Source organism: Ixodes scapularis, unplaced genomic scaffold, assembly GCF_016920785.2.
Source record: "Ixodes scapularis isolate PalLabHiFi unplaced genomic scaffold, ASM1692078v2 PGA_scaffold3__209_contigs__length_174095766, whole genome shotgun sequence".
NCBI classification, from domain to species: domain Eukaryota; kingdom Metazoa; phylum Arthropoda; class Arachnida; order Ixodida; family Ixodidae; genus Ixodes; species Ixodes scapularis.
Genome location: NW_024609868.1, coordinates 48,395,810 through 48,467,898, shown reverse-complemented (window position 1 = coordinate 48,467,898; position 72,089 = coordinate 48,395,810). Strand labels below are relative to the sequence as shown.

General features: G+C 45.4%; 2 protein-coding genes and 1 pseudogene across 2 annotated transcripts in view; 1 reads left to right on the top strand and 2 right to left on the bottom strand.

Annotated features, from left to right (window-relative positions):
* LOC115308751 overlaps positions 1-1,098 on the bottom strand; it is a 1,466-nt gene extending 368 nt beyond the window's left edge. Inside the window, exons 1-3 of the mRNA XM_042292721.1 lie at positions 1,080-1,098; positions 748-992; positions 1-317 (exon numbers count right to left, since the gene is read on the bottom strand). The exon at positions 1-317 is cut by the window's left edge and continues 368 nt beyond it. Of these exons, the coding sequence (XP_042148655.1) occupies positions 150-317; positions 748-992; positions 1,080-1,098 (432 nt within the window). The 3' untranslated portion in view covers positions 1-149. The remainder of the gene's footprint in view (positions 318-747; positions 993-1,079) is intronic.
* A 38,922-nt stretch (positions 1,099-40,020) lies between these two features.
* On the bottom strand, positions 40,021-51,303 carry LOC115313347. Its single transcript, XM_042292999.1, has 5 exons — positions 51,162-51,303; positions 49,588-49,670; positions 47,298-47,375; positions 44,662-44,700; positions 40,021-40,203 (listed from the first exon to the last, which is right to left on the bottom strand). Exons 1-5 carry the CDS (start codon positions 51,301-51,303, stop codon positions 40,021-40,023), a joined length of 525 nt encoding a protein of 174 aa, XP_042148933.1.
* A 1,717-nt stretch (positions 51,304-53,020) lies between these two features.
* Positions 53,021-54,979, top strand: LOC115313355 (annotated as a pseudogene).
* Positions 54,980-72,089: the final 17,110 nt, after the last annotated feature.

Sequence of the window (72,089 nt, the reverse complement as noted above, 5' to 3'; positions counted from 1 at the left end):
AATGCTTCTTAGGTTATATCCGCCCAACCTTGTCACTCAATGAACAGCATTCCAGAGGCATGTCACATGTCACATGTAACTCAAAAGGAGCATGTCACATGTAACTCAAAAGGACAGTGCACCAGGGGTGAAAGTTCCATGTACTTACGTCAGTCGACATTCACGATGGTAACGCCGAGGGCAACACCTTTTTGTACTAGTAGGCGGTTCAGGGACAGCCTCTCATCCTCCCTGGCATGCCCGAAAGGCCCACCTCGTGGCACCAACATGAATACGAGCACGTAGCTCGTCAAGCCTTTCAGGGTGGTCACAAGCTCCTGAAAAGTGGAAAGGACATAGACTTATGCAGAGGACAAAGCAAAACTACCGTAAAATCCCGTAAGAATGTCCACCCAAAATGAAGAGATAAATTGGGAAAAACGTGGGGTGGGCTATCTTTGGGAATGCGACAGCAAAAATTTATTTAAAGAAACGCGATAAGCAACTGGGCTATCCGCTACAAACCACATAAAACGGGAACTGATACCGCGGATTGCGGACACGGCATATTTGCGTTTTATGATGTGATGTTTTATGATATGAACACGTAAGACTCTGCTACGACATCCTAAGTCATGGGAAAAGGGGTTGAACACGCAGCAGATCCACTTTGCCGTGTTTTCAGGATTCTAACGCGCAGGCTGATTTAGCTTTCAGATATTGGCCGGTTCTACCGCGCAGGTAAAGTAATGAAGATTGAACACATACCTTATAGACGGGTTTTATGAAACGAACGCCAACAAAAAATAAATGCCGTGCACTAGTCGCCGTTGTCACAGTGCGACGATGTTTCTTCGCTGTCCACAGAGGTGAGTGCGCGTCGTCGGCTTTGGGAGGGTCGTCTTCCGAGCACGCTTTGCGAGCTCGTCGGGTCGCTGGGATTGCGAGGCCACGCAGTGCTACTCCGTTCGTTTTGCCATGACTCCCGTTGAAACAGTTCAAATCTGTGGTGCCTGTGGTTTAACCTGTGGTTCAAACAGTTCAAACACGCCGCTCCGGCAACCTGAGAACCGTTGAAAACAGCAAGGCCAGGGTGGCGCCAGTGGGCAAGTCAGTCATGATGTAGGATGGTCGAGAAATAAACCAGTTAGCTGAGTTTGAGACGTCCCTTTTTGTGTCTGATCCTTCTATTAAAAAGTTTCCAATTTCTTCGACCACAGTCTCAGGTGTTATATGACATGATTATGATCATCATCACTACCATCCGAACGGATTCCCTACGAGCGGTTTTTCCCTACGCTGGCGTTGTCCCCAGATCTAGGCACGGGCAGATCTCTGGATAGGCGCTCGCCTCCGGGGCTAGGAGCTGATATGACCAATCATACAGCATCAAAATCGAACCATCACGCTGCTTCGTTGGCCCCATTAGCCGTCGGCTGCGTCTGGACTTAAACGAAGTCGAGTCCTGTAGTGTTTAGGTGTTGCTGCCCATGTCTGTACTTCGCGCTATTGATTGTTCATAATACTGTATAATTAGTGTTCGGAGTTTTCGGTTTAAACCGATAAAAACCGATAAAACTGCGCCAAATACATTTTCGGAAATGCGCTTTTAACCGAAAAAGGTCAGTTTGTAGGTTCGGCGTTTTCGTTTCAAACCGATGAAAACCAATAGAAGTACGTCTAATCCCTATTTGAAATTCGGTTTTAACCGAAAAAGGTCAGTTCTTTAGCACCGCTTTGAGGTGGGTGGGGGAGGGGGGGACAGAGTGAAAGGGCATTGCAAGGTTCGACATTGTGTGACGTCTTCGTGATTGCCCTCTTCCAAGGTTCAACATGCAACAAAGGAGGTCTTGCAGTGGCCTTCACGGGACATCTGTGTTCTTTCCGTGATCGGGCTTAATGTGTTAAGTTCCCGGTCCTAAAAAAAAGATTGGATGTGGGATAGCACACTCTAAAAAAAGCCCGTGCCTCTACTTTCCCGCACAACACTCGGAGAGCTAATCACCGCAACTTACGGGGGCAGCTCAGCGAATGATGATGCCGAAGCATATGTTTAGACAAAAAAAAAAAAACGCAGTCTGAGTTGTGACATTAAGGAATGCAAGCGTGACGTTCTGCATCGCTTAATGTCTCAACACAGACTACGTTTTTTGGTCCAAACATATATTTCGCCATCGTCATTCACTAAGCTGCCTCCGTAAGTTGCGGTGATTGGCTCTCCGAGTGATGTGCGAGAAAGTAGGCGCACAGGCTTTCTTTAGAGTGATAAGTGTTTCACTTCATGCACTTCAGACGACATCGAGGAAAGCCGTTAATATTTCTCTTAACATCCGCACTCAAACTTCTTTGTGGTTGAGAACATAAATACGATGAATTTCTTCTGGCCATTCCGCTGGTTCCTGTACGGTCATCGTGCACCTCAGACGCTCAGGTCGTCAGATTAGAAAAAAAAAACAAAAAAACTAAAGGTTATGCTCGCGAACTCCAAGGTTTTTGAGGTGTGTCCTGGACAGAAGTTGTAGCGAAGACCACGTGTGTATATGTACTGTTATTCTTGGAGGGATCACAAATATCACAGCTACAGCTACTATTCACCGAAAAAAAAAAACGGTAAACTTTTTTGGAAATAAATATACACCGAAAAAAAAAATTTGAATTGTAGAATAAACACCGAAAAAAATATGCAGAAATTTGAAAAAAAAAAACAAACGAAAACGCGTATAATATAATATTGCGTAATTAAAAACTGCGTGTAAAACGCGTACGACTGTAGCATTCTTGTAGCACAAGGAACAATCCCAGACCCGAGAGGAAAGTTAGCAAAAGTGACGTTATCACCGGTGTCACCCGTTAACGTCACAATGCCTTTGACAGATAACAAGTGGTAAAAGGGCTCGCCGCATGCCCTGCAAAAATTCTAGCACGGTTGTTATTTAGGGCGCAGCTCTTAGGCACCCGTTTCCGACTTGAGTGGCGTCGCCGTCGTCGTCGGAGTAACCGCGCGTTGAGTTATGGGACGTTTCCCAAAATGACGTCACATGTGACGTCACGAGGGTCACGAGTGATGTCACGAGGGTCATGAGTGACGTCACGAGGGTCCCGAGTGACTTCACGAGCGAGGAGGAGGAGGAGGGAATTTTTCCCGCTAAATTTAGCAGATTAAATTTCCTGCTAAATTCAGCAAAAAAAAAATTTCGCTCAATTTAACGAAAAAAATTTCCCGCTAATTTTAGCAAAAAACTTTCACTGCTAAGTTTAGCGGGGATATTTTTCCGGTAAATTTGGACGGAAATTTTCTTTTCTACATTTAGCGTAAAAATTTCCCCGTTGAATTTAGCGGCAAATGTAGCGAAAATTTCCCGCTCATGGGGTCCTTTCCCATTTAGCGGGAAAATTTCCCTACATTTCCTACTAAATTCAGTGAAAAACGTTCCCGCAACGTTTAACGAGAAATTTTTTCCCGTTCAAGGAAAGGAGAGGAGGGGATGGGAGGAGGGGGAAAAGGGGCATACCCTTCCCTCCTCCTCCTCAAAAGCTGCACTCTTATTTGGCATTACAGGGGCTTGTAAATTTCTTTATTTTTGTTTTCGTACTCTGAAATAAAAACGGCATACTTAAAATCCTCAAATCGCTCCTAATTTTTTTTTAGCTTCAGTTTTTTTTTATAAAAATACTTTCTAGAAGGTTATGGTTGTTTTGCAATGTTTTTAGATGCAGCGAAGTAATCGCAAATTAAAATTTCGCCCTAGTTCCGCCTCCTGCTGCTCGGCGGGAGAAAAAGGGAAACTGAGGGTGGTGGAAAACTACCGAAAGTGAAGACATCGTTTGTGTTGACCCTTGCTGTTTTCAACCGTACCATCTTGTAATGAGCAGCCGATGAAGCTTAATTCAGCGAGGAAGCTTTAGCCGGCTACGAAATGCCAACGATGACGGCACGACGCCTTTGACAAACAACCCCAAGAATCCGGGACATGCCGCCGCTCGCAACTTACGCCATCTCTCGGCAGTCACGTCAGCGCCCCAGCGTAACTCAATGGGCAAAAACGTTTTATTTTTGTAATTCAGTTAAAACTCCACAAATTTAATTGCACTCGGGGGGGCCATAATATTGATCTAATAGCCCGCTTATCTGAAGAATTCCAGTGCCTCACGACCATTACATTTCCTTCCCGAATCAACAAACCGAATCCCATAGATTCCCATTGAAAACGAGGCCATGACATTCAGCTCCCAGGAAGAAAAGCTTGTCGCCACGGGAGCTTGAGGTCAAATGCGATCGCTTTATTAATCTTAGCTTTAATTGATTCCAGGAGAGCATTTTGAAATTCACGCTCAATTTTGAGTTATCTAGGTCTAAAGCTCTCTAATAACCGAGGGCTGGCAATAGCGTTAAAACATGTTTGGGTCAGCAGAGATCTCACGCCCAAAATATTTCGCAAATCTTTACTATTTTAAAGAATGAAATATATATTTCTGATGATTGCACCATGGTAGCAAGATCCTTCTTTTCGAAGGACAAATGAATTCATTTTAGCGCCATACATGTCGATAGCAATTATGGACCAATAAGAGATGTTGCGGTTCCTGTACCATGCCCAAATCCTAGTAAAGAAACCGACGACTTTACACAATTTTTGACTCACGCACTTCTGGGAGCTCTAGGTGCTTCCTCTGTACTTTTCGGGTGGTGGGAGTCCGTTGGCCGCCCACCAAGAAGAACCGCGCTCGCCCGTGATCGGCAAAACGTTGGCTGTCATCTTGGACAATTGGACAACCTGTGAGGCTTAAATGCGATATCATTTCCCGCGTGGAGACCTGGCGGAGAGGAACCCCCCCTCTCCCCCCCCCCCCCCCCCCCGCCCCGCGCGTTATGTTCCCGTTACTCCACGGACCGTGTTCTTATGACCCCACGGATCGTGGTCACATGACCTTGTGGCTTCCGTTGGCCCACTCTTTCACTGTGGTTACGTGGTTAATGTGGCGCAACGGACGATGGTCACGTGACCCCCGTAAATTATCGTCACGTGACCATGTCACCAACAGTGGTGCAATATTTCTCATACGGGCGCTGTGCTTTTTATTCTTTGGTAGGAGCGCGCTTTACTTGTGATACGGCACCATTTTTTTTTTTCAAGGTATTTCTTTGTACTCTCGTTGTGAGCACGTGCTGTCGGCATCGGGTACTACAAAAGACGTCATCACCCCGATGGCACCCTAGTTCGCATTTATAATCTCAAGGAAGCTTCTGGAGTGTTAAAAGTCAAAGCAGTAGGCAAAAAGTGCGAGTTAGGCTACTTGTCGCCTTTTTGCCGACTAAATTATACAGTGCTTTTTTCATAAGGTCAAGAAATTAGAAGAAATTGCATGAGGAGGTAAAATTTCTACGTGGCATGTAGCTGGGCATGTCTACTATCATTCTCCGGCAAAAAAATGTTAATATCCATAAATATTATTTTCCTGCAATTTTTTATATCTCGCCCCTCCCACAAAAAAAAAACGCATCTGTCGCTCTGGGAACTATGCCAGATGATTTTTCCGCCCAGTTGCCCCTGGCTGATTAAGCCACAAAAAATGATAAAGATATTTAATTTACATCTTTCACGTATCTCGGTATGTCTAGTATCATATTCCAGGAGGGTATTTTGATAATAGTAACAATTATTTTTTAGTTCATTTTTTTTTATCTGATCACATGCACAAAAAAGCGCGTCTCATCGCTCTGGAGAGTATGTCTGAACGTTTTTTGCCTATTCCGCCTGGCTCAGGAAGCCACAGAAAACGCCTGAGAATATTGAATTTTCGTTTAGAATGTAGCTGGTTACGCCTAGTATCATGATCTAGGAGAGCATTTTAATATTTATAATATTTAGTTTTCTGTATGTTTTTAAATTCTCGTCCCAGGCACCGAAAGCCGCGTCTTTTCGCTCTGGAGACTAAGTCCCAACGTTTTTCTTGGCAGTTCCGCCCGGCTCAGGAAGCCACAAACATCGCCTGAGAATATCGAATTTTCGTTTAGAATGTAGCTGGTTACGCCTAGTATCATGATCTAGGAGAGCATTTTAATATTTATAATATTTAGTTTTCTGTATGTTTTTAAATTCTCGTCCCAGGCACCGAAAGCCGCGTCTTTTCGCTCTGGAGACTAAGTCCCAACGTTTTTCTTGGCAGTTCCGCCCGGCTCAGGAAGCCACAAACATCGCCTGAGAATATCGAATTTTCGTTTAGAATGTAGCTGGTTACGCCTAGTATCATGATCTAGGAGAGCATTTTAATATTTATAATATTTAGTTTTCTGTATGTTTTTAAATTCTCGTCCCAGGCACCGAAAGCCGCGTCTTTTCGCTCTGGAGACTAAGTCCCAACGTTTTTCTTGGCAGTTCCGCCCGGCTCAGGAAGCCACAAACATCGCCTGAGAATATCGATTTTTCGTTTAGAATGTAGCTGGTTACGCCTAGTATCATGATCTAGGAGAGCATTTTAATATTTATAATATTTAGTTTTCTGTATGTTTTTAAATTCTCGTCCCAGGCACCGAAACCCGCGTCTTTTCGCTCTGGAGACTAAGTCCCAACGTTTTTCTTGGCAGTTCCGCCCGGCTCAGGAAGCCAAAAACATCGCCTGAGAATATCGAATTTTCGTTTAGAATGTAGCTGTGTATGTCTAGTATCATATTCGAGGAGAACATTTTGATATTTATCCTAATTATTTTTCTGTATTTTCTGAATTCCCGTCCCTGGCACCGAAAACCGCGTCTTTTGCTCCGGAGATTTAAGCCCGAATGTCCCTGGGGCAGCTGCCCCTGCTTCAGGAAAGCACAAAATTGCCTGAGGAGGGCCAGTCTCCACTATGGATACCTGACGCTAGTCTGGGAGAGTATTTTTATATGTCATCTAATGCTGTTTTAGTGAGCTTTTAATTATTTCGCTCATAAATCTGACAATCTGGCGTGAACTAACTGCATGACCTGAAGTAGTTCCATGCCAAATTGTGCAATTTTCAGTATCTCTTATTACACAAGGCCCGGGAAATTCGACTACCATCAAAAATCCCGGGCCCTCAGGCAATGATATACTTCAGGACTCTCGGGAGTTCGCACCCAGTTTTTTTTTTCTAAGGTTCCACCAAGACTCAAACATTATTATGGACATCTTATTTTATCTACCTGAGTTTTTTTGCATTCGGTGACGGTTGTGTATCACAATGCCGAATCAATTATCTGTAGAAGGTGAGGAAGAACCCGGGTGGGGAGATGATGTTTCACGTTTTACAAAGTATAGACTGTGTCACAGGATTGACTGATATCTCCACCAGACGACTCTACATATGCCGCCAAACGAGCTATTCCAGACCCCATAGAAGAACCGACGGAGCGCGACATTTCTCATGTCGAGCTGCTCCCTAGGCCGTACACCCGCGCTAAGTGCGTGTACAGTCACTCGCAATATGAAGGCCCGATTCGCCGATGCAATTTATGGGGCGGCACTTATTCCACTTTGGCCAGGCGCACTTCATTTTGAGCGACAAGAAAGATAAAAGTTTATTTCATTCTTTCACGTCAAGAAATATGGTCCAGGCATAGGCAAATCCAAAACAGCCTCAAACTGCCTGGTCGAATGGGTCCTTCATATTGCGGGAGACTGTACATCCAGCTACAAGAACTGTAAGGAGGGAAAGTACGCGAGCGAGCTGGCTAGGAAACATCATTGAAAGAAAACCTCAGACTAGACAAATAAAAATTGGGGGGACACTTAGGCTCCGCGCGATAGCGCAAGGCCGGGTCGTCAGCGCAGGGGTGGAGGAGGGCGGAAGGGCAGGGGAGGCGGAGGAAGGAAGGGAAGGGGGAGGGGGTCGGGGGAATGGAGGGCTTGGAGGGGGTGGATGAGGGGAGGGGAGCTGGGGAGGGGGCCCTCCCACGGGGTCACGCCGCCGCCGACTGCTACTAAGGGAGGGCAAGGGGTGGAGGGCAGGGGAAAGGAGTGGGGGTCAGATAGGAGTAGTGGAGGAGGGGATGGGAGGTGTGGGGGGTAGGGGAGGGGATCCCATTCAACACCCGGGTCACGTGACCCGAGTGTTCAGCCAAGGGGAAGGGCCCGCCCACGAGGTCACGCCGGACGCCGTGACCCGGGTAACTCGACACGGGTCACGTGGCCTACGAAGTCACGCCGGACGCCGACTACTACTACGCCGGCTTTTCCGCTGAACGGGAGCCTTACGCTATCGCGTGAAATAACTTCCAGTCTCAGGTTTTCTTACAAGAACTTGCCTAGACCGATGATACTTCAGTCATTTTACCGCCCAAGCATTAGTATGCTGTTTTTTTTTTTTCGAAGTGCACTCGCGTGGGCTTTTCTCCTGGCTTATGCGCTTCTCGTATATGCCTTTTCTTTTTTGCTGGTAACGTACGGAACAAAACAAGTTTCCATCGATCTGTGATAATCCATAATGAAGGGTGTACACTTTTCCGACTGTTCTGACAAAGACGAAAACTGCCGAGTCACTGGGCTGTGGACGCGAATGCGACGTACACCCGTCGTCGATATAAATGTGAACGCCGGACCGCCGACTGCTCCGTACTATAGACCTTTTCATCCTCCTCCGCATGGGCGCTGCCATCTTGGAATCACGTGACGCGGCAGCCATTAGGTTGCTTCAACTTGCTGCTCCGCTCTCCCCTCCGCGCCTTGGAGGATGCGTCGTATTCGTGTTTTTCGTCGCGTTTCACCGCGCTTTCTTGCCTTACTTCAGAAACTCTAGTCCGATACGCCTACTCGACGACTAAAACATCACGAGGGTTCAAAGGTCCTCATGACAACTGAGGTTTGTAACTAATGGTTACGGAACATTCTCAGTAAGAAGCGTGCATATTTATATCGTGCATTTAGGATCGGAAGGCGTCAAGAATAGTCAGCGCAAGGAGTCTATGTGTATTTCCTGAAATTATAGTTATTTGTATTCATAATATATCGAAAACAGTTTGTTTTGATTATGCGGGGGAAGTCGCGGAGGAGATAGACAACGAACATATAACTTGTATTTTATCTGAGGCTAAAAGTAATGGTACGTTAACATCAGGCGATTTGTTTGTTCATAATATCATAATACTTGTATTTGAGGTTCTCAATCTATTTTTGCGACGTAAACATTCTGTTGGTCGGTTTACTTATGAAGTTTAAAAAAGTGTATACCGTGCTCGCTCCCATTTCGACGGTCATTTAAATGATTTATTGACTATGTTTAGATAACCAGTGCCATCCACTTAATTAATTTTCGCTCGAAGGTTGAGACTATCCGCGTAAGAAACTAATACCACAGACACTTAACAGTAGCGAGTTTTAGAATAGCGTGCACAAATAAATGTCATCGTTTCTATTTGCAAATTTAAAACGCGATTTGGGTTCGGCGCATGCGCGATAACGACTGCGCCTTTTCTTTTTTTCTTGCGTTCGCTCTTTTATTTTTTGCTTGTATCTGGAATCAACAATAATTGACGCCGAAAAGAAAAAAAAAAGAAAGAAAAAAAGAGCCGTCTGCATAACAATCGCTTGTGTCCAGGATTGTCGATGGCGAATAGAGGTTTACTTTTTGTGGCTGGCGACGCCGAAATCTACAAAGCGAATCTCTTCCATCAAATAAATATTTGTTCACACAGGTCCGTGAAGTGGTGCCTAGCGCTAGAATTCAGCCAAACTTTCCGAGGTATTTCTCCTCCTGCGCCCTTTAATTTTACTTTGCCAATTTTACGGAAGGCAAATGCCAGATTTAATTTTCACTTATATCTTGAGTAAGCAAATGTTCATATAAAAATAATTTATTTCCTAAGGCCAATATCGCAAAATGCTGCTTGTGAGTACTTTAGCAGGGTTGATAATTTAAGAAATTTCCTACTCGGGCCTGTCAAAACATGCTTGAGTACTGAATAAAAATTACCAAAGGCCAAGATTATACTACTTGGTTATGTCAATTATCTGCGTCATCACACAATACTTCTTTAGTCTACGAAGTTCACTAAAGGTTGGGTGCCCACGAAAACCAAACAGTGAGTAGAAAACTCGCGAGTTTACCTGTTCTGGCCGATTCAGCACATTGCTAATCAAACTGTCGATGTGCTTCTTTACATTCACGTTTTAGTCTCTTCATTAGTTTGTTTTTCTAGAAACTCGTGTCATCGGGCGCGGCCGCACACGATGGTAATCTTCCCTGTACATCAGTCAGGCGTTTCGCAACCGACCATAATCAGATGCATCAAAGGAGTTAGTAAAAAATCCCGCAGTTTAGGCTCCAATACACCTCGTAGTCCTCAAAGTGGTTCAGTACCACTGCTTCATTGGTTGTGTGCTACAACGAAAATAATCGTATCACAAAATTAAGCAAAAACAACGTAAAACAGCAACATAGCCGAGTTCACGTTGAAACCGAAACCAACCCAATTTGAAGCAACCTAATGACGCCGAGTACGTCAGCGCCCTCTATCCGCCGGTGAGACAACTACTAAAATGAAAAGGTCTATACTTTGTTTCAGCTTCGGTCCGAGCGCGGCCGATGTTATGAGCCGAAGTTCCAATCAAACAGCGAAAGAGGCACAACGTCATGGCGTGCTCTCTACAGTTGATAGGACCAGCCGGTATTCGCCGTTTCTCTGTGCGTGCTCCTCCGCCGGCTAGTCCTATCAAGCGCAGAAAGCACGCCATGACGTTGCGCTTTTTGCGCTGCTTGATCGGCCCTTTGGCTTATAACATCGGCCGCGCTCGGACCGAAGCTGAAACGAAGTATATCAGCGTCATGATGCTGCGGCCCGTGGCGGCTTGCGCACCTTATCGCGCGCCACGCCGAGATTCAGCGTGTCAATCAGCTCAGCTCTGCTGCTGCTCCTTGAAGAAAGTGCGAGAAATGGGTAGGAGCCTTTCGGACGTTATCAAGAGGCACTGTGGTGACTTTATAAAGTAACTATTTGTTTTTTTTTTTTTTCTTGAATGCGGTCGGCATTTCTTTCGGCTCATTCGGCCACGCTCATTTTTGAAAAGTCGAAATGGCTTCTGTCATGATACGCTCGAAATATTTTCTTTTGTAAAAATATTTATCGCTATTAGCCTTCACTGAATAATAAAGAAAGAATCTGAGTTTTGATGAACTATACCGAGCAATGTCGGCGCTTTTCCACGGGCAAAATGCAAACTATTTGCCGTCAATGACGTGTGCACAGCGCCCACAAAAAGTCGCAAAAGAGAAATCCACTTTCACGCGCTCTGCAGAGCGGAGCAGTAAAAGCGAAGACAGTGTTCGATCCAAGCGCTTAATTTCGCTGAGGCGCTAAGCGCCGATGAGGCTTGATAGCCGCCACGCCCGCAGCGTCATGACGCGGATAGTACGGAGCGGTCGACGGACCGGCCTCTACCTTCATATTAACGACAGGTGTACGATATTTCGCAGAGGGTTATTTCTCATACGAAAGAGTTCCACAGCCCAGCAAACAAAGATGGTATCTCGCAGAAGGCTCTAATTTGAATGGCCCTATATACATTGGGGCCAATGTGCCTGGTGTAGGCCTTCGATCTTCTGTTAGTTGCCATCTTTATTTGGCTGTGGAGTGCATTTTGATCATGCGCAGTAGCTCTTCTCCGCGAAATATCGTACTCCGCACCTGCGTTTACAGTCCAGTCGCTCGGAATTTTTCGCACCAGAGATAAGCGTTTGGAAGGTGTATAACACGAAACAAGTAGCAGGTTCGAGGAACAATGAAGATGCAGACGATAGGATCTTTCCTTCTATGGACCTTTTGTTCGTTGTTGCAGATCTAATATCCCGAGTTATGATGGCACAGCAGCTGTTAGCTGAGTAAGAAAGAAAGAGAGAGATGTTTATTTCCCCCCTTTTTTTTTTAGAAAATTGACTTAGTTGCTTGCCCGCTCAGTGCGCATACTGTCGATAGGGAAGGGGTCGGGAGAAAACAGTGGAAAATATAGAAAGGTTGGGAGGTTTATAGATTAGGTTGGGAGGGATGTCTCAGCCGTCGTCCGCCCGTCGAGTCGCGTTCGATTCGTGTTCACCCCTAAGTTGGCAGTGCGGTGGAACCTTTGTGCTTGTTGGACTGGTCAACTGTCGGCCTTGCACCACGTGACCACCCTGATCTCCACATACCACGTGCCGAAAGCGAGTTCAGGCGATAAGAGGCAGGCCACTGATTGGTCTGGCAAAACGCAGCTTCCACCGCACTGTCAGCTTAGGGGCGAACGGAGTATAGTACGATCCAACGTTCAGAACGCACGGCCCCTCGAAGTTAGTACATATGGAGCAACCTTAGAGCGAATAATAAATATTTTGCAACTGGGTTGGGCGGCAGTTGTGCTACAGAGTTAATGGAGAGCTTTAGCAGTTCGCTTTTTCGCCCTGATAACGGTACGATGCATGCCCAGGGCCGCCGGAGGGGAGAGGAGGTATCGTTATCGGGGATAAAAACAATCTGCTAAAACACTCTAATATCGGCACAAGGCTTCCATTGAACGAATGGCTTTTTAGAGGGAAGCGCTTAGTGCCGCTTCCCGTTAAACTTCACGGTTTTTGGTGAGACAGCTAGTGTACAATACAACTCCTTCGGTCTCGGGTATTATATTTTGTTCCTTGCTCCTTTTTTGTATTTGCCCCGTGAGTGCGCGTTGTAGGCATCGGGTCCCACAAAGATGAACTGTGATGCTTTGAAACGTGGTCGCCCCATAGCTCGGTCTGTATATAGCATCGGGCTACGGATCATTAGTTCCCAAGTTCAATCCCACCCGATCGCTTCTGCTGTTTTATTTTTTTATATAACATTGTAACAAATGTATTGGTAAAACATAACGGCTTAACCTGACGCTTTTTCATATAAACTGGCGTAGAAACATATTTTGTGTTAATAAACTGGGTTAAGGACTGAGACAGCATGCAACAATTACTAGGGCTCGGCGGGGGAGCAGGAAGAGCATGCGCCGGTTTCCGTGATGAATTTGTGAAGCCTCTAAACCCCTTCTTGCATCTGTATGCGGAATAAAGCAAATGCTTCTTTCAACTCTCCCAGACACGTGACTTTTGTGAGTCCTTAAGGTGGAGTCGCACTTCTTATCATTATGCTGTTTCACGCACTACCATTGCAAAGATAGTGGTAAGACAGACTGCATAATTTGAAGCACTTTTCGTTAGCTTGTTGGAAACAGCGCCTTCGAGCAAAGTAAACAAAACCCAGCCGAAAGTAACGCGTGAGCGTAAGTGGAAGGCATACGTCGCGTCTCTTGCGGTAGCACAGTTGTTTCACACCAGCATATTGCGTCTGTTGGTTTTCTCCGAAGCATGTGAGCGTAATCCTTGTCCTGGCCTCCTACACTTTCACTTATGATAGGAGCGCGATCGTGCCCCCTGCCCGCTGCCACAAGGCGAGATTTCAAGCTCGCAATCCCGCATGCAATTTTAGCTAAGTGCAATAAGCAAAAATAGCTGAGTATTTTTAATGTCGGAAGCACAGTCGGAGGCACGCAGTATCCAAACCGAGTGTCCGAGCGCCTACGCTTTCTCCAGTACTCTTTATTTTTTCGGACTCCTGCATGACGTATATACCTTCCTTACCGAATGTTTGCAAGAAAAGCTCGGGTCCAGAACATTTTATGTTAAAGTATTTAGGATTCAAGTGGACATAAGCATAAAATGATCTGAAGGCGCGCAGGCGCTGTTCTTGGGAACCACCCTGTCTGGGACCGCATTGTCACCGTGTTGTCCTCCTTTTCTGGTCTTCCTGGTTCTACCAAGTCGGCCCAACATCTTGCCTGCTTTGTTTTCATAAATAAAGGATCGAATGGTCGCACCGCAGAGCCTATGAATTCAAGGGTTCAGTCCCCAACCTCGTCCGTTTCGATGTGAATGGACATTGTACCGAAGCCCCTCCGTCTATTACCACTGCATGGTGCACGTTAAAAGCCCCAGGCTATAGCGGTCATATTCCACTTGGCAAATTTCTCATTTACAGCGTCCACAACATCGCCACACAACAACAAACTGAAATCATGCTCGCTAAACGCTCGATAAACATTTGTTTGTTTCTCTCTCATAGAATCGTGGTGCTTTAGGATCTCTCGGAAAAGCACGATGTTTATGGCGTTTGATAGACACAAGAGTCCGTTCGAGCTTGTTTAACTTTGAGAAAGCAGAGTGCTGAACCAAAAAAAAAATATTAAGTAAAATATAAACTTCAAAATACTATCTAGAAGTGCACACAAGACAGCCCACCGTATCAAGGTGGATGGAAAACAGGAGACCCTGTAGAATTGTTTAATCATAGAACATCGCCCGCTGTCGCCAATTGCGTTTCTTTTAACTACATACTTCAAAAGAGCCCTGTTTAGCAAATATGTGGACTCGCAGCTTTCCAAAAGATTAAACCAGGCAACTACATTCGTCGTGAGCGTTTCCGCATGAGCTAGATCTGCACATTAAAAATGTTAACACCCATAATTGTGTAAACAGGGTGTGAGAATGGTGTGAGTTAGAAAACACACCCGTCTTACACCAGTTTTACACGATTTTCAATTATTGATGGGTGTAACAAGGGTGTACGGACGATTCACACCCATCCTACACCGTTCGCACACCCTACAGGTACATATCGTTCGTAAATTGTGTTAAAAGAGTGTTCGTCTTTCTCTTTACACTCATATCTACAGGGTGTGAGAGGGGTGTGTCGGCGAAATGTCGGATTAACCCAAGGCATCAGTTAATCGAACATTGTTACGACAAACAATGGCGATAAAGGCATCTCGACTGATCGTCACAATCAGGTATAGTTTGAAAGTCCTAATGAACTCCACGGGGTGGTCCGACCGATTCAATTTCGGTACGTTGATGCGACCAAACGTGGAAATGTCAATTCGTGTGTAGGACGATACAGCCAAATAGAAAAGCGCCGCTACGCGCGAAAGCCGGATGTAGAGGTTGGAAAGTGCACGTGATCGAGCCGCGATCGCGTATACTTCAAAAGGGGCGTATAAGTAGTCCTAGGGATGCTCGTGAAAATTTGAGATTAACGAAAATAAAAACAAAACACTCGAAGTCTAAATGTGCTAGGAAGACTTAAGTAGCAGGAGTAAAACACAAAATTTGCATCTTGAGGGTGGTGTAGTGGGTTGAACGCTTGAGCCGTTATCGAGGGGTTGTCAGTTGAACTCCACCTGACGGAAGCTTTTTTTTTCAATAGTCCGTTTTTGTATGATAAGAACATGAAGCCCACACGCTAATGCGTCGTATGCTGTCACTGACGCCCGCAACCGCGCATTTAATCGGCCGCTTTCGCTACTCGCGTACTTGTCCAAACACCCTTATTTGAGGGTGTGAGACATTACACCCTTTTTCTAGGGTGTTTTCTTACACGAATAAGGGTGCTCCCTATAGGACAGGCCATTTACACAAATAAGGGTATAACAATTTTATGTGTATGCCGTTTGAGAGGTGGTGATACTGGCTCACGCTGTACCTGAGAAATTCAGCCTGTGCAACTCAAACACGTGCCGGTACGATGCTCATCCTGATTGGTGGGGACGAACCTAGGATTTCTGGGTTTTTGTAGCCTGATCTTTCTGCTCTCCACATTCCCCGAGCTACCAGGCGCTAGCACACTCGGTTAGGGACTCTCAGAAAACCAGGACTCAAACAGGAAATGTTGCGGGTCCCTCGCCTTCGCTGAAGGTATAAAATATGGGCGAACTAGCATATAATTATTTATTTATTTGCACCATATAGTATCTCGCTTTCTCTCCCTTGCACAATATTACCAACTGCAGAGCTTACAGGTGTTTCTGTGACTATCAGACAACTTAGTCAAATTTCGACACGGGCTTAAAATCATGTGGGTTACCACAATTTCAAGGCTGCTTGCAGAGTTTCTGCTGAACCTGGAATCACGACTTGCAAAAACTTGCATATTATACAGTTTGTTACAATATATGGTCAGCCGGGGAAGCTCCAACTCCGGCTAGAGCTCTCTAAGTTTGGTAACGCTTCAACTTACGAAAAATGACAAGCGCGAGCTGGAGACGGAGCTTCTCCTGCTGACCTTCTGGATGTGGTCCAACCATTCGTAGGTACCGTCTCTATTTGTACCACAACGCGCTCGGCGTGAGTTGATATTACAAGGGCGCCAGGGTGGTTCGTGCCCCAGTAGACTTCTGGTTAAGCGCTTATTTGTCCATCTCTAATGCAAAGCGTGCTTTGTGTCTCTAATGCAAAGCGTGCTTTGTGTTCCCAGTTATACCTTTATATGAACGTGCATACAAGGGTCGTTTGATGAGTTTGGTAAAAAAAGCTGGTTAAACGCTTTGTTAGAAGAAAAAATTGATGCGTTTCTCAACATAGTCCCCATTGAGGACTATCCACTTGGTCCAGCGAGTTTCTAAATTTTCTTTCTCTCAGAAAAAGAGGTTTTCTTAAAGGCTAGAAAATATGAACTGACGGGAGTAATGACATTCTCATTTGATGAGAACTTTTTCCGACAGAGTCAGATTTCTCAAGTTCGGGAACACTGATAAAACACACGACGCCATATCAGAAGATTGGAGTGGATGAAGAATCAACTCGAAGCCCAATTCTTCCAATTTTGCCATTGTCACGGTCAATTCGTGGGAGAGCGCGTTGTCTTGGTGAATGAACAGTCTGGTACCAACACCTCCTAGATCACAAGGCCGTAATGCTGATAATATTTCGTCACAGAAGAAGGCCGATCGCGGGCGGTGATTGGATACGAGCGCTGCGTCCGTCTCTCTGATTAGACACGAGACGCTGACGCAGCCCTCGCGTCCAATCACGGCCCGCGATTGGCCTTCTTCTGTGAGGAAAAATTATCAGGATTACGGCCTTGTTATCTTGGAGGTGGTGCTGGTACCCATCGCGCACATAGCTTTTTGTAGAGGGTTTTGTGCACACGTTATTTTGAGATGCCTATGGTCTCAGCAGTCTTGTGCACGTTCACTCGACTGTCCTCCAATTAATATATTATAAATTTATTCAACAATATCCGTCGTGGTGACCTCAACTCGGTGTCCGGAGCGCGCTTCATCTTCAGGGAACGTTCTGCCACGTTTAATCCAATGAACCCAGAGCTAAACAGCCTTCAACGTTGAATAAGGGTCCCCATGAACTTAAAGGAGCGGTGCAACGATATTCAGTTGGAATGTTTTTCCCTTTACACGAGCTTACTGGCACTGGTGGGACTCAAGGACACTCGCACGCAACACCATTGACCAAGAAACTCCTTTGTTGCGCTGTAATTTCGAGGACAAAACCGAGTGTTTTCATTCAATTTCTCCTTCGCAAAACCTGATGACGTAGCTGGGCGGTAGCAGTACCGCCCAGTGACGATATTCGAATGCGGCTCATAGATTGGACCCGAGCATGGCGTGGACATTCGATTTGGGCTCGTGATAATCGATAGCTCGAAGAGCATTCGGGTAATGTTCTGTGTCCAATCGCTGCAATGACGACAACAGCCGAACCATAACAATGTCTGGAGCTCAGCGCGTGTCCTGTGCCTTGCCAACCCCAGCGCATGGCTATGATCAACATTGGCGGCATATAATCGGCTCCAGATCACGTGGCCGCCTGTTCTGGCTGCGAGTTGAGGGGGTGAACTCTGCTCGTTTTTCTTTATTTTTTTCTGCGACTTCGATTGCGTGTGGTGAAAAACAAACGGGTATTTTTACAGGTCATTAACGTCAGGGATCCGTTCTAAGCGGCATTTGCGCAAAATACAAAAATCGTTGCATCGCCCCTTTAATGCAACTTGGTTTTGATGCGTGGACGTTAACATTTTTAAAACAAACGTGCTTGATCATTGCACAGGGCTGGGTTTTTTTTTTCCAGTGCTGTGGCAAGCGCTACAGTGTTTGCTTCAGCCGTCTGTGAAACATGAACAGCGCTTCGCTCCTGTCTGGAAGCTAGCCTGGGTTAGTTTGAAGAATGACACTTGCCAGCCATGGCGTCATCCATTGAATTGTTCATCGTATAAATTCACCAAACTTATCAAACGACCCTTGTACTTGCGAGCTGTACAGGAAGCAAAATAACGTGGAACAAAACGGAAAGAAGTTCGAATCCGGAAGCGCGCAGGGGTTCGCCAATAGTGGACTCTATAGTCTGTGACAGCTCAAGAGTGCAGTGGAAGCTCCGCTTCCAGCACGAGCTTTGTGGCCTTGATAGCACAAGTGTGCACGCGCAGCCAAAGCGCGGCGGAAAGCAAGGAGCGCGCGCTGAACGCGGAGCTTCCACTGCACTCTTGAGCTGTCACCCACCATAGTGAGCTTGTTTACAAACAGACAAATAAATAGCTGACGTGCATATTCCACCGTATCACGGCCAAAGTTATAATTGTATCTTTTTAGCAACCACGCGCAATAAAAGCCCGGGGTAATCGCTTTGGGTGACGCCTCGGTAGCTGCTCAAGCACTCGTGCTGCGAGGATGCAAATCTACGCGGTCAGGGCTGCCATCTCACGCTAGCGCAGCCTCCGTGGTTAGTCCATGTTAGCGTGAGACTGCGAAGTACTACTGAAAAGGTTGTGCAAGCGCGAGCGGCTAGCCTTGACAAACTGGACTGGAGTACTCTCTGCCCGAGCGCTCGCGCAGCCACCGAGGAGTGATTCAAAGGAAACGGCTCGCGCCTTTAGCATGCATGGCTAACAATAGTCCATGCTGAGGTGAGACAAAGTTTAGCCTGAGCCAAGGCGCCCTAAGCCAGAAGACCCTCTTTAACAGGCTCCAGTGATAAGAGAAAGCCCAGCCTGAAACAGAGCACTTTTAGCATTGTTTTGCCTTATGTCCGATGCACTACCGCCGGTGCGAGGTAAGAAAACGCAGCGGATTCGGCTCGCGCTTCAATACTTCGTCTAACCTTAGCATGGGCTATTGTTGGTCGCGTGCTAAAAGCGCGAGCTATTTGCTTTCGACGACACCTCGGCGGCTGCACGAGGGCTCGTGTGGCGCGAACGCCAATGAAGGCTACCGTCTCGCGCTGGAGCAGCCTCCGGGGCCAGTCCATGCTAAGGTGAGACGAAGTATTGCTTTAACTTTGCTCGGTTTAAATTTGGCTTTTTAGCGATGGAGCAATAGTCTTGAGCGTTAGCTTATCACTTTAAAGTGCACATTGGCTGCGGGAGAAGCAATTCCACATTGCACGCCTGCGCTAGGCGCGCCCAGCTGTGACCTTGAGAGGTTCCGAGGTTCGGAGCTGTCTTGAGCGTGTTATCAGTGCTATGCCCTTACTGCATTACGATGTCTCCTCTCCGGATTGGAAGATAAGATTGGCGGTGCGGGCGGAAACAGAGGGCACATTGGAAATTGGAAAAGTGATTTCGCTCGGGGCTTAGGCGCCACATGTCGTCGCGGAATGGAATTAAACCGAATGTCTCGGATTCTTGGCCATGAGGCGGCAGTACCCCGCGCGATCTGCGGCAATTGCTTCGCGTTACCTTTCAAGATAAAAAGCGGTTTACACTATATCCTGTACAATTTTGATGAAACACCTGAATTGGGAAAAAAGAATGTTTAAGGATGCTACTCCAACCCAGCATATCGTTTTAACGGGGGACACTACCCTCCCTCCCTCCCCCCCCCCCCCCCAAAAAAAAAGCTATTTGTGCAAAACAAGTTGATTCTGAAAAATGTTGTATTTACATCCACCAACCGTATCTAGAGAGCATTCCCAAAAAGTTCCATTAGTTTACACTGCATAGTTAATTATTTTATAAAATATTTCCGGTCCACGGATGCTAAAGAGAAGGTAGACGTTGGAGCACTTCAAACGTATTTTTCTCCGTTCCACTTTTTAGCATAAATTCCACTCTAGGAGCACCATCGTTTGTTAATGCGACAAAAGGGAAGACTCACTCATTGTTTTTCCTAACTAAACTTTTATGGAAAATGCAACTCCCCAACCAGAGAGACTTCTCTCAAATGTTCACCTTCAACTGTGGAATTGATTTTTGACTTAATGGATGTCTTATATAAAAGATGTTAAGATTTTCTCGACGACATCAAAGGCAAAAAATGTATTTTATTTTTCACTACGTCGTTAGCATAAAATAAATTACTTTTTGAAAATTTTGTTTTCGTAGTTTCTGCAGCAGGCATGCTGCTGCAGATATAGTGAAGAAAAACATTGGGTATTACGTTAGTTTTTTAACGATAGTTTTCCTAAGCAAAATCAATGTGTTTCTGACTCTCCTGCTCCTGACCTGAGTTCGGAACTGCCAGTATATAGGTTGTATTCACTGAGCCTGCAGTTTCGATTTTGCCAGGGAGCGCCACCGTCGATCCGCCATCTTCGAGGTCGCGGTTTGACTGGCTTGAGTGGGTACGCGGTCGTCCGTGGCTAGTGTGTGCTAACTTCATATCGTTGAAGAAGCTTCGTTGAACATAAGAGAGAAGAAAAGTTGATCTCGGGGGCGGCCATTTTCCTTGTTGCCGCCGAGTACCGTGTGTAAAGGCTGAACCGCATGTAAGCAGCTTAGCGAGCGACGAGACGAGCGATGACGATTCGCTTCGCTCTCGCTCGCGCGACGATGCAAACCCCAGGAAAGCGACGGCAGCAAGCCACCAAGGCGATAAGCGACGTTTTCTAGAAATTCAAAAACCGACCGACGTGACGAGCGACAGTGAGAAATCTCCATAGCTTCGCGGTGAACGAGTCTGATAGCGACAAAAACAGACAAAAACACACACAAAAGATATTCCTACGGCGCTTCAAAAGCACCAAAGTATAATAATAACCCATTGCTTCGGTTTAAAAAGACCATTTAAAGTTGTAAAATGCTACTCACCCACGCTGAAAGGTCCGGCCAGACAACACCTGACACATACGTGGGATAGAAAGAGACCTCGAAGATGGCGACCGTGGTGGCTGATGCCAGCGCGCCTAGTGAGTGACGTCAAGTGAATGTCACCTATACTGTAAATTTCATTCATATTAAGCCTAAGGTTCAAAAGTCGAGCCTCTTGGGTAGTGTCCCCTTTTAAGTGTTTTTGCTTGTCTTCACTGAACAGCTAGTGACTCTTTATATGATTGTCTTACTATACGGGTTGTGAGCGGTGGCGCGTTGTAACGAAGCACATATTCTCACATAAGGAGAAAATAATTGTGATCGTAACCTTACGGCGCAGTTAACTAGTTTTTAATCCGAAAGCCTGGCTGGAGAGGTTCTATTCTTTTTTCTGCTATGTTAGTCTTCTTTCTTTCTTTTTTTTTCGAACAGCGATAAATATATTTTGTGTTTAAATTGACTTGACCTCTATCGAAACAGCGTCGTTGTCGTTAGCTGCCGAACTTTTGTCAACGCAGGACGCTTGAACCGTGATATGACTAGAAGGCAGTTCAATGCGGCCATTCGAGAGACGTACTCATATATAAGATTTTTTAAGTATTTGTTTTAAAAATTTGGCTAAATGTGAGCCTGAAAATTCAAGTGATGTATGTTGCCCTTATACGAGGTGAATATAAAAACACAACAAAAATAAAATATAAATATAAAAATTGTAACATTATAAAATATATAACATTTGATGAGTTCTTATCAACGTATATTTTATTTCGGAACTTAAAAACAGCGCGGAAAGACGTGGACCAGACAAAGAAGTGACACGGACGTAGCGCTGACTTACAACTGAGTTTATTGAACGCAAACTCGCAATATTTATTTGCGGTGTCACGAACAAAAGAACATAAAAAATTCAGCCCATGTGATGTGTCACCAATAAAAATAAAACAATGATAAAAAACATTGAAAAAACATTGAAAAAACATTGAAAAAATTAATAATGAAAAGCGCCATGACACAGCCGTACAGAGTATGTGCTAAAAATCTTGCAAGTCACGGAACCAGAAAATGCATCTCTTTGCCTGATAGGGCCACAGAAGGACTGCTTACACATGCTGCACCCAACCTCGCTATCTCAACAGCCTCTAGAATTTCCCGAGTAAGCTGGTCCCTATGACGCTTAACAACCTCACACCGTTGGAAGTCGGGAAGGCAACCACAGTCGCGGCAATGAATGCCCAGGTGACCAGACACGGTTGTGGAGACACTGTAAGCGTGCTCTCTCAACCTGTCGTTGAGACAGCGGCCCGTCTGGCCAACGTAGCGCCTGCCACACGTCAGAGGGAGAGAATAAACAACCCCCTCCGAACACGGGACGAAGCGATCTCGATGCCTCGTACTGCAAGCCGTGGCCGCCCTCGAAGAAGGGTTAACCGCTCTGCACAACCTGGACAGCTTGTCCGGGGCAGAGAATAAAACGTCGACGTCACACCTGCCAGCAATGTGTTTTAGGTTGTGGGACAGGCCGTGTACGTAGGGAATAACCACAAACTTTCTTCTTTCCCTCCCCTTTCTGTTGTTGGCCTCTTCTTCACTTCTCATAGGGCTGCTCTTGATATCTTTCAGCAAAAACTCGGCGACCGTTGTTAACACGTGAGAGGGAAACCCAGCATCTGCGAGGCGACCCTCTCACGTGTTAACAACGGTCGCCGAGTCTTTGCTGAAAGATATCAAGAGCAGCCCTATGAGAAGTGAAGAAGAGGCCAACAACAGAAAGGGGAGGGAAAGAAGAAAGTTTGTGGTTATTCCCTACGTACACGGCCTGTCCCACAACCTAAAACGCATTGCTGGCAGGTGTGACGTCGACGTTTTATTCTCTGCCCCGGACAAGCTGTCCAGGTTGTGCAGAGCGGTTAACCCTTCTTCGAGGGCGGCCACGGCTTGCAGTACGAGGCATAGAGATCGCTTCGTCCCGTGTTCGGAGGGGGTTGTTTATTCTCTCCCTCTGACGTGTGGCAGGCGCTACGTTGGCCAGACGGGCCGCTGTCTCAACGACAGGTTGAGAGAGCACGCTTACAGTGTCTCCACAACCGTGTCTGGTCACCTGGGCATTCATTGCCGCGACTGTGGTTGCCTTCCCGACTTCCAACGGTGTGAGGTTGTTAAGCGTCATAGGGACCAGCTTACTCGGGAAATTCTAGAGGCTGTTGAGATAGCGAGGTTGGGTGCAGCATGTGTAAGCAGTCCTTCTGTGGCCCTATCAGGCAAAGAGATGAATTTTCTGGTTCCGTGACTTGCAAGATTTTTAGCACATACTCTGTACGGCTGTGTCATGGCGCATTTCATTATTATTTTTTTCAATGTTTTTTTCAATGTTTTTTATCATTGTTTTATTTTTATTGGTGATACATCACATGGGCTGAATTTTTTGTTCTTTTGTTCGTGACACCGCAAATAAATATTGCGAGTTTGCATTCAATAAACTCAGTTGTAAGTCAGCGCTACGTCCGTGTCACTTCTTTGTCTGGTCCTCGTCTTTCCGCGCTGTTTTTAATTTCCGAAGTATGTACCAACTCGCCCAAGCCTCAACTTTAGTATATTTTATATTTACCCCCTACAACAATACCCCAAAAGGACACTGTAGATATTGAATAAAGAAATAAATACCATGTACGAGAAATCAATAAATTGTGGCATAAAATACCTTCTTCCAGAATTGGAGAAAATGTTATTTGGAGGAAAAGCTTTTTTTCCAGAATTAGAACAAAGCATTTTCTTCGATGCGATTGGTTGAAAAGGAACTTTTGACAAAACGTACACACGAAGCTGACGAAGTAAAATTTTACAATAACTTTTTAGTAATGTTAGAGGTTCGGGCATTTGCCGCCTAGTTGCTTTCTCTATACCAATATGGCGCCATTTTGAACTTTACTCGAGCGTCTAAATCGCCTTTGAAAAAGATGATCAGAGTTATTACTTTCTCGGCATGACGTCACGGGGCGGAAAAGTTCCGGAAAAAGTCAGTGTCTACAATTGCATGAGTCGCGTGACATCTGGGGGTCACATGACTTCAGGGGGTCACGTGACCTTGGGGGGTCACGCGACCTCAGGGGGTTACGTGACCTCAGGGGGGTCACGTGACCTCACGGTAACGCCGACGCCGCTTAAGCCGGAAACGGGCGCCTTCCGGAAAAAGTCAGTGTCTACAACTGCATGCAAATTTAACGCGACATTGCTGGGTGTGACATGAAGAGGAAGCTCGTTCAGTAGCCTCAAATATCTAGTGTTTCATTTGCAAACATGTCTCTTTCGACGTAAATCGGATGGCATTTGTGTAATCGGTACTATTTCCAGAGCGTTAAATAACCAAGCTTAACACGGGCAGCAAAATAAAAATTGCAGCTTTTGGGAGACGAAGGTGGAAGACGACGGGGCGGAGTGCACGTGACAGGCGGACAGCCCAGAATGCACGAGCTGGCGACAGACAGAGCGTGCAGCGCGAGGCTGGGGCCGGGCAGGAACGATGGAGCCGTTCTGGCTGGTCTGGCCCTTGGCGATCCCCGGAGCAGCCCACCAGCGAAGTTTGGAGCCGGACCGGTGGGAACGGCGAGCCCTGGCCATTCCGGCCTGGGCCATGACAATCCCGGAGTGGTTCCGTAGCGAGGCTCGGGCTATGATAGCCCGAAACAGCTAGCCACGCAGCGCTGGCGTAAAAGGACGATCCACAAACCTGGACATGGACTCCGACTGAGAGCTCTGAACGACGGGCGACAACCAGGGTCGGCGGGCCCGGAGTACCGGCTCTCGAGGACAGGCAACCGGGAAATACATTAAACCCATTCGCTGCCTTCTCCTTGCGTAGTGTCACTCCCTGGGAGACCAGTGAAGCAGACCGATCGGGTGGCGATTATTATGGAGCGAGAACCCCACAATAAAAATGGCGCATTCAATTTGGGGCCCGGTCGATATGCCTGTGCTTCCAGTCGTCCCCAGGGAGTCCCACGGATTCGTTGAGTGGGTTGTTGAATAACGCTAACGATGCCCTTTGAGACAAAGTCGGTTGTAATTTTGGCGACTTGTCTCACTGAAGAGCTCTCCAGATGTCTCCACGGGTGGAGTCCCGAAAGGACTCGAAATACGAAATTGCGGACGCGCTCTCTCGAGCACCCTAGAATAGCGGTTGGGTGAAGGTGATGCAACCACGGGGGTTACGAGGGGCGATGGTAGGATGTAAGAAAGTCGTCTTCGGAGGCGAAGGTAAGGCACCGCACGTTCGCTGGAAGGCAGGGTAACGACTGACAGGAGGGGAAACAGTCAGGGCTGGTTGCAGATTCATGACACTGGGAACGCCTGCGGACGAGATTGTCAGCTAGTGTCTGAAAAATTGCGGCGGACGAGATTGTCAGCTGGTGTCGGAAAAATTGAGTAGACAGCAGTTGAAACCGGGAACGCTGGCAGGCCAGTTAATGAGCGCTACGATTCGTATCTGCATGCTGGGCCAAGACGTTGCTTGTTGCTTCGCGTCTTCCCAACAATCGACAAAGTGCAGAGGGACGATCTTCCCTTTGGGAGGGAGGGGGGGGGGGGGTTCTAGAAAGTTACGGAGGTGATTTATAGAATTCCTTTTCGGCTTCACTCTGGCCGATGATGGCAGTGATAGCAAGACTTTTCATAAGTTATGTCACGTCACGACCTGGCCGAGGATGAGGCGGGATATATTTAGGTGGGCTAGCCTTGAGGCGCGGACGGTTCAAGCGTGCTTGCTCGCTGAGCTGTCGCCCCCTCCGAGGGTCGATGAGTCCCTATAGTCCGTATATGCACGTAGACGGGACGGGACGCTGATGCCTACATCGAGTCGCACACGGCATATGCTGCCGTTGCAAAACGCGCGTATAGTATATGGCCATCCCGCTGCGGGCTTTCGATCCCTTCGCCTGCGCGACAGATTGACTAAATTTACACCATCGTTACCTTGTCAGAACGCCGGAGTCAAGATGCTTCACAACCGCCAATTTAACCGCTTAGAACTTTTGTACCAAGCAAATGGTGCAACATATTTTGTACGTTGTTTTTGCCTGGCCTGAGGAGAGTTGTTCCCCAAAGTTTTAATTAATCGAGACCGTATTTTTTAACATAAATATAGGTACTTTTTTAAATATTTTTTAGTAAGTGTTTTCTATGTTGAGGTTTTTATCGGAAGTTCATATTTTACAGGAAGAATTCAGATTCCCTAGCCTATGGTATGTGTAGTATTCAGACTCGTTAATGCCATACATATTGAGGTAGAAGGCCTCAAGGTTAGTGTATGTGTTTCATCTGGTTTAAAGTTACGAATTTTTACATGTTCTTTTTAATTCAAAAAGCACATAATTGTGTGCGGTTGACTTAAACTTAAGTGCGTTACATGAAACAAGAAACATTTTTGGCGTACTACTCTTTCCCTGCCTTCCTTCCACAGGACCGCAAAGTTGGCAACTATTGCAATCCGCGGTGGGAGCAAAGCAGTCGCGCAATCTTGAAACTTTTTTTTTTTCGTAGTGAAAACGCGTTTTCGAGAGAAAAATTTCCGTTTCTTGTGTTTATATTGTCTGTGCATCACATATAAAAAAAAGAAAGACAGAAAAAACAATAATGTCAAGCGGACATTCATGTTCGATTTCTCGCGGAATCCCTCACCAGTTCAGATGTCGAGGATGGGATCAGCTGTCTTCAAAGGTTAAGGAATTGATTGACACTGTGGCGTTTCTCCGTCACATTGTGAGATGTTCCTTTGCTTTTGACTGTACTCTGTTTGTGCTTTGCTTGAGTGTATACATGTGCGCTTTCTGAGGCGCTTATTTTTGTTCAACTGCATCTACTGCTGTTGTGTATATTATTCTTGTATGTATATCCACCCGTCCGGCGCCGTGTGTAGGTCAATAAAGAAAGTCCTGTCTAACGAACGGCACACGTGAATATCTTCCAGAGACATGTACGTGCCGTCCCGTTTCCTGCATGCCCGAGTTTGCTGACTGTTCCCTTAGCGCAATCAACGCACTCTTCAGCTTATTCTTTAATGTTTGATTAGCACAGAATGTGTATTCGGAGCGCAAGTTCGCCTGCTTCTTTTGCAGAGATTTTGGTGACGTCAGAACGCCGAGCTCTGATTGAAGGATAGTGCGTAGACCTCAATGCCAGCTGCCTTAAGGACTACCCACTATCCTTCCAAACGGAGCCAATCATAGCTCTGCGTTTTGACGTCATCACAACCCCTGCAAAAGAGGCAGACGAACTTTCTCTCCGTGTAAAAACTGATATCCCTGAGCACATAGCTACGAAACGCAAAAAAAAGGTACAAAATGACTTTAGATGCAAATCTGTACAAATGAGATGAAAATTGAGAAGAAAAGACATTTTTGAACTCGCACTAACAGTAATTGAAACCATGACTCAACAAATTGTTGTGTATGTTTATACAGCCTGAACTTAGTCTGCCTGTATACGGACGACTTTTATCTGAGCCGTAGGTGAGCAATATAGCCAATGCGGTACCACTGTTAGCCTGGTATCTTTAACTTGCACCAGGCATGTATATTGCTACACGACTGCACGCCGGTACGATGCTCATCCAGATCAAAACGGGGCAGGGGCGGGGATCCATGACTCCATGGTTGCGAGCTCGACATTCTACCACTGCGCCACTGGCGAAGAGATAAAAATTGACAGCGACCTTTAACCTTAAAGTCCTATAATGCATGAAATGGAGCATTTAATGAACGATCGTTTGAATTTGTTTAAAAGACATTAAATAGTCGTTTCAAAGGATGAAGAACCTGTGTATTTTAATAAATTTCCCCGCTAAATGTAGCAGGGAAACTTAATTGATACAAAACTCACATGAGGTAAATTTTTTCTCTGTATTGTGGGGGAAACTAGGTTGGTATATAGGCCCGTTGACATCAATATCTTCGCTAAATATAGCGGAAAAATTTAGTTGGTGTGTAGGCTTCGTGACGTCAGGTCACGTGACATAAATTTTCCCACGGAATTTAGTGGGGAAAGTGAATTGGTGTATAGGTCGTGGGATGGCAATTTCTCCGCCAAATTTAGCGGGAAATGCACGTACGGACGGACAAACTTTGGGATTGGGGGTTCGCTCGCGCAGGAAAAAGAGCTTGGTGGAGGCTGCGGTGTTCAACGCCGCAGCTGCGAAATTGCAAGAAAATACGCACCTTGTGAATCAAGCTTTATCCATCACAATGGCGGGATTGCAATCGATGTGGATATAAACTGAGGGAGAGGAGGAAGTGAGAGCGCTCGGCGACTTCAGAGCACCGAGCACTGGTTAGAATGATTAGTGGACGCAGAGCTGGACCAACTGAGCGAACGCGAACGTTGAAATGTCGGACGCCGGCGATACGCGTTGAGGCGTTAGGCGTTCAGGTCAGAACCATTGGTGAGGACAGAGGCAGCTAGTCATTGCGTCCATTCCACTAATATTTCCAATCAGAGCTCGGCGTTCTGATGTTTCCGCGTGATCTCATATCCTCCTCTCCCTCGGTTTCTATCCGCATGGGAAGAAACCAGAAATCCAGTGAAGACGTGTCCATCGCCACATAAAAACTAGAGTTTAGAATAAAATAACGCGCTATAACAAGAAAAAAAAACACAAGCAAACTGTAATGTACATACACCTCAAATCACGAAGGATGCCGTGTAAGCGCATTTGAACTATATCGACGTTATTCGTAAAATCAAGATAAATCGAACATATTTTTTTGCGAAAGCATCAACTGTCTCATGGAGCGAACCGACGTCATCAGCTTTGGAGCCGCGCCAGACGGTACATTCCCCTGCCCCAATGTCGTCTGTATAGCAGAAATCTGATGGATGGGCTTCCATTGGCTGGCGCACCTATTTAAGGAACGAGGCTCCCACCAGTTCTCCTGCGGTGTAGTTCCAAAAAACGCCACCTGAGAAGCCCCCTCTATGGCGGCGCAGCGCACGCAGTGGCCCCAGAGCCTGAGTGGCCCGGCCGCCGGTAAGAACTTGGCCGGTTCATACACTTGCGTTTGAGTGCGCTTGACTGCATCGCGTCGAGAACCGAAAGCGAGTCACTGGCACACCTGTGCTTTGTATGAAGCGTGGAATCCAATTCAAGGAATCATCTTGGCACGCGATAAGCAACAGGGATGTCATGGTTTCTCGCAGCCGCAACGCAGTCAAACGCAGTCAAACGCAACTCTCTGAACCAGGCTTTAGAAGTGCGGCGGTACGGACGTGGCCGCACAGCCCGCCCCGGCAAACTGCGGAGAGGCTGCGCGGCGGAGCTCAGCGCGGCACGGCCACTTGACGAGAGCGCGCGCTCGGCCGTCGGCCGGCGAAACGTGGTCGTCTACGCCACGCTGCAGAAAAAGTAAGGGAGCGGGAGTACGACATTCATGATTTCGCATTCACAACTCATAACAAGTGCTTAGGTGTCCTCGGAATTCTTTTAAAATTATCATTTGTATATTTTCTATTATAGTTTACATCGACCTTGGGCACGACAAAATTCCTGACTAGAAGTTCTTCCGCGCCTGCTAAGGATGGGCGTTACGCCCATCTTCTGCAGGCGCGGCCGGTGCAGAGATGGCGTTACGCCATTTCTGCAGGCGTTCTTCTGGCGTACTAACCCACTCTTCACAGCGAGTGCACGTAAAGCATCCGAAGCAACAGATGGAGTCGAATAAACAACATCAAAGCATGATGCTGTGTGGTTGCTTTTCATCGGACAATAACTACAGCATTGGCTTCAAGGACGGCAACGCATCGCAATGAACTTGTTCGACAGAACTCCCTACTGCGTTTGAAAGCCTTGAGATTTATTGAAACTGCGGCTGTTGGCGTTTTCAACCTTGGCGTTGCTTAGTGCCACGTATCTGAATAATAATAATAATAATAAGTGAATATTACGCATTAAGATCGAAAGTTTTAGTTAATGTTCATTAAAATTATTATTTGCTTTTCTTGCTTAATAATAGGCACGTAAGGAGGATTCTGAAAATGGTGTCGAACTTTTTAAAGCTACCGTTTTGTATACAGCGCGTAGGAGCCAGGTCCAACATTAGCGTATTTCTTGTAGTGATCGCCGAAAAAATTAGACCCAATTTTCGAGTTTCTAATCTCCAAGTTTTCCAATAATTCAACACATCAAACGCCACTGAACTTTTTTTTTTCTTTAAGAATGTTGTGCTTGTGGTGTTACATAGGCCTTTCCATCTGCTGGATTAAATCTAAGCCTAGACTGAGAGGCACTGAATAACCATTTTAAAAAGTATTTTGTTTTGTTGAACTCTTCGAACAATTAATTGTTCGAAGAGTTCAACAAAACAAAATACTTAGTGATTTATCTTCTTCGACGCACTTGACGAAAACCCGTAAAAGCACGTACACCACCATTTTGAATCTAAGTATCTTACGTCAGCCAATTCTGTGCAATACAAATTTGTTGCGTCCGTAATATGATTCACCGAAATCGAAATAGCTACGATAACTGAACCTACCTCGTACGCTAACAGGTCATTTCCTACGGTATCGACCGAGGTGCCGCCGCTAGCAAGACTCTGTTGCGTGTTACTTTTTGTTTACCTTAGCAGAAATAAAAGGAAACACGTCCCTCTCTTTCTGTATACAGCGATTCCACCGTGTAATTTCGAAGCAAAACGGTTTATTTTCTTAGCTTGCAACCGCATGTGGCGACCATGGAAACCACAGCGTGACGTCGCCATGAGGTACACTGTACCGAACTAGATCGCTGTAAATCTTGTTGTCTAAAGTTTGGACAACAAGATTTATAAAACTGGGCCTAAAACTGAGCAGATAATTGCACAACTTGCTCTGGACCAGGGTTGTAAAAGTTACTTCAAAAATGTACCTAAGATACAGTTACAGTTACTCATTCGAAAATGTACCTAGTTGCGTATCTAGCTACTCGCTTAAAAATGTACCTAGGTACAGGCACAGTTACTTCAAAGGTACTTTTTATTTTCACGTCAAGTATTTTTCTCCAATTTGTCACATTATTATTGGAATTAAATCCTTTGTATACTGGGATGTACACAAAAACAAGTTTGATAACCATGCTTCATTGGTGTCAATGGGAGAAATAAGGCAAGACGCTCTCACCAGAGCATTCGAAGACTTTGTCTTTTTCGCTTGAGTGCTCGATTTGACCTCAGAATCAGGACTTCTTCAAAATGTTCATCCGACATCTTCGATCGCAGTTTGGTAGCAATTGCTCCTCCTATGCTAAAAACGCGCTCCGCCGCCGCACTGCTTGGAAGCCCTGTGTTGAATTTTAAGAACACGCTTTTCAGCAGCGGCATGTGCTTGAAACAGTCCAGGCTTCTTGTCGGAGCAAGTTTGGTGTACTGTACAGTCGGCGAGAAACAGCCACCGGAGGAGCCTCCAACTCGGAAGAAGTTGGCAAATGGCAAAACAGAAGGGCCCGGGGAGCCAATAATGTCACTGGAGTGAGACACGTGACGGCGCTGCACAGATGTCCACATCGGAGTTGAGTCCTCACGTGCCTTACTCTCACGCTCCAATTGGCTCACCGAGGACACAGCTTCCACTGTTTACGACGTCCCGCTCAAACTCGCTGGTTGACGTGGCTTGCCCTTCAGCGCCAGCACTGGCATCGAAGCCATCGGCGGGCCCAGAAGACGTAGGCCGTATGGAGAAACGAAGAGTCGAGTGCACACGCACCTAACCACAACGCAACGACGCGCGAAAGTCTTCAAGCTTTCACGTTTTTTCTTTCGTTTTTAGGAAATAAAAGAATATTGTAACGCGAGCGCGTTTAGGAGCTCGTGTCACAGAAAATCCGTCGGATTTCGGTAGCGTCGGTGGCGTGACGGGAAATTCCTGAATGGTCGATAGGGTCGTGACGTCACAGCCACATGACTTCGCGCGGGGATTTCAAACAACCCACAACGCTTATGTGAAACGTGACGTCACGCGTGGAATGAAGGTGGTTAAAGACATACGAATTAATGGTCGCCGCGTGTTTCAAATGATCCCCTTGATAAACTAATTCATTTGCCCTAAAGAAAAATTTAAAGAATTAACGCAGGATCGCACCCATGGCACTTCGGTTGCCAGCCAGACATGATGTTGCCGACTAGGCAACGGAGGGCTTGGGAATGGCACTGCGATCCTGCCGTCATTAGAGTGCCTCGATGTCTGTCTGTGTCAGGGTAAAGGCATGATCGCATCGAGTGTTGTTAGCGCGTGCCGAGCAAACATATAAATAAACCTTGTGGGGTAAAATGGCATCAAAGCACTGGCAAAAGCTCCTCGATCGCGCCGGGAGTGTTGTATCATAAGAACTAGGTCGTTGTGTGACTCAAGAGCATGAGAAGCGATTGAGAAGGCCATGCAAACGGGGCCCCGATAACCCTATCGCGTTCAACTCTTAAATGCGAAGGTTAATCGTCCTCCCAGTTTTTTTCTTCACAAACATTTTCAGTTTTGTAAAGTGCAAAATTTGAGTTCGATTTATTGAGTGGAAACACTACGTGATGTTAAATTGCTTTACGACTGTAATAATAATTTATTTTCAGTTATATGTTACATTATATTTTCTACGATTTTGACGAAGGGAATAGAAAAGTACCTGTAAAAAGTAACTTCACTTAGTTACAAGTTACTGGAAAATGTACCTAAGATACAGATACAGATACTGAGAAATGAAAGTACCTAGGTTTGTACCTCAGGTACAACAAAAGTACCTAGATACCGATTTACAGTTACTTGTACCTAGGTACTTTACAACCCTGCTCTGGACATAAGCAAATGGGTTCAAATTTGTTCACCGTAATAAAAATTATTAAAATTAATTAGTCTGAAGCGTCATATACCCGAAGTAAACAAAACCTTCCCCACTCCTCAGCTTCTGTGGCGAACGGGCAGAAACTCATAGCAACACATGTTTTGTTGCTCGCCTGGGATCGGCTACAGTCTGCGAAAACCAACAATGGCTACACATATTTTTTTTTTTTTTTGACGTGTTTGATCAGGTTTTGAGAAGTGCTCTGATTCAAGGCGAAAACCTCCGGACCACTGGATATTGGAGAGAATTCGCGAGCTCGGAATCTCCGCGTCCTCCACGGTCACGTCACTGTGCACGTCACTCAGAAAACCGTTGAGGGAGGGTACCACAAGATTGAATTTATTTATTAATTTATGTTTTTATAAAAACTAGGGCACTCATTAAATATTGTTTTTTTAGGGTTTTTGTTATTCATTTTATAAGTAATTGAGAATAATTCCAACAATTGAACAGCCAACGTCCGAAAATCATTGCAATGACTTAAGCGTTTCAGCCATGTATGTCCCTCCATGCAGCACGCTCTAGATTACGTGTATCCACCGTATCCACGGTTTGATGTGCGTGATGAGAACATTCTTCAGCTGCGGCCGAAATGCAGTTTTTATTCGCATTAGCCGCTCTTCGGTTCACGTGTTTGGGGTAAAATATGTACGTTGCTTTCCTCTTGTTTTTGTTTTCTCTCTAAAGGCCGGTTTAGACATCTTCAACGAGCCCGTTAGCCACGACTGCGTCCGCTTTGACCAAAGCGACTGGAACGGCCGTTCTGCACCGTGCGTACTCACTCTTGCGGCAATTGTAACCGCTGCAACAACCGAAGCAACACTGACAAACATGGCGGTCGTCAGCACGTCGGCCGTTCTCCGGCGCCGTCAGTTGTTTTCCCAGTGCTTTTAAAAAGAATGGGACGCACTGACACTCACTGGTCTAGCAGAAAATGAACAGACAGTTTTTAAAAGCTTCAATCTTTATCTATTTTTATTTTTAAGGATAGGGCTCGAAGGGCTGAGTGCATGAAAAAAAACAAAAAAACATGTCGTACGCCGCCTTTGACGATCATGTCTAACACATGACTTGACCAATAGTACAAATCTCGCCACTCGATTTTTTTATGATTACTGAAGACGATGCAATTTTAGCAGCGGTGTAGCCACGTAGAGATATTTCTTGATCGCACATAGACGTTTCGAGTGTTCAGAAAGGCTACCACTAATCAATTTTACCGAATTATAAAAACGTGTGAAAATTCGCATCCTTACCTTAAAAGGCAACCGCAAAAAAAAATGTTTTACCTGTCTGGTTGGGACACGCGTGTCAAAAAATAAATTTTACGCGAAGAAAAAAGTTTTACAGCAATATTGATGGCGCGAGATTTCTTTTAAATTCTGCGCTCAAAGTCTATGACGTCACGGAATGATCACACTCTCTCCACCCTAACACGTGATGGCCAAGCCGATGCACCTCTCCTCCACCCGCCGGATGTGCTGAGAAAAACAAGTAGAAAGCAGGTGACTACCCACTTCACCGCGTCTCGCGCCGTCAAAATTAATCTCTCTCTCTCTCTCTCTCTCTGTGTATATATATATATATATATAAACGTAAAATTTTTTTGACACGCGTGTCCCGACCAGACTGGATAAAATAAAACTTTTTTTTTAAACGGCTTAGATGGAAAAAGGACGCCATAAAACGATTTTCCAATGAAGAAAAAAAATTTTTAGAGCTATATTTACGGCGCAAAACGAATTTGTAGTTGGCGCCCGCGGGCACCGCGGAAAAGTGGTCTGTATTTATCACGTGACTGGTCTTTATTTATCACGTGGTGCTTGCGTTCTTTCGGAAGCTTCCTATGGCCTCTAACAGTAACTTATTCATCTTTTTTTTAAGTAAAACAAAAAACTAAGATGAATAAGTAACTTTTAGAGCCCAAAGGAAACTCCTGAAAAAGCGCAAGCAGACGTGATAGACCCTTGCGCCGGTCAGACGACGGCGGCGGCGCCCCGAAGCAGACGAACTTGTGCGGCGGCGGCGACGGCGGCGTGGAGAAACGCGTTGAAGCGGCGTTCGCACAACGCTCAGCGTGCGGCGGCGACGCAGCGCGGCGGCGCGCGGTCCTACCACTTGACCAGCGGCGGCTCCCGCGAGCGCCAACTACAAATTCGTATAGCGCCGTAAATATAGCTCTAAAAAATTTTTTCCCTCGTTGTAAAATCGTTTTATGACATCCTTTTTCCATCTAAGCTGTCTAAAAAAATGTTTTTTTTCCTTTGCATGTGTCCTTTTTAAGACAAATCTCCAAAGACAATACGCACCAGTAGTACCTTGAATTTGAGCACATACATTGACTACACAAAATAAGAAATCCAGGCGATGCTCGAGGACAAAAATGCTAAGAAAGGATCACTAGAGTCGAGATAGACAAACACGACGGCACGACTGCTTCTGCTGTCTTGAGGTTATCGCCACGACATCGCCGCACTGAGAGCAGATAGATCTTCTCTTCTAGGACGTGCCGGTTTATCATCGTGACGCGAGACAAGAATTCGCAGTCAAGGATAGCGCTCTACACAAAACGATGAGCTTCCACCACGCCGACCCCGTCGACGATCACCGCCGGTGCCATGTTTTCCTGCACATAGCAGGAGCCGCAACCGGCATACAACGCACGCGGCCGACCTCTCCTCGACTCATGACTGGCCTGTCGATGTGGTCGCTCTGTTCGTTGCCGAAGTTCAGCACGGCTCAACTCTTTGCGTTGCAAGAAACACGGACAACACGGCAGTTGGGCGCTTCGTTGCTATGCCAACTCGTCGTTCCAACCAGTTGAATTCGTTCGTAAGCGGAGCGGTCGTTGTGAACGCAAGTGCGTGAAGGGGCCTTAAAAGGCTTTTTTTGTTTAAATATCGTGCATTTCAAGTAAAAATCTTGGTATTCGATATTCGATTTGATATTCGAGTCTGTGCTGAATGTTGAGAACTATTTGAGAGACAACGTGAAAGTGTCGACAAGGCGACAAGATGGAAAGGAGGAACGGTCGGCCGCTGCGAGTCCTTGGTCGTTGAAATGGCTAGCAGAAGCCGCAAAACGTCATTGGTGACGTGACATAACTCGCTAAACATTTGCAGTTTCCAGCACCCGGAACTCCATTTGGTTTAGACCGCTTCGAAAAAAAAGTAATGAAACACAAGTAATGCGTTACTCGTGCAAGTTGGAAAATGTATATTACATAAGTGCTTGCAACCACGGCCTCTAGATCATTGAGCTAGCGAGAGCACAAATCTATAGGTCTTGGCCTAGCGTAGTGAATGAGTTAACGAGGGTAAAACAAAGTCTCCCGAATAAAAATCAGGGTGCCGCACGTTGTCCATATTTTAATCAAATATCGTTTATCACTCTGAATTATCAGAACGATCTGTTGTTTTCTTCTTTTTTTTTTTGCTTTTTTGTTTATGAAAGAATGCAAGATTATAGAATCTTGTTACTGATGCACATTAATAAAAACACTAATCGACTGATTGTTTGACGAATTGATTTTATATTTTATATTAGATAGTCTGTTCTTAGAAAAGCCCATGGAATTTTCTAAATGCCTTTTGCATTTATATAAGTCTTGAGAAATATTTTAATAAAATACTTGACTGGTTTCCGGTCAAGTATAAATATCGTGAAACGAACAGACAATCTAATATAAAACATACAATCAATTTGCCATATAATCAGTTTCGATTGATCAGCGACGCGCCGTCAACCCATCGCAGCAGGCGGCGATGCACCGGACTCCCCGTCCCACTTGGTCCGGCCGTGTAGCCTTGGGCCCCTGGAGCCCTTTGCTACCGAAGCGACCGAAAGATCGCCCTCAAGGCAACTTCGATGGAGCGAGCGGTGGTGCTCTGCCTGAGAATCTATATGATGTAAGAAACATAACCTACCCAGTGGCACCCCAACTGTCGGCAAAGGTGGAGAAGAGTACGCCTGAAGGCCCTCTTAAGATCTTTGACAGCCTGAAAGAGTGAAAGAGCTGGACCGATGTTCCTACACAGTTTCTGAAACTAGTCACGTTTCCTATACACGTAAAAAATCTCTGGAAGCTCACCAGAATTCACTATGCCAATATTAAAGATCAAATAAATACGTTTCACATTGTTTAACCTTTGCTTCACGTATTTTTTGTTACTTTTTTTTATTTGCTGATTTAAATTGATTTCCTACATTTTAGTATACCTGTAAGGTAAACATAGGTTATCAACAGTTACACAAACACTGAAGATCCCTATGATCTACCTTCTATACAGGCTGTCTACCAACCTGGGAAACAAAAAAAACCTGTAATTGTCAGAGAATTAGGCCAGTTTGAAAAAATCGGGGAATTTCCACTTCGCAGTCACGGAAATTGAGCTTTCCTTTCTCCGAGTGACTGCAAATCACGCGCGTGTGGTGCGGCATAATTCCGTGCCACTCAGCCGTCGTGCCTACGCAGATCTCTTAAATTCCTATCGCATTCTCTAGAAACGTTCACACTAAGATGAGCTTCTCTCCTTGTGCTCGCGCTAAAAAAATTATTTAGCGAGAAATATCAAAGAATAGACTGACAAGGTAGTATGATAAAGTGCTTGCGCAACGCCTTGTTGGCCGTCAGTTATACCAGTGTTTTCTAAATATAAACTGTGCTTCAAAATCCAAATACATCCTGTCCCCTTTGAAATCAGCCAGAGAGTTAAGATAAAGTTGGGGAAACCTGGAAAAGTTGGCAAATTTGTAAGCGCCATATTGGTAGACAACTTGGCATAGTGTCTAGAGAAAGTTTATTAAAGGGATACTGAACCGAAATTTGCATTTCGCAAAGTAAGGCTGCAGAAGTGTTGAACGGGACGGTACGAACTCCAAAACATCACTCGTACATTGATATCTCTAACGGATGGCCGTACTTTTGAAAAAAAAGGGGGCGATCAAGTGAGTTCTTTTACGTAACTGTCCTCCAGGAGAATTTGAGGAGGAGGAAAAGCGGCCTCGCTTCTCTCCTCCTCGCTTCGGTTCACCAGCTTGACGGGACGTAGCGCGGAGGAGAGAGAATGGGAATCGTAACGTGCCTAGTCTCGTCGGCCGGGTTCAATCTCGCACTTCTTTTTAAAAAAAATACGGCGATACGTTAGATATATCGCAATATGAGTGATATTTATTGGTTTTGCAGCTTCCCGGCTATCCGCCCGGCCTTGTTTAGTGAGCTCGAAATTTCAGTTCAGTATCCTTTTAAGTACACAGCGCAACACTGCGCAAGCACACGATTGCTGTGCTCTGTTTTTTTCTTCCCCTTTTTAATGTTTTAGGGCTTTCTTCTAAACAAGTTGTTTCGTGGAAAATGTTTATTTGGGGGCACTAACCCTAAGCGTTCATATTTTATACCTTCAAATTTCCAAATAAAGTATAAGGTCTTTTTTCTTTTTTAACTTCTGACGAATCGTGTAAAAAAGGAATAGTTATTAAATAACTTAATATACGCTAAATGTATCTATGTACTCTGACTGCCTTTTTACATAATCAATATAGAGTTTAAGACAGTTATTATGACGTGGTGCAAGCTTGTAATACCCCCCCCCCCCCCTCCCTTCCCCCAAAGGGGTCTTCCGCAGGGGTTGTCAGCCCTTCCGATGAACTGAATAAACAAAACAAGAGTGCTTAAAAATATTTTACTACACACAGAATGTAGATACATATTCTAGATACTCCTACAAATTATCACCAAACTGAAGTCATTGTGGCGTGGCACGAGCTTTTGTATGCTTCCTTTCTTCTGTATGCCCTCCCCTTTTTTTTTTCTTTTTTGTGGGGGAGGGGGGGACGTACAAAGCTTGTGCCATGCCATAATGGCTGCCTAAATCCATGCGATGATTATGTGATAAAGTGGCTAAAGCGTGTATCTGCAATCTGCATATACAAATATTTTTAATCGCTTCTATTTTGTTCACATATTTTCTGGGAAATCGAAAAAAAAAAAACAGCCCTTGTACGAAAAATTGCTGCTGTACCCGTGCTCACAGTCTCCCGGAGTTTACATACAGACACATATTGTGTCTGATATGACATAGAACGATCCGACGCGCTCACTGCCAACAACCGCATGTTAAGTGACATAATATAGCAACGAGGTATGTCCTTCTCTCATAATGTTAGATGCAAAAATAGAACATCGTATGTGAAGCACCGTACCAGTTATTTCTTGCTTCTCACGTATTCTTGAAGCTTTTAGATATCCCCGTGCATAGGAGCAAGAGATGCTCAAGCTGTAAATATAATCAGCTTCAATCATTTTTACCGTCACTAGCGTCGCCCTCAACACTTAAATGCCGGCTTTCATTGGTGCCGACTGCATCGCTATATTGATAAGATATGTTTAAGGTTTAGCGGATGACGTTTGTAGCGCTAAAAAAAAGGTTCACTTCGCATCGAATAAGGTTCGTAGCGGTGAACTATTCTGCAAGTCAACCCAGACAAAAAATATCTAATGTGGCCCATATAAAAAGCCTTCGAGGTTACCCAGATAAAAATATATTCGGGGTGACCCACGTAAAAGATTTTCAAGGTGACCGGTAAAGCATTTTCGCGGTGACCGAGATGAAAGTTCTCCAAGGTGACCCAGATAAAGGCATTTTCAAGCGGACCCAGATATACTCGTCACAAATATATCCTCCACGAATTTGCAAAAAAGTGGTGGATAAATAGCGGATAAATCCGCTACCGGGTGTAGAGTGCAACGTCGGCCGCACGGTGGCGACTCTGTTCGATCTCGAGGCGAATATACGGCGTCAAAAATCCAGGCTTAAATTGGAATGACACACTCATTTCTTACACTTTTCCAATCTTCAACTGCCACCTATACTTTTGCGCCGGCCCTCTAGCAATAGCGGAGTTTCTAACGTGGCCGATTCCTCCCAGCCGCCTTGCGGTGAAGATGGCCAAATATTACTTAACATACGGACAACTTTGACGAACGCTTTGTGCCACTAGGATACCCGCAAGTAAAAACATGAAAGTTACGCCTACTGTACTCTTTAAGTGCAAACTTAACCCGGATTTCACTAACCCTTTGAGAAGATGCCTAGCAATTTGATGTACACGATAACTTGTGGACGCCGTCATTTTTCTGATAGTGGAAACCCGTCGGTCTGTGGCGACTTCAGTTTGACAATCTTATCGTAGTCTTCAGAAAGAAACTCACAAACCATTTAAGTTTAGTTTAAAACATTTTTTTTATTTATATCGATCTTTGCGAAGCACAGCAATACACATGTCAAGAACTGCTTTAATGGGTATCGGCATACCGATCAAAGCACCACGCATCCCGCAGTGCCATCTGCGTAATAAATCCGCATACAACACCTCACTCAATTGCTTCTACAGCAGGTTCAGACGGGGTGGTCATGTCCAAGGTGGTCAGTGCATAAATCTTCTCCGAGCAGTTTCCTTCCGCGTAAAAGAACTCTGTGGGCGGAACCTGCGGAGCCTCTGTCAAAACACGATCCTCATCGGAAAGTTCCATCGGCCCTTGATCAAGACCTTCGATCTGCATTGAAAAAATTAGGCTTATTGTTAGGGGCAAAGACAGCACACAGTAGAGTGACCTGATATTTTATCGTTTTGCATCAGAGATTGATCATAACGTAACTTTATAGGAAGAAAACCCCCCGTTATATTGTGAACAACACGCACGGTTAAATTTTTGAGGTTAAAAGTGAAGTGAAAGATCCACCCACCTCTTTCAACTTTAGGAGAGCGAACGCTGGAGAGGAGGCGACCTCTTCTGCAGTGTTTGCTTTGCTAAAGTGGAGAGAAGTGGGAGGAGCTTCCACCTTACTGTTGGCCTATAACCGATTATAGCTGTATATAGCGGTTATAGCGATTATAGTCCCCTATTAGAGGTTGATTTTGTAGCATAGACAAAGAAAACATTATTATTAACGCGGAAGACAATTATGTATAGCTAAGAGGGGACCCTATAGTTGTAAAATGCGACTTTTAAGATTTCTGGAACTAATATCTCAGGTCTAATTACACACTTATTCATTTCATAATTATTTTAGATATAAACGAATGCAATTGACAATTTAAAATATACCCTTCTGGTTGCTATACGACGGTGATCAATTGTTATTTGGAAAGGCTCTGCGCCCGCAAAGCCTAGTTGTCCTCTAATGTGATTAAATTATACAAAGTGCTTTCTTCCTTTCTTTTTCTTGTTTGGTCCGTTGAAGTTTCAATTTTTGTTTTATCTCCGGAGGGTTGTTAGTTATAGGGCAAGGGGGACGTAATTGGGGGGGGGGGGGGGGTGGAGGGGTCTTGTGAGGTAATTACCTCACAAGAGTTTTTGTTTTGTTTGTTTGTTTTGTTTTATTTTTTAGTTAATTAAGATAAACACATGGTTTCGATTACAAACTTGCTGAACATTATATAAAGCGACTAAATCAGTCAATTTTAAAATGACCTGGAACGCGTGGGAAGCGCGGTGGTCCGCTAACATTACCACTCGCACAACAGGCGCAAGGCTCTGGATGCGCAGACGCACCCGCGCGGTTTTTCCATCCCGTTATCATTCGTGCTTTCGCACCGCCAGCTTTGCGCCTGTTGCACGACTGGTAACTTGAGCGCACTAGCGTTCTTCCCCCTACGCGCTCCATATCTTTCTCAAATTTACTTATCTTCATAATCGTGTTCGACGACGCTCAGCAAGTTTCTAATGGGAACCATGTTTATTTTCAGTAATTAATAATATAATCAACTAATGGAATTAGATGTAACTTATCGTGATGATTAGCCCGGTATGTTATGTCCCCTTGGCCGTATAACTCATCTGCACAGACCGTATTAGTGAAGCCTTCACGGTTGTTTAAAAACAAATCTATAAAGCTTGAAAAAAAAGAAATCCTGTATGATGACGTCAATTCATCCCGGACAAAATATGTATAAAGCGGTGAGCGTGATTCGTTAATGGACTCCATGGAGCGAAAAAGCGAAGAATTTCGCCCGGCAGCGTTCGCTCTATGCGCGGCGTAAAGGCCCATACGCACATTCGCGTTTGAGTGCGTTGCGGAGTCCTTGCGGCCAGGCGCGGTCGCTTGCGGAACGACGCGCGCCCCCCCGCAACGCTCGGTGGCGCGACGCAAGCGAGTAGAGACTCGTTCAACTTTCCGAAGCGTTGCGGTGCGTTCGGGTGCGTTCGACCAATCAGAAGCCGAAAGAGGAGAGGGGGTGACGTGTTCGCTCGCCCCACCCGGCCGACTCGGAGAGACGTATCCGGTTCGCCGGTCGCAGTGCTTGTTTTTTCGTTTTGGGGAGCGGTGGGGACTGTATTTTCCAAGGTTGCGATGGTTCAAGCCTGACAGAGCGTCGGGGAAGCCGGCGAGATTGTCCCAAGATCGAACACTTCGACGCTGTCGCTGTGCGCCGCCATGTTGCCTTGGATTTCGCTTACTATTGGTGAGCCACTAGCGACGATAGCGCGTTCTTATTGGCTCTTGACTGCGGCTGAGTGCGTGTCAACGCAACTGTGCGTACAAGTTTGGCCCAAGCGGTCTTCGCAACGCAACGCGTCCGCTTGCCGCTACGGAACGCACCGCGCTCAAACGCGAATGTGCGTATGGGCCTTAAGAAGAGTGAAGGCCCATACGCACATTCGCGTTTGAGCGCGGTGCGTTCCGTAGCGGCAAGCGGACGCGTTGCGTTGCGAAGACCGCTTGCGCCAAACTTGTACGCACAGTTGCGTTGACACGCAGTCAACCGCAGTCAAGAGCCAATAAGAACGCGCTATCATCGCTAGTGGCTCACCAATAGTAAGCGAAATCCAAGGCAACATGGCGGCGCACGGCGACGGCGTCGGTGTTCGATCTTGGGACAATCTCGCCGGCTTCCCCGACGTTTTGTCAGGCTTGAACCATCGCAGCCTTGGAAAATACAGTCCCCACCGCTCCCCAAAACGAAAAAACAAGCACTGTGACCTGCGAACCGGATACGTCTCGCCGAGTCGGCCGGGGTGGGGCGAGCGAACACGTCATCCCCTCTCCTCTTTCGGCTTCTGATTGGTCGAACGCACCCGAACGCACCGCAACGCTTCGGAAAGTTGAGCGAGTCTCTACTCGCTTGCGTCGCGCTACCGAGCGTCGGGGAAGGCGCGCGTCGCTCTGCAAGCGACCGCGCCTGGCCGCAAGGACTCCGCAACGCACTCAAACGCGTTCAAACGCGAATGTGCGTATGGCCCTTTACTGTTGCGCCACGCGGCAAAACGAACGCGCCGCCAGGCGATGTTCATCGGTCTTCGCCGCATATTCGTACCATGGAAGTCAGGCTTTAAGGCTGAACTACATGGAGCGAATACGCTGCGAATAACCGACGAACTCCGCCCGGCAGCGTTCGATCGTGCCACGGCGCAAAACAACTGGCTGTTTGCCGCATATCTAGCAGAGCTAGATATTGTTCACCCGCGAATGCCACTAGCAGAAGCGGCCGACGCGCGGCAAATGGTCTGGGCCAGTCAGGACGTAGTACGCGGTTTCGCTTCCGCCTGGTTCCGATGCAGAGTGTTACAGACCATACGCCATCTGGGCAATTTCTTTCACAACAAACACTTAAACGCTTATTAACACTCAAAGGTAAATTATTATAATTACTTGCTCGTTTCGTGGAATTTGCTTTCCGCATTTTACGAATATGACGTGTTTCAACAAAGCTTTATAAGTGGTTGGTTTCAGTGGATCTTCTCTTTCCCCCTTGGCAACACTGAGAGTCGTGCTGTTCGTGTCGGCGGCGTTCGCAGCTTCTTCGTCTAAAGCCGGAGTCACACTGTTCATATCTCACACAAAAGACAATCTGCGAACACGAGTCACCGCAATATCCGTGGTTCGAATGCCGCCTGACGAGTTTTTTCTTTAAACTCATTGCATTGCGGCATTCGAAGCAAACATCTCGTTGTGACACGCGTCTGAATCTGCATGCAGTCTGTCTTTTGTATGATGTATAAGCTGCGTGACTCCGGCTTAATGAAGTTCAGTGGTAAACGAATACACGGCAGTGCGTCGTTGTAGATTTTGCCGCGTGAATTTTACCGTGAAAGTTCGCTCCATGGAGTCCACCAACTACGCAATGAAACGACGCGGAAAAATCGCCGCCTCCACATGGAAAGCTCACATATTCGCTGAACATGCATTCAGGTGGTGAATTTTACCTTCTGAAGGCGTAGTTGTGTTCCTGTAAAAACATTGGACGAATAACCCTACTAAAGTCAATGGAGGAACTGTTCGCTGACGACCGAATTAGCAATGAATGTAACTTGTGGCGCCATCTCCCTATAAGTGCAGCGAGCAGACGACACACTGCGTTGCTTGCTGCTTCTATCGGGAGATGGCGCCACAAGTTATATCTGATGCTATCTCAATTCAGACGTCTTCGAACATGTCCGTTGTTGATTTTGGCAAATCTGTTGGTCTCACTTTTATCACAGGAATAGAACTACGCCTTTAAACTGCACAAAAAAAAAAAAAAAAATCCACACCCTAAATGCATATTTAGTGATAGATTAAACATCCACACAACAACAATTATTTTAAGCTCTGTATGGGCACGGGCCAACTTTTCTGGTTCGTTTTGCATCGTGAGAGACACTATGGCCACCCTATTAATCTTATTGGTGGCATAAAGGAAAGTGCTTCATAATGCTGAAATATCTCTAGGTGGTGTGTGCCAATTTAGCATATTCTTTGTAATGATATATTAATAATCCTATCAAATAACGTTCAGCAATGTAATAGTAATGTTCAGTGATAACAGTTTTGACATTCAGTCAAAACTGTTATCACTGAACGAAGAAAAACGAAGAAACCTTAAGCCCGATTGAGCACCAAGACATTTCTCATTCATGTGTGGAGCGCAGTAAGGATGGGGGAAACGTTAAGTCAAGTCAGGTGAGCTGCACTTTTCCCACGTTAGCCTGATAATAGTTTGCTTTGTTTTGAAAAGAGCGTAACCAACTTACCTCAAACACAAGATAGAATTCATAAGGCATTACAATACTCTGAGGGAACAAAGAAAACAAAAATATGAAACAAGTTGGTACCTGCTTAATATCTATATAATTAAATAGTATTTGCTGATGGCATATATATTGTTTATCATGTTAGGCCGCAAGACGAATACGTGTTGAAAGAGATCTTTCCACTTTCCCTCTATGCCAGCATATCAGGATGACTTTAGTCAGGTAACCCCAGATTCACTTTTTCTCCGCCAGAGTGTATCCCGCCTCTGTCTTCGCCGATTTTGGTATCACAACAACCATCTCAGAAAGTATTTGCTACCACCTCCTCGCCGTATTTTCCCCCCACGTCTTGCATGACCATTCTTGTGAATTCCTTAGTCTCTTATCAAATGGCTATATTACCCTTGGATCGAAATATACAACAGATTTTATTTTGTACATATAAGATTATGATCAAAGAGAGCTTGATTTGAGCTTTCTGGAGATATGAAGGTCATTAAAATATCTTAAACGGCTCATACGTAAAATGGTGTCAAACTTCCCTTGCATATCTTTTTTTATTAAAAAAAATATTCTATAGATATTCGGCCTGACTCAGGCCGAAACATCGAGTCGCTAAAATTTAAAACACCAACAACGCTTCGATGTGCGACTACATTACTGTTATATATATATATATATATATATATATATGTACAACCAAGGGCACTTCACACCATCGTATCATCGTATTAGCACACCCGACCGGACATTGGGAGGCCCAGAGTTCATATCCTGGCTCCGCCGTTTTTTGGCTTTCGGCGGGTTCCTGAAAACTTCAATTCTTTGATTCATTGGATTAAGTACGGTTCATTCATCTGCACATATTCGTTTATATCCTTCTCGGAGACCACATACGATGGTGTGAAGTGCCCGTGTTGTATATTCAATAACGTGGCTCTTGATTCTCGCAGATGATGACGATACCGTGTATCTAAAAGCTCATAAAAAAACAAAAACAAAAAAAACAAACAAAGAATACTACATGTACGCGGGGCGAGACAAACAGTGGGAGGATTTCTGGAGCACAAACGAGCACGTACCACGTGACACTAAGCGTCGTACCGCAATCCACGCGGCGGCGTGTGTTTCCAGAACACCTCCGATTGGATACATTTCGTTTCTTGTGCATTAATAAGACAGGTAGGAAACGCCAGAAAGCCAAGGTGGAGTGGTGTAGAAGTTAGCACACCCGACCGGACATTGGGAGGCCCAGAGTTCATATCCTGGCTCCGCCGTTTTTTGGCTTTCGGCAGGTTCCTGAAAGCTTCAATTCTTTCATTCATTGGATTAAGTACGGTTCATTCATCTGCACATATTCGTTTATATATATATATATATATATATATATATATATATATATATATATATATATATATATATATATATATATATATATATATATATATATATTAAAGGGTGTTTCAGAGAACGCAGGCCCAAATCGCTCATATCTCCTCTACAAATAAAAACCTTGGCGAGCACAAATACTCTGTCAGTGTCCCTTTAAGGACCATGTTAGTTACAAGTTGCGGCATTGACGTAGCACGTCATTTCAGCTCGCAATTTCGGATAGGGCCGGTCTTCGTCACTGACAGGCTGGACCATGTGTATATGGGGAGTGAGATAAGATTGACAATTGCAGCCGTCGTCTACCCAGTCAAGCGAATTCGAAACTAACAATACGCAGATAGCTGTTTAAAAATTGAGACCGCCGAAACCAGTGACCGGGATGGTGTCTTTCCCGCGCGCGCTCTTGCCGAAGCCAGTGGCACGGAAATGGGCTCCCGCGTAGCAACGTGTACGGCCGTTCACGGCCGGGTTTCCTTGAATAACTCTGAATCGCCAACCAACTACAAACTGCTCCCGCCACCGCTGCCTCGTGGACAAAAAGCAGTAAGCGCGATAATCCTACAGTTACAACCTTTTGCACGCCCCTACCGTATTGAGGATTTCGGCGAGGCCCCGAGAGACGCCGTCAACATGGACAAGGTCGCAAGCTCGGGTCCCCTGCAGTATAACCATGAGTGGACGGTAACCTGCCACGATGCCGAGACCCGTGAAACGCTGGCCGCGAAGGCGGCGCTCACCGTAAAGAGTGAGCGCTGCCTCGTCTAAGACCCCAAATGTACGGGAACTTATCATCAAAGTTCAACGGGCGCCGATTCCGACTCTGGGCGACGCCGTTCGGAGGCTGCTGGATCCCTTCGGCGCGGTCAAAAGAGTGGAGCGAGACATGTGGTGGACGGGAGGGATTCGGCAATCTGGAGGCCAGGACAAGAAGCATCACCCTGGTATTGCAAAACGGGGTGGGTCCAAACGCCCTCCCGCACCCGGCCACCAGAGACGGGACGACCGTGCTGCCCTCTGTGCCGGGGTGCACGCTTTTGTGCCTCCGTTGTCGACAGGTGGGACATATGACACGCCAGTGTGTGATCCCTTGGTGCATGACATGCCAACGTTCAGCCTATTTGTGAACACGACGGGTATATTTAAAATTTCGTTGTAGTATCCCTTTAAGAAACTGCATGTAAAGTGTAAAGAAAGGAGACCCCTTGGCGTCAAGGTGTCTCCTCTGACGATTGTTGTCTACTTACCAAGTTGCACATTAACCCAACAAGGGCCGTTATGGTCAAACTACGATTGTGTCTAAATTCCTCCCATGTCTTGTTCACCTGGATAAAATGACAGCGAAACAGAAAGACGTAAAGTGAGCAGATTAAGTGTCTGAATATCGACGAATGAATATCGTGCTAACGAATTTCATGTATCACTACAGGCGTGTAAACAATGCAAATTTAAGAGCTCAATTCATGAAGACAAACTCGGAGATTTCTATACTTTATATGATCTAAACATGACCTAAATGCAAAGTCTCAAAGTGCAGGCGGGCATCTTAGACTTCGGCACCCGCTGCGCGAGCTTTGAAACAGCCAAGTCCTAAACAAACATTTGGTCGCTCTAGTTTGTAGCCTTTTGGGTTAGTTCATCTTAAAGTGCGACAAAGTTAAAGGCCTTATTAAAGAAAGGAAGGGAGACATTTCTTTTTTACTTCAAGAATCGACCTTTCAGTGCATCACTTGAGCGGGTTTGCAATGGCACTATTTTGAATATCATTTTGTTTTCAGTGTCTCGACGTTATAAAAAAAAAGAATGATCTCACTTGTGTGGCGACTCATAACACAAACCAGTACGTGAATCATAGACTAAATAACTCTTGTTTTGTTTGCGGCCGAACGTAGCATTACAATGAAAAATAAAAATAGCCTGACGGTACAATCCAGCTACAAATTAAATCTGCGAGCAACAGGTCCCTATTAAATAATAACAACTATAAACTCTAAATAAAATATGCATATAGAAGAAAAGGCTCATCCCGTTAGTTCATATTACGCTATTTTTAATATCCGCATGTTTTCGTTCTATAAGTAGCAAAACAAAACACTCCGGCTAATTGAAGAATAGCCCAACACTCAACAACCAACTAGCCCTCACGTCACCTCGTTGAGGATCTATCGCTGTTGAAGAATGTTTTTCAGGATTTTGGTAAGCAGTTGAGTTTCCGCGAAGTGAAACCAGGGTGACCCCCGACATAGTTTTTGAAAAATGTTACAACTTGCGAGCACTCCGACATATGTAACTGTACAAGAAAGGATATAAGGGCATAATATTTTCTTTTTTTAGTAGAACTACGTTTTCTTCGCGCTTGGAAAAGGGTGCTAAGTTGGCAAACCGATGTCACAAAAACTTGGCTACGAAAGTTACGCCACAGAGATAACACTGGAGCGCCGACCTTTTTTTCATCACCGCGCTCCCTGACGGCACTCCGTGCCTCCTGCCGAGAACCGCGCAGTGCGATAGTATTCTTTAGCTACTCCCTTCACCCCGGATTTCTTGGACTCTTTGGCCTCCTAATGCGCAGTAGGTATGCGCAGTAGACCATTTCGGCTCACATTCTCACTCCTTCACATTCGCACCTTGACGACTTTGACGTCGTCCTCGACGTCGTCCTTGAGGTCGTCCTAGATATCGTATCTTACGTCGTCCTTGAGGTCGTCGTATAGGTCGTTCTTAAGATCGCCCTAGAGGTCGTTCTAGACGTCGTCCTAGAGATCATCCTAGAGGTCGTCTAGGGATCGACCTAGACGTCGTCTAGATGACCTCCAGGACGTCGTTCTCGGCGTCGTCTTAGACGTTAAGAACGACGTCCTATCGCAATTCATAGACAACCAACAATAATGGTTTCTGCAGCAATTTCTTATCTGCTAACTTTATCGTTTGCTTGCTTCAACGGGTTGCGCTGCTGCCTGATTGAAACGGTGATAGATGCTGCTCCGGCAGCCCTGATTCCACAATCTTCGCTCATTACTCTGAACAGCGGTCGAGGGGCTGAGCTCGTGTCCTCCGTGGCACGGGCAGTTCACTCGACTTTCAAGAGCGACTCGACAAAGCATTAAACCACGCCCTTTTCCGTTTCTTGTGCCAATCCCACGTAGTTATATGGAAACATATGCAGCATAGTACACCCATGGACCGACACATTTTAGTTATGACTGTGCGACCTAAGGTTAAAATGATACCAGTGAAAATTTAGTAATTGGTGAAAAAATCGTTCAGTGAATATTTTAAAGTGTAAAATTTATTTATTTACACCATTGCCCGACTATTTCTTGGGCGGGGGGAAGCAATTCCCACGTAAAATGTAAAATTCATTAAATTCTGTAAACAAGCAATTACAACGAAAAAATTACTTATTAGTTAGGCTGTGTACGTGAGCAACATCTTGATTTGGCACAAATCAATAACACTACAGGATAGATGAAAACAATTTCAGTTGTAACTTTTGTAAAAAGAGCTACCACAACTACGTTGAGCAAGTATACTTACGATTGTGTAACCCTTCTGATCAAGAGCTTCAAGAGTGCAGTTGTAAATGGATTCCAGAGAGCTCTCGTTTCTATACCATGAACCTGGTATGCAAAACAAAAATAAAAAATGAAAGCCGTTTACAAGTTCCTGTAACGCCGAATTAGAGCGCAGCTCTTGAGAAGGAGGAACGAATTGGTACTGAGGGGAGGGTATACCCCTCCTCCCTCCTCCTCATCATGTCTGCAACTCCTCCCTCCGAGCGGCATCGCCGTCGCCTCACGAGGGTCACGTGACCTCACGAGTGTCACGTGACCCCTGTGAGGCACCATGACAATGACGTCAACACAACGACGCCATCGTCATCATCAGTGGCGTCACTGATGACGTCATCATCGCTAATGACATCATCGTCACCGTCACTGATGACGTCATCGTTATCATCACTGATTACGTCATCGGCATCGTCACTGATGACACCAGTGACGTCACGCGTCCTATAATGCACCTCGCGGTTACGCTGACGGCAACGCCGACGGTCATGCCAACGACGACGCCGCTCAAGCCGGAAACGGACGCCTAAGAGCTGCACTCTAAAAACACTAGTTAATTCCATCATGACTGTGTACTTATAAAAAGGAAATGGAATGTGCTTTATTTATTACGTTTATATTTTGATAGTCAAAGCACCATCTGAGATTCGGGCTGGGAATCGATCAAATCTTTTGATTCGATTAATCCCCACCTTTTATTCGATTAATTAATCGATTAATCGGTGTCGTTCATTTCCATGCATAATATATAAAGAAAAAGCGCCATCCTTTTTTTTTTCTTGCCCTTGCTGAATACGTGATTGACGGCGCAATATGCGACTTTGATTTCAAATCAACTTTGATGTGTTGTTGAAAGAAGTTGAAAGACAGTCACACTAACAGATTATTACTCCGGCTGCAGGCAAAAAGGTTTGTTCATTTTCTCCGGCAAGAGAGCCCCCCCCCCCCCCCCCCCCTTAATTGTTTAGAACAGTCTGTTTTTCACAATATTTGGCTGTGCGCTAAAAGAACACTCGAACGGCGTTGAATTTGCTTGGACACGTCTAACCTTGTGAAATTGTCTGCAGTTTCAAATCTCGCACCTATAGTTTTCTTGAGGCTAAAAGTTTACCTTAAGTTTGCCCTTCATAAAGGTGTAGTCGTCCACGTCGGCGTGGTAAAAGCGTTTATTTCCCATTTATTTTCCTTCGTCAAAACTGTATCGATTGACCGGTTAAAAAATTGATCGCGATTAAGGCATAAATCGATTAATCGGTAGGTTAATCGATCAATTAGCCAGCCCTATCTGAGATGTTCGTTATCTAGGCATTAAAGAGAGACCGGAGATAAATTGTACACCTTGTAATGTGTGTTTACACTTCAATTGGACAGAAAGCCAACATACATTGTAGTTTCTGATTCGTTGCATTCAACCAGATTTAGAAAAAATAAAAACTGAGGCGAGGCAGAGTTTTGAAATTTAAAAAAGAAACTGCAATGTAATTTTTTTTTGTTACGAGAACGCAGATAAAAGTCCCTAATTATGTGATGATATCAACTTACCGCACAATCCAGTATAGTTCTGATAGTGACGTTTGTAGAGTTCTTCCTTAGACTTTGGCTTATGGTAGGTTTCTTCTTCAGAAGAACACTGGCTTCCAAGAAACAAAATCCCGAAAAGCGCACAGATCAGCGCAGTCTTCATGACTGTAGAATCTTGCTTCTCAGCCTCAGAGTTGTAAGGAATAAATGACACGTCTCTTCGGCATTTTATACACGCCTCAGCCTGCGGGCACCAATCACGCACCTGCCTCCAAATGACGCAGACATTACCGGTGTGAGAATTGTTTTATTGTTATTATTTTATTGTCGCCGCGAATGCCCGCAGAACTAGCTGCCTGATGTTGCACTTGCCACAAAATGTTCAATGCCGACATTTGTATTATAATGAACTTTAGCCTTTCTTTCTCGCAGTTGTTGGGTTTTGGCAAGCTGTTTTTGTCAAAATCACATTTCTTGCGTTATCGCTGGGCTGCAGCAGATAAGGTTTTGCTTTTAATTTCAAATGAAACTTTGAAACTCTTTTTTTTTCACTTTGACATAAATAAATACATAAATAATTTATCCTCTTACTATGCTTGGGAAGAAAAATGTCGTGTGAAAAAGTGAATGCAACTTGCTAACCGGCAAGGATTGAACAATAGCCTGTAGCAACATTAAACCGGAAAAAGACATGGTTTAAAGAAAAACGAAAGTTAATTTATAAATGTGTGGCTATTTTATTTAATTATATTTATTGAGTTATTATGAAATGATGGCTACATAACTAAAATCAATTGAGTATTAAAGGGGAGGTGGAACGGTTTTCAGAAATTTTGAGCTATATGTCTATTTGGAATCCTCGTCCTTCATTACATAACCCATGTTCATTTTTTTTTGCCCGGATTCACTTACTAGCGTAATAAACATAATTTCAGTTTTTCAGCGAGCTTCCTTCTCAGTTGTACAAACACGTCACGATAAGTAACCAATGGGAAATGTTTGCTGTCTGCGCCAGATGGTCTCGTAAACCGGTCTCAATGGGCACAGCCAGAGCGTCAGATATCGCTCCAACAGCGGCGCCATAATGACGTCACGCAGTGGATTATTAACCAAACGATATCTCATCAGATATCGGCTTGAGGGAGTCGTAACAATCGTAGTCGGTGCACAGTTTTAATTTCTTACAAAGCAGAACGTCGTACAAAATAAAACCAGAAGTTAAACTAATTTTTCAAGTTTGCTTTTTTTTTTTTTTTTTAGAATATATCCTTTTATGTCAGAGAATAGCGCTACGAGCTGTTTGTTATTTACACTTGTTATGTTCAGTTCAGTTTCGATCTAACTTCCTTTCCTCCTACGTGTTAATTCTTCTATGCTATAGCCATCTGTGGCAGCGTCCTCCGAACACCTGCGACGCTGCCGAACGGCTCGCGCCAAGAGCGCTCTCGCTGATTTTTGCGTGTTTGCTTTCTTCTTTTTTTTCTGCTTCGAAAATTAAAATGTTCTATGACGTAACTCCGACTCGGCTGATCGCTGCCTAGGCCGCCTGCACAGTTTTGGCGACGAGGGTGCTGAACTTCTTCACTCAGTGCCACTCACACACCCTAAGGCGACGTATGCGTCGTTCGGCATAAGCTCTCGCCGGCGGGTGCCTGGCGTCACGACGACTTGTACTTCCGGCGAATTCTGGGCTCACCAAGGAACCTCGGCTGCTGCTTGTCGAAGGCATTCGACAAGAAGCAGCCGAACCCATTACCCAAGCCCAAGTCACCGTGCCTGACGTCACGACGACTTGTGCTTCCGGCGAACTCTGGGCTCGGGGAGCGCGTTCGATTTCGAATATCTTTCTGGATTGCTGAGTCGCCATCTTAACGGCAAGCATGGCTAAGTTTGACAGGTCACCACCGAACTTCCTGGACAAGGCCGGTACACCGCCGATACCATGGAAATCCGGGCTGTGGATGTTTGAAAGTTCGTCTTGGCTACTGGCGCTCAAGAATAGCAGAACGACGTCAAGCAAAGCTCCTCAATTGCTTGGGGGTCGAGGGACAGCGAGTCTACGACTCCTTAATAGCTCCCGTCAGACCGGCACAAGCAACGTCACCGGCGGGAGATGGTCAGCAAGCTGGACAAGTGTCTCGCGACGTTTACAGCAAGACCGACAGGGCCCTCCAGGCAGAATTTTCAAAGCCAATCAACGAGACCCTGCAATAACTTCGATTCCAGATGATAAAGCAACAAGAAGGAGAAAACCTGCGCGTATTTCTCTCAGCCCTCCATGCATTAGCCGCGCTGGCTTCCACAGAGATCCAAGAACGCCTGCTTCTAGACGCCGCGCTTCCGTTCAGCGTTGTCTTGCGACAGTGATCAATAGGGAACGCGCGCGCCGTGAAGTTCGAGAGTGGGTCATGGCGTCCACGGCTGCGCCGTCGACTGTGTCGGGGGAGGACGTGACCTGCAACGTGACAGAGCCTGAAAGATAAACATGGCGGTCATCCGCACCGAGTCAGCCAGCATTCCGTTATCTTCCTTCATCGATGACGTCATCCACGCACGAGCCGCGTGAGTCGCGTCGTGAGTCACCTGCACGATCTCTGACGCGGCGTTCGTCAGCACGGTCAGGGAACGCACGTGCTTCGAGCTCGCCTAGCCAGCGAGCTGCGTAACCTGTGGCAGCAGCGGCGATGGTGGTTTCGACTGTTGCAGTCGTCAACAGAGCCCTGGACGATCGGCGTTTCGTAATTCGATGCATTTCAAATCCCCGCGGAGGCAATTACATCCACGGTGCAATGGTAACGATCAGGAATGCTGCAAGGGCTATGGCGTCCGCCCAGCCAGAGGTCGGCACCGTGACAGCTGTAGCCGTCGGGGGCATTTTTCACGCATTTGTAGAGGTGTTAAACGATCCCTGGAACGCCGCCCGAATGATGAAGTTAAGCAGATTGTCTCCTTTGTCACTGCGAAAAACGAGTGCATCTCAAAACAACATCTGCAAGAAGAGACTGCAAATGACGCGCTACTCATCGCCGTCATGGGGTATGTGACATCACAGTGGCCATCGGTGAGAGCTCTATCCGCTGACGCCGCCATTTTCTACGAGCTGAGAGACGCACTCTTGGTCAACGACGAGCTCTTGCTCCGCGGTACAAAGGTTGCCGTTCCCACGGCTATGCAATGTGCACTTATTTATATAGCACACGAGGGTCATAGTGGCATCATGAAGACAGAGGCGCGTCTTCCTGAACTTTATTGGTGGCCCCGTATGAATGCAGAAGTGCGTAAAGCAGTCTGCGCCGGCATAATCTGCGGCACCTCGACCAAAAGTGCCAAGTCATCCCAAACCTCTCCACAAACAAAGCCCTCGGCGAAGCGATCTGGGTCGAAGGTAGAGATCGATTTTATTGTCGCTGAGCAAGACGAGCAAGCGTATACCACTACGCTATTACGCTCGTGGACTCTTTTTCGAAGTGGCTGAGGCAGCGAATGCAACAGAGGCTACAGCACAAAAAGGAGCCAGTCGACCGGCGCCGAGCAGCAAAGACCCCCAGATTTTGGGCTGGAGACTTGGTTATAGTGAAGAAATCCAAAAAAAGATACCCAAGGGAGAGTCAAGCCTTAAGGTCCACCTTTACATATTGTGAAGCGTGTTGGCCGGTGCACGTTCAGGCTGGAGAATGGTCGAGTGTGCACAAGCTAGGAAACTCGCAGTTGCTCCCGTTGCTAACCGGGAAGGTTATCAACAGAACACATCGGCTGCTGTCCAAAATGTCCGTCCCCTGAGGCACGCGGCTTCTATAGGTGACACGTCTCAAAAGCACAATAATTTGCAGCCGCAGTAGTCGACCTTGGCGAGGCCTCGATCACAGACACCTGAGTGTACACCCATCCCAGACACACCAGGAGAAAGAGCCACCGTTCAGTTCTTTGTGCTAGTGCTTCCAAGACGCTCGGAGCGTAGCCGTCCATCACCTGTGCGATACGGAGGCAATGTTGCATGACGAACTGGGTGGACTATTTCCTTTTTGTTTTATGACCTATGGTGAACTACGTGTGTGCTTCTCATTAAACCGCACTAAGCATGCCCTTTTTTATGTCGTAAACGGGCGGATAATGTCTTGTGCTCATGAACTCGAAATTTGCAGCGGTAAGGCGCGGTTGCGGCGGTAAGGCGCCCGCGCGATTTTTCCGTCCCTTATCTAGCCCCAACCTTGTACCTGCTCCACGAGTGGTAACTTTAGCGCACTACTGCGCTTCTCACGCGCTCAGATTTTTTCTGAAATTTCCTAATTTAGTAGTTTTAAATTAATCTCAGCAAGTTTCTAATTGGAACCATAAGTTTATATTCACTAATAAAAAACTTAATTAACGAATTTAGTTAGTTACTCATCAAACCGTGACGATCATTCGCTTGTCGAGTGTCCGACGAATTCAAGAAACATAAGTGAAAATGGCATTCACGTTGCAGTAAAGGCTTATTTGTTTTGTTTTTAAATATGTTTCGACTAAAAAATATCACCCGGTATGTATAGTGTTGGAAAAAAAATAGTGGGTATAGGAACAAATGACCTTAAGACTAATGGTCCCGGAATTAATGGTCAAGGAACAAATGAACCCGTAAGAAGATTGTTTTGAAGCTAAGATATGCCAGGCAATACACTTCATCCGTTATGCAATGAGTGATTTCCTGGTGGAATAAAGGATCTCGTCTATATTTTGAGGCCGGTTACTTCGAAGAAAGTGGTCGGGCATTGAACTTAATTTTCTTCAGAATGGTCAGAATATTTTCTAAATGAATACGGTCCAACTGTTATCTCCTAACTGTTGATTTAGTGATCTTATACGATAATATAGGAGTTATTACTATTTTTATATAAGGGGCTTTAGAATATTTATGATATCAGTAGGATATATTGAAATAAAAAATGAGAAGTCGTATCGCGTCCATGTCACATAGGCGAATGACGTTTTAGCGAACAGCGATATTTGAGCGAATCGACGTTTTAATGCGTGTTAATCTCCCCCCCCCCCCCCCCCCCCCCCCCAATCCCAAAAGCCACAATTCGTGATATTTATCTGGGACCATGTCTTCTGAGTTTGTACTTGGGACCGTTGGCTCCAGGACTATTTGTTCCGGGACCATTTATTCCCGGACCATTTGTTCCGGGACCATTTGTTCCGTTTCCCAAAAAGGGTGCGGCCTTTAATACCGCAAGTCTTATGCAGTCCCACAAGGTCTTTATAACAATTTGCAAACGTCTAGTCAGATTTTTTGTGTAAATTTTGTAGTCGACATTAGTCAGACCTATTGGCCTGTGAGAGGAAAGAGATAATAGATTTACAGGGTCATCGACCTTCGGAACGAGGACAACATGGCTATTCAAAAAAAATGATGGTAACTTATTTATGCAATACGCTTACGAGAGCACCTTGTACAAAGTGTCCGCTGCGTAACGTTTTATGAAACTCGGCACTGAGACCATCCGGCCCGGGTGTTTTGCCCGCAGTTAATTTGTCTACGGCATCTTCAAGCTCGCGGACGCTGATCGGCGATTCTGAACTTTCTCGAACATCCTGTTCAAGCATGGGCATAAGCGACAAAAACTCAGCGTCAAAACGTCATCTTTTGGTACGCTAAGGCCCATCAAATCGTTCTAAAATTCAACAAACCCTCGCTCGATTGTTTTCTTATCGCGAGTTATCGTATTTCCGTATTGTATTTATTTTATCGCGCTTCGCTGTGCATACCTTTTCTCGTCACTCAAAGCTTGCTTCGAAGGTCTTTCGCCCATCCATATCCTCTGGGACTGCGCACGGAAATAGCCCCACAATATCTTTCACAGTCGATTACTTCACTCTAGTCCTTAATAACTTATGTATTGTACAAACTCACCCGGTTTTGGGCTTTCTTCAATTAAAAACAAATTTAATTGACGGCGTAGCTTTTGCTTTGTTCTGTGTTTTGATAGTTAAGGGTACTTCTCCTTTGAATAGCGTTAATTTTTGCTTCTTTGAAAAGTTCCTACTTAGCATCCTACGTCGTCGTCTCGTCCTCGTAAAATTTGCTAATTAAATCATTTACTTATGATTTAAAAACTTCATCCTTCATGAGGCTACTGTCATTTTCCAAAGTGACCATTCCTATCTTGAATTTTAATTTTTTTTTATCGCGGGTGAACATAATTAACGCATAATTAACGCATGAAACAGGTTGAAGGGAGTAATTGTCGCACAGCGCGACAAGACTAAGCGAAACGTAGGCTTTATAGTAGAGCATGACTAGGGCCCTAAAAATGTGTGAAATTAACGCTACCTTTGGTGGTGACGTCCTCTAACGCATTTTCAGCGACAATGTAATTCAAATTAAGATCACTTGAGTCGCGAACCCGGGTTTCAATAGCACGATCTTCTGGTGCCCAGACGCAATTAAGATCTCCAAGAAAAATAACAACTCTTTCACCTTTAAGGAGCTCATTCAGTCCCTCCAAAGTTTTTCTGCGTTCACGCTTGCTTGTCGGTGCATAAAGACATATACCGCGCCAGTCTTTACCTGAAAAAGAAAAATCGCAGTATACAAACGGCCAGAAGCACACGAAAACATGACCGTCTCAACGACGCCTAGAGACCGGCGCAAAACTAACAGCAACCCCCGGAAGTTCCAACAGCGTGTGAGACGCAAAGATTGGAAAGAGTTCAAAACAGTCACAAGATGGCAACACTGACTTCCATGAGGTCAAACATGGGGTTCCCCAAGGCGGGGTTCTCAGCCCAATGCTGTGTAGCATATGCCTTATAGGCCTTCTGAAGATGCTCCCTGTTTCTCTACATGTATCTTTATACGCTGACGATATATGTTTCTGGTGATCAAGCAACTCTTTATATATAAACAGAGCCAGGCTACAAAAAGCCCTCAACATTACTACACGGTACCTGAGCAGCTGATGCTTGCACATATCACCATGGAAGTCAGCGGCGATGGCGTTTACAATGAAACAAACGTAAAGATACCCCATTAGCTTCTAAGGAACCCCAATCCCATATGTCTCCGAAAATTCATTTTTGGGCGTTTAATATGGGGACGTGGGGTCCCCATATTAAACGGCTAAAGAAAAAGCTCAACTCGCATACACGCATAATCAAGATGATCAGTGGAACCAGATGGGGATGTTCTGTAACGGCGCAGATGGCTCTGTATAACGCTCCATTTGTCTGTCTTATGTGCTACAGTTTGCCAGTGATGCAACATGTCTCGCGGTCTTGTTTTAAAGAACTTGAAAGCGCCCAAGCACAAGAACTTCGTGCCTGCTTCGGACTGCCAAAATGTACCTCCACCTCTGGAATTCTGCGGAATCTCGAGCGAAATCTCCCGCAATATTAAGGGCGCAAGAGACATTGCGAGCTCCTCTTCGACAGAAAACCAGAGTATAAACGTGCACCTGGTAGACATTGTAAAGTATAGACCATCATCTGGCTTTACGCAAGTTATTATGGTATTAGAAGACTATATGCCAAGTTCAATTAAGGCAGCTGCGATTCCACAATATCAACCTTGGAAGCACCCTCATTTGGAAATAAGAACAGGCCATACCAGGAATCACTACACAAAAAAAATACAGCTCCTTTCCCGGTAATTACACAAATATCACTCGAATATATTCAAAGAACTTACAAGTCGTTTACTCATATCTACACCGATGGTTCCACAATTGCCACATTTTCAGCCACGGGGGTATACACTCCCTCCACAGTCACACACATAAAGGCTATGCGGTACGTATGCTCTAGGCTTTCGATCTTTGTTTCCTGCATGGATACGATGTCGATCTCGTTCTTGACTAATAGTCGACTAAGTTTTTAGTACCGGCGTCTCGCAGCAAGCCCTTTGACGTTGATCGTGTCGACACGTAAAAGCTCTTCTAGCATCGCCGCCATTCAGAATGAGACGGTCCTCATGGTGCTTACCTCGGGTCATGCGCCCATCTGTTCCGACGCTGCATGGTGTTGGCTTCTGCACTTTGCTTGCACAAACTCCGAGTCCCCCGTCGAACTCCGGCGCAAGCCCTCACGGGGGTAGCTTGGTTGCCGCCTTGTCGTCCACATTTGCGTTCGCTTTGACAGTGGAACGTCGCATCCATTTGGGGCCCGCCTTTGACGGCGGCTGGTTATGCTCCGACTCCGTGGGGCCTACGACGTTTTCCTCCCGCGTCGTTTTGGCCGTAGAGCTACCCTCCGTTTTCTCTGCATCGTCCATGGGGACGTCGACTGCCGGCTGCCTGCAATACTTGTCGACTCTAGGCTTGCGTTGTACGCTCTTTCTTTCATAAAAAAAAGACAACTTTAACTCACAACTAGTATATGATTTTTACAAGCTATTCAGTATGCATTGAATCAGAGACATCACTTCACCTTGCAGTGGATTCCGGGCCACTCCGGGATAATTGGAAACGTGTGCGCCGATAGAGTTGCTAAAGACGCCAAGAGTACGATTTCTGTAGCCATTCCGTTTTCAAGATCCCATGCCAATCATTTAACAAAATCTATCGGAAATGAAATCTCACTATCTTTATGGGAAAATCCACAATATCACTATTACAGCCTTCCCCGTATCAATCCTAAACACCAATTCCGGACACCACGAGGACTACCGAGGAAACCTGAGACGGTGTTACATCGTTTGTGGCTGAATGTTGCATATACTAAATATTACCTTCATAATATTGGCAAAGCTGAATCTTTCGAATGTTCATAATGTAGAACACTTTACAACATTGAACACGTCCTCAGTGCCTGCGGGGTTTATAGTATCGAAAGGACCGCACTGAAGATTCACCTGAAACTACTGAAACTAAAAGAAGAGGACCCGGTGGACTTGAAGCTTCTGTTTGGACCCTGGTCTTCCAGCACAGATAGCTCTGAAGCTTTTTTACATTTCATAAAGAAGACATATCTTCAACGAACACTTTAAGGAACTGCAGTCCAGTGTGCTGCAAAGTGAGGCGACACTTGCCAACGTAATATTTCTGTGAGTGTGTGTGTGTATATTGTGTGCGTGGTAGATTTGTTTTGTGTTTCATTTGTTTATCTATATCTTATTTCTTTTTACTAACTTGTTTGTTATCTTCGTCTACACTATTAGTTTTTTATTTCTTTTTTATCTTCTTTCAGAGCGTAGCAAGCCGAAACAAAGCGCTGGCTGAATCGCTGTTTTCTTTTTAATAAATGCTTATTCTCTCGTCGTATTTTGACCAAACCAATGAGACTGGAGAACACAAGAAAAATACACTCGGGTGTAGATATTGAGTTGGGAAAACCCATACCCTATTGGAAAAAAACCAGCATGAAAATCTAACTGGTCAAGCTGGTAAGTAAGCTGGTCAAACTGCCCAATGTGGTATACTTCGTTTCAGCTTCGGTCCGAGCGCGGCCGAAGGGCCAATCAAACAGCGAAAGAGGGACAACGTCATGGCGTGCATTCTGCAGTTGATAGGACCAGCCGGTATTCGCCGTTTCTCTGTGCGTGCTCCTCTGCCGGCTAGTTCTATAAAGCGCAGAGAGCACGCCATGACGCTGCCCTTTTTGCGCTACATGATTGGCCCTTCGGATCATAACATAGGCCGCGCTCGGACCTAAGCTGAAACGAAGTATAGTCAAACTGGTTTAACTGCCAATCAAGCTGGTTTGAGCTGGACAAACTAGAATTTGAGCTGCCAGTCTGGTTTAAGTAGAGACCCAGCATGGTCTAACTAAAATCTGGTTTTAGGTTCAGTCTGCCGTAGCTGGGAGTCAGTCTGGTCCTAATTGGTCAAACTGGTTTTTCATGGCGCCAGTGTGGTCAAGCTGGGAGACAAGCTGTTGAAGCTGGTCGAACTCATAATCGTCGTGGTCAAGCTGGTCTTGCTGGGAGCGCGTACGCCAAGGTCGGCCAGAAATGGTCGAACTGGCATTGCTGGGAGCGCACGCGCCAAGGTCGGCTTGGGCTGAGACGAGGCCATGTCCTCTTCTTTGTTCTCTCGTTTTTGGTAGACGACCGGGCGCTTCAAGCGCGCTCCGAGCTGCCTTTGTGTGCGAGAAAAGAAAGAGAGAGTGGTAGGAACGGAGAATTGAAGACACGTTTGGCTAGTTTGAGCAGATTTTCGAAGGGACGGCTGTATGCGCGTTGTTTAAAGACTACTTGAACGACGGTGCAAGCGAAGCGGATTTTGAGGAGACAGCGAGCGGCAGCCCGTTCAGTGCGGGAAGAGGTCGGACGTCCCAACTGAGGCGTCGCTTCGTGTCTTCAAACGCGCGGAAGCAAATAAATCATTTTTGTAAAACCTGAATTGGGTGTTACCTTGCGCCACCTAGCCTAGCTACTTGCAATTACTCTGCTTGACCCTGCCATCTGGTTGCAAGCGATTTAACCTCCTTTCACGCTACGCGATAATTCCTGGTTATCATGCAACAGCGGCTTCGAGTTTGTTCTTTTGACAGTGGTTTTTGGTTTCGTGAACTGGTTTACCATTCCTCCGTGGTGTGCAGTTGACGAAGGAATATTGACTCTAGGAATAGCAAAGGTAAGACCAGAGTTTTAAAGTTACTTCGAAAATGTACCTAAGATACAGTTACAGTTACTTATACCAAAAGGTATCTAGTTACGCACTTAGGTACTGGCTCAAAAATGTACCTAGGTACCAGGTACAGTTAGTTCAAATATGCTTTCTTTATTTATTTTTCCAAATTTGTCAGAATATATTGGAAAATATGCTTTTTATACTAAGAATACACACAAAAATTAGTTCAAGAAATGGGCTCTATAGTTGTCAATTCGACAAACAAGGAAATCCGCATTCACATGAGCATTCCAGGACATGTTATCTTTCTCACTTAAGTGCTCTATTTGACTTGAGAATCCGAACCCCCTCAAACTGTTTCTGACGTCCTCGATCGCAGTTTAGTAGCAATTGTTCCCCCTACGCTAAAAACACGCTCCACCACCGAACTGCTGGGAAGCCGAGTGTTGAATTTTAATAACACATTTTTCAGCAGGGGCATTTGCTTGAGGCACTCCAGACTTCTTGTCGGAGCAAGTTTGGTGTACTGTACAACCTGCTCTTATGAAGCAGATAGGGACGATGTCTCGAAGGTAAAGAAGTGCCGGCAGTCTTCGTCGTCCCCTCTTTGTTCGCCTGACGACGATTTTGTCATAGTTACTGCTTGTATAAGTTTGTTCTTTAGACAATCCCAGGCCGGCTTCCGTTACGCTTCATTGTTTTTCTACGCTACCCTAAATCTTGGATGGCACAAGGCAGATATTACCGACTGTTTTCGTTCTGTAGAATATAATTGAGATTTCGCGGTTTGATATGATAAATAAAAACGATTGGTGATTCCTGTGAAGCTGAAGGGGCGGACAGGTACCCACGAGACACTGATCGATTATGCAACTCGGTAGGGACGATTGAGACGATCATCCAAACCCTTTTTGGATCCACGGTTGGAGGAACAGATCTAGAGTGGCTTCAGGCAACACCTCCTAGAACACAAGGCCGTAGCGCTCTTCTCGTGACGTCGCAAAAGAAGGCCATCGGGTGCGCGCGTCGAAGCGAAAGCAACGCGCGTGGATCGACCGTCGTAACGCGTTTTTAGCCACATACGCGTGTCGTATTAGCTAAAATGAAAGCTGCACATAGCAACGGGTCTAGAAAACACTTCATTACACGTGAAAATATTACACCGCTAGATAATCGATACGAAATGGCACGAGGTATGCTTATAAGACGTCTATAGAAAAATGTGATTGTTTTAAGTCGAAAACATTGAGTCATGCAATTATTGTTGTAGGAATGCATATTTTATACAGAAATACTTCGACAAATGGTGAGGCACGCAGTGATTTGGAAACAGCAAAACAGAACAATTAAAAATCAGGTAGACGTAGTCAACGCGGACAAGGCAAGACAAGTGTTTCTCACGATCATGTAAGCGACGTTATCGCGTGCAGTCACTGAATTCTTGCATCATATCACAGCCACATGGCAAAATGAATGTAATTTCGATCGAATGACATTATGGGGTCGACGAATCCGGTTGCAGCGCTGGTATAATCACTCAAGCCCGCGAGCTGATTAAATCCTATATCACTGAATGAAAATATATTAACTTTTCCGTGTGGCAGGGGTACTAAACTTACTACTTAGTCTACTAATTTACTTCTCCCTATGGGCTCGAGCTGCCTTAGAACAAAGCATAACTTATTTTGTATATAATAATACTATTACCTTAATACAGTTAAGATTCTAGTATAAACGCGGTAAAAGCAATAAAATAGCTTTAGTTTAAAACGCAGAACCACAAAGAACGCACTTTCAATAATCACACAAACTTGTTTTTCACCTTCCAGTGAAAACTAGATTACCGCACATATTTACAAATGTCGACGCAACTGCACACGAATAACGACAAAGAACAAAATTGCTGTCTATCATGCGATTAAAAAAACGATTGCAGCATTTTACTTGCATCCTACATGACCAAGAAAGCCCGTTAATAAGTTGTTTCTCACCTGTCGATCGTATCCATACGTCCCACAATATCCGTGACGAACACATTTGAACATGAACTCGAAGAAGCCTCTCTCTGTCGCGAGAGAGGTCTATCGATTAATCGACCAGTCTTCGTTGGCTAGTTGTCACACATGTCACTGAAACCGTCTTTCTATTCGGAATCATGAACAACGAAGTAACCGCGGCTTTGCACATGATGTAGAGAGAGGCTCGAAACTGATGCAACCCAAACTAAAATGAAGAAATCTCTGAGCGAACTCTCGCTCGCCGGTTTCGATTTAGAATTTACTGATAGCGTTCATTTTAATGTGTTCTCAAGTGGTGCTCTTGAAATAATTGCACCCAACTAGTGCAAAGCTATGTGATCGTGTTTAAAATCGTGTTTAAAAAAACGGTTCTCCGTTGGTGAACTATTGCTGCGTTGAAAACAGCACTACGTGTCCATGTCAAGCGGTGTTCGGGAAAATTTGGGTGTTCACATCAGCTTAAAAAAAAAAGAAAACGAAAGAGGGAAACAATTTTGAGTCGAAGTTGGTAAAGTTTTTGCAATCGCCGTTCCCACGACTTGTTCCTCTATACTCGCGACCTTGTCATGTCAATCGGTGCTCAAGTTATGAAGAATGACTTACGCAGACACTTTGTCCAGACGATACAAGGGTATACTTTAGTTACGATCGGCTTCGCGGAAAAGGAACTCTCAATGCTAAGATATTGGTCTGCTACAGAAAAGATCTTGCGGCGTCAACACTGTGACACGCTCGGAGAGGAAGAGACCGCATAGAGAAAAGCCGAGCAACTACAAACATGCAGGACCTTGTCCAGACTATGAGTAATGAGTAAATAAATAATACCAAACTTTTTGGCATTATTTTATTATACACCCTTGCAGTAGTAAGTAGGTGACTAAAGTAGGAGACACACGCAGCTAGATCTAGAAAGTAGTTCGTCATTTGCATGTTTCGTAGAGCAGTGAGCCAGGCATTTCGATGTACAGCTGCATTGCTTTGTACAGAGAAACCCAATAAGCAAATGTAGCTGAAACATTGATGTTGAGCTATATTCCTCGTCGTCAAAAGTACTAATACTGCTTCAACCTAGCACGTGGAGCGGCACAAAGATAGCATGCAGTTTTAAAAATCTAGCTTACGTTTTCATTTGATTTGCCCCTTTTGGCCATTTCGTGCTTTTGTGAATTTCTTGTCGACAACGAAAGCAAGATTGAAGCCTAGTATTTTTTGTACGTCATGTTCTCTGTCTGCTTACCCCTGTAATACTTTTATGAACAAGCTTTGGGTTTGACCCCAACTGTTCTAATACAAAAACACACACACACATGCACCCACTCTTGAGCTTATCACGAGAGCCACACTTGGGGGCGTAGAGAGCCGCAGTTTGGTCACCCATGACTAGGGTTCTGCGTTTTCAGAGTTATATTTTGCCACAATTTCAGAGTTTTTCAGAGCTTTTTTTTTATGGTGCCCTAATACTCCGAGTTTTTCAACTTTTTCGGTGAAGCAAATGAAAGGTAGAAAACAGCATTTTGCGAATTGATTGAGCAGCCATTTTCATGCGAAACGTATTCGACTGTGGTCGTAGGGAGGCACTAGCTGATTTTTATGACAAGGCCTAAACGCCAATCTTTTGTGACTCCTAAAAACAAATGTTCACATTGACACGCAAAACATGTTCGAAGATCCCACGAAACAGAAGATCGGTCGGGTTCATAACAGCTGGCAGTCCCCAAAATTTAGAGTTTTGGGGATAAATCCAAATCGGCAAAATTCTTACCGGCGAGCGTTTCTTCGGATTTTATCGAATTTATCCAAAAACGCGGAACCTCAACCAGAACTTTAATTAAGATTTTTTTCTTAAAGCCCTCTAACGAGTATAAACCATAGCCCTAACAGACATGTAATCAGTTGCGTGTATAATATAATAAGGTTGGGCGAATCCCGGGCAAATAGTGTACAAATCGAACAGCTTATAACTTATAACTGCCAGGAGCACCAGCATGAGATGGCTTTCTTTGCATTATAAATTCTATGTCTGATGCAGTGCTATTCAATTTGATCTGCTGTTCACCTTCTCTAGTACTGTATTTAGCCAAATAATGAATGCGCTTTCTATGAAAAAAGTATGTGCGTCTACATTCTCGCAGAGCACGCAGAAAGCCAGTCAGTCATGTTTGGAACAGACCGCACTCTCGAAAAAAGTAGCTTTCATGACCTTGATATGTTTGCTTTCCCGATTTAAAAAAATCACAATAAATGGCTGTATGTGAGCACTGTGGGAAGTACACTCGTGAGTTTTTTTCATAAAGAGTGCATTCATTCTTTAGGTGAATACAGTGTGTGAAGCACTGTAGCATGCCACTTTCTCATGTCGAAACAAGACAAATGAAATTTTCTGTCTGGTTCAAAAGACATCCCCCAGTTTCACCTATCTATTTCCACTCTCCGCTCATCACCTGAGTGGAGCAGGTTGGGCTCTTGTCTCCATATATTTTCAAGGAGAAAAATCAAAGGAGGGTGCTAATTTTTCTCGTTTTCTGCCTGGTTTCAAGTCGACCTTGCTATATTGAATTCTGTGATGTTTCTATGACATTTTTGTCTCCCTCAAGTTCTAGATACGTATTTCTGTATGGTTATCTTCCTCCAGCTCTGCACTACGGATAATCCCCCCCCCCCCCCCCCCCCCCACAGCGGAGCCTGAAAAGGAAGGCACCTCAAGAAAGCAGCGGTGGCAAGCAACAGCTGGTGACGTCGAAGACCAAGCTCATCCGGAATCTCCGAGTGAGGGTCAGCAAGCTCAAACGAAGGCTGACCTTCAGTGCCGAAAAGCATCGATGCAGGAGCTGAATGCTGGAGGAGCTCAAGTCTCCCGTGTCAGTCAATAGCTACAATTTCATCATCAGCCAGGTACGGGCATTTCTGTTTGCCCTCAGGGCATGAGATGGACCGCAACAGATAAAATGCTTGCTCTTCAGCTGTACCTTAAGAGCCCTGCGACATACAGGGTGCTAAGGAAGCACTTACAGCTACCATCAAAGTCGACATTGAAGTGCAGCATTTTTCGAGTTCAAAACGTTCCTGGCTTTTGTCCAGCGGTCCTTCAGGCTGTGAAGAATGCTGCTGCCTCAATGCCGGATGTGCAAAAGATGTGCATCTTGTTTTTGATGAAATGCACACCAAGACAGAGCTGCAGTACTTAAGTGTTTCAGACTCTGTCGTGGATCTCGAAAATTTTAGGCAAGAACACCCTCCCCGACCTGGGCAGAAGCCTGCCACTGAAGCGCTTTGTTTCATTGTCCGAAGCATCACTCGAAAATGGAAGCAAATGTCAGGTTACTTCTTTTCCTCGTCGTCAACACCGAGTGACATTTTGCAGGCGCTTGTATTTACTGCTCTGGAGCGTCTTGCAGAGCGCGGCCTCAAGTTTGCGGGTGTTGTTTGCGATCAAAGGCCAAGAAATCAGAAGTTGTTTTTTCAGCTCGGTGTTTCACCTGAAAGGCCTTTCTTTGTTTTCGGCAAGTCAACCTTATTTGCCCTTTTTGATCCACGTACGCGCATCTCCACGTATCTCCCGTTACGTATCCACGTATCTCCCGTTACGAATATTCTTTACGTTTAGGGCTCTGTAAAATAAAAAAATACAAACAATATTCCGAAACATTTTTGAAAAAAAAAAAGTGGGCTGTGTGTATGTTTATACAGCCTAGATCTTGGTGTGCCTCAACGGGCGACGAGTCTCCCAGCTGTAGATGAGCAATTTAGTCAGTGCAATACAACCGCTAGCCTGGGGTCTTTAACGTGCACAACGCAGTAGTGATACAGGACCGCCAGCCCGTACGATGCTCATCCAGATCGAAACGGGCAGGGGTGGGAATTGAACCCAGCATGCTGGGTTATGCAGCCAGAACATTTTTGAAGGGCCTGATAGGACAGATTGTGAGCCTTGATCTGTCAAAAGTAGAAGGAAAATTACGATGGCCTTCATTGTAAACTGATTTTCCAATTATTGCAAAATCGGTAACCTGTCTACATTTCAGGTTTTTCTATGTTTTTGTTTTTTTAGAAAGGTTAGCGTTTTCGATTTCAATGATAATTTGTGCGAATATTGAACCAACGCGTCCAAATCATGTTCAAAATTTTAAATTTCCAGTCTTCGTATTCGCTTCGTAATCGATAATACTTGTTTACCTCCATTTATTCTATGTACACTTGCTGCACAAAAAATATTAAACCTAAGGCGACAACAATTTTTCTTTTGAAAATGACTAAAGGAACGGTTCAACGCAAGTCGCAAAAACATGCGCGTATACGCCCATAGCGACTTTGTAACTTTTGTTCCACAAAAGAAATTTTATTTTCCACAAAAAAAAGTTCGAATATGTTTTTGAGGTTGCACAACAAATAAAATATATCTTTGGGTAAAAATTAAAAAACAAAATGCCGACTGGGCATGGTCTTTCGATTCTATCTGAAAACGCCCAATACAGACAATCTCAGTCAATCAGAATTCTTTTTTTAAGTATCTTTTATTTTCTACGCGTTGTGAGGCCCTCCACGTCGGCGGATCTATTGGCGCTCACGGGCGGCGCAGGTTGAGGTTCTGCCGCGCCCTACTTCCTATATCATGTTACCGCCAAGATTGTAGGCTGATCTGGTTGCTAAGTCGCTCCGGTTGCTTCCTTTACGTCGCGTAGACGGGAACACTACACTCCGGCTGTTGAAACAGGTACCGCGAAGCATGTTACAGGGTGGCGCACCTCGATCGCTCCGGCCCAGGAGCATTTTTGGGTCGGTTGTAAGAAAACGTATTAGGAATTTTCTCTTCAAATCTACCATCCACCTCTGTGGTGTCAGTTTGTTTTTTCCTGATCACCCTGCAGCATTTTTACGCTTTTTAATAATATTTAAATTGTGAAGAACGCCCGATTTATGGCAAAGGTGTCAGCGTCAATTTGGTCATATTTCTCGCTTTATAACCTCAAATCCACACAAATATTGCGTTTTATTGTTGCAGATTTTGTTAGTAAATATTATAAACGTCGATTTCGGAGAGTTTAAAGAATATTAACGATTGCTTTTGTTTTAAAGATTTGCAAAATAATGCATATTTATTAAATGCCCCTGTGTGAGCAATCCTTGTAAATTTCTGCTGCTAGCCAGGACAGCAATATTTTATGCACGGATGGACTATATACAGGGCAACAGACTGGCGAAGTTTGAAGACCTTAGCTTTTATATATACGGAGAAAAACAAATATTTAATCCAGAGCGTTATTGCGGAATATGCCGTATTGGCGATTTTGTTTCTCAAAGTCACGACCCTAATAGTTGGTGATTAGTACTTTTTGTCAATCCTTCCTATGCCTAATTTGTCCATAAATATTTCTAGACATGTAGCCAGAACAGTCTTTTTGGGGGAAGCCGCCCGAAATTCCAACATCACCCGACACGCAAAACGCGCACGTGACTGAGTGGGTGCTACACATTTTTGACGCAAAGACAACTTTAAAAAAAAAAAAAAAAAATAGGATTGTTTTTTTTTTTCTCTTTTTTTTTTGGGGGGGGGGGGGGGGGGGGGGGGCATAGAGACAGCGAAATATTTTTTTTTTATCAAATTTAAAAATGTTCACAGGACATGGTTGTTCGATCTTATTTGAAAACGCCCTGCTACTACTTCTAGTATAATCCTACGTATACATCGCACACTCTGTTTCGCACTCCCCCGACGCGACCCGTATTGTTAGCTCCTGAAATGATCGAAAGCTGACAAGCACAAACTAACTTTCAGTTCTTTTGTGTCCCGTGTTGTGAGTGATCGTCATGTAACAAGAGAGAAAAATGAGTAAACCTCTGGAATATGATATTTCGACCCCAGCTGGCTGGAATATCATAACCTGCAGCTGCATCGGTAAGAAAGCAAATATCTAAATACCACGGTTTCCAGATTTTATCATTTGCTACGGTCTTGATGCCTCTACGGAATAATTAGTATCTATATAGCATAGCGAGGACGCAATTACACACTACCAATTATAATCCGAGCTAGGTTCTTGTGCGATGTTTTCCGTCCGATGTGTTATTTGAGTTTAGCCTTCGTGGCTTGTTGAGCAGATAAAAATGAAACAGAAAGAATTATATATTAAAAAAAAAAAGATGACGGAAGGCCACGCCAAAATTATTTCCAAGCTTTTATTTTTTAAATGTATTATCGCTGGCACGACGGCACGGTGTTAATTCCCATCGAAACAGCGACAGAGGGGAGGATTAAACTAGGGACAACGCACTACGGAAATTACGGTACTATTTGGTTTAGCCCTCACTTTATTCATTATTTCCTAGAAATATATGATCAGTAGTGCAAACGTATGGCCCATACTACGCGCGTACGAAAATCACCACCTATACGCGCACAAGCCACGGAAAAAACGAACAGACAAGACCATCGGTCCAGACCCTGTGCACTCGAGGACCATTGGTCACTGGACTTAACCGTCTTCAAAACCACCCACAGTCAGCTATTTCCTCTTCACGCATCACCTTCATTTTCCTTCCCCTCTCCCCGGAGCGTACAAGATCTCCCGTCAAGGGTGGATAATACTTATACATGGGTACAACGACAACAGTACATTTCTTGTCTTCCAGCCGAGAGTTTTATTAGGATCTCGTGAAGCCTGATAACCATGGCCGCGAAGCTCAATGCTGATTGGTTAACGGGGAAGGTCACGTGACCAGAGGGGTAGGCGAGGAGAAGCTCGACCACTTGTGCACACTGAGGAAGAAGTTCATCGGCCCTATTAGCGGTGGTATCGCTTCATTCTAGGAACAACTACCCATTGTGTACACGTGGTACGCGTTAACCTATCTGATGAAGAGCGCCGTGAACTTAGGCGTCTGGCTGAGAACAGAATAGACGAGCCGCTAAACGATCTTCTTGGAAAATGTATGCAAATTGCTAGGCAATTGTATTGCATATTGCCGCGCACCCAGCTGGCCAAGTAGGCAGCGCGCGCGTGGCCTAACGGTTATCGCGCTTGCCTTCCACGCAGAAGGCCAGAGTTCGATTGCTGGCCGCGGTTACACATTTTTGTTGACACTGTAATGTGATGTTCTGGTGAATTCGAGGACCGTCGTGCTGATTCGAGGTTAGAATGTTCTACGCGCCGAACCTTCTACGCCGAACGATCCAGAAACCCACGAGGGTACATAAGGGAATCCGCAAGGCGAGCGGAGTCAGTATCGCCCCAGCGTTCGACTCTGCTGCTACGCCGACTTCGACGCCCGCGACGCTCTGTTATTATCTTTTGTACCCCTTTTATTTTTGGCACAAGTTCGCCACATTAAACGTTTATTTCTTCCTGTTCAGTTCCTGTTTCTTTTTGGTCACCACCCGTGACATTTTGGTGGAGGTGCGGGGTACCGCATGCCCGTGCAGCGTTCCCCTCCAAGGGCCCGCAGTGCAAGTCCGATTCCCGGCTCGGTGAGAAGACCACTCACCGCAGAACCTGAAACTCGGACCAGCCGCCGCACCAAGGGAGAGGATCCTGAGTACGGTTTGCTCCTGGACAAGCCCAAGCCACAGAAGACGACGATGGCCAACCAGTCGCAAGCCCCCGCCGCTTCTCCCGTCATCTACATGCCCGTCGCACCGCGGACGGCTGCCCCCTTCCACGGTGAACTCTACAAAGACGTAGAAGACTGGCTCCTGCAGTACGACCGAGTGGCCCGCCACAACGGATGGACTGATGAGCAGCGCCTCCAGAACATCTACTTCTCATTGGAAGGAACGGCAAGGCAGTGGTATGAACATCACGAAGTCGCCTTGACCACGTGGGAAGTTTGTAAGAACGAATTGAAGAAAACATTTGTCAGTCAACACCGACGTGAGCGCGCCGAAGATCTACTTCGAGGGAGAAACCAGGGACCCAAGCAAAGCGTGACATATTTCACTGAAGACGTCCTCCGCCTGTTCGCCCGCGCCGACCCGCAGGCCACAGATGAAAAGAAGCTGCGGGTACTCATGCGAGGTGTCAGGGATGACATTTTCGGCGGCCTTGTCCGTAATCCTCCGTCGACGATGGAAAGCTTCATCTCGGAGGCAACCAACCTTGAAAGGGCGCTCCTCGCAAGGGCGAGCCATTACCAGCGGTATAATGGCGCCACCGTGATTTCACCATCTACCTGCAGCATCAGTTCCGGCAACTCTGACCTCACTGCGATCCGTAAGATGGTCAGAGACATTGTCCGCGAAGAGCTTAGAAAGTTGGTGCCGGCAGCAGAGCGACCAGCTGCGCTCTCACTCACCGAGCTCGTTAAAGAAGAAGTGCAGCGTGCCATTCAGCCGGAGTCTCCTGTCGACATCGCTGAACCAGAACTGTTTTGTGCATCTTTTGGAGGAGACC

Coding starts and splice junctions, on each gene's coding strand:
- LOC115313347 (XM_042292999.1), bottom strand. CDS start 51,303: ATGAAGACTGCGCTGATCTGTGCGCTTTTCGGGATTTTGTTTCTTGGA. Junction 44,701..47,297: donor TTGGGTTAATGTGCAACTTG/GTAAGTAGACAA, acceptor TTGTTCCCTCAG/AGTATTGTAATGCCTTATGA. Junction 40,204..44,661: donor AATTCTATCTTGTGTTTGAG/GTAAGTTGGTTA, acceptor TTTTCAATGCAG/ATCGAAGGTCTTGATCAAGG.